Here is a 66,775-nt window from a genome sequence, read left to right as displayed (position 1 = left end):
GAACGTCCTATCAGATCAGCAAGGAGCAACGGCGCTCTGAGTGACCTGAGATGGCTTAGTTGTTATCTGATTTTTACTCTGATTTTATTCATGGAAAACTTGTTTTCTGATCTGTGCACTACAAATAACCAGTCACCTAAAACATTAAATAATGAAATTCAAATGTATTGAGTTAATCACTGGAAAAGTGCTTCATCTGAAAACTCCACAGGGCATCACGTTTCAGAACACAAGTGTCCTTGTACAGTATGCATTTCCTCTTTGGTTCACAGGTTTGCTCATGCAGAGATTTAGAGTAATATTGAATTACTGCCTGAAGCCATGCCTGACTATCTCTTTCATTAATTACCTTCCATGGCTTTGGGACAGATTAACTGATAAATATATGAATCCCTGGTGTAGTAACCTTTACTGTGTACCTAGAATAACTGATAGGCATGTAATCTCAGAATCTGCGAAAAACTTTTTTTCTTTCTTCCTATAGATTACTACTGTGCTCTTGCTAAGTTTCCTGTCCACGCTGCTCTATTGTCTTTGCTAAAAGATGTTGCTAAACCAATAACTAGGACCTCTGCAACAGACTTCTACAACAGTCCAAAGGGAAGATTGGTATGGCTTTTCAAAAAATACATTTGTTTCTTTTTCCCATTTGTTAGTATTAAAGATGGGTGAAACTACACAATGCCCTGTGTAATCTTTTCTGGGCAACAGATGCTTCAGAGTAGTCTAAGAAATGCAAATCAACCAACCATTTTTATGTTGGTTTGGGGTGTTTTTCCTGTTTGGTTTTTTTGGGGTTTGTTGTTGGGTTTGGGCTTTTTTAGCAAAATGTTTCAGAAACTGGTCATTCTGGAAGGGTAATCACACTGCCTTAAAAAAAACCAAAACAAAACCAACCTAGTTTCTGTTGCAGCTGGGGGTTATGTTTCTCTAACCTACCTGCCTTTCAGCAAACTATCTGTTGCAAGTTATTTAACCAGTGTATCTCCTTTTCCTCTGTGCAAAGATTACTCAGATTTTAATTTTTTTTAAAATCAGTGAGAAGCATTTCAGATATTTGTTCCGTGTCTGGAGAGCTGTTATCTCTTTTGCTTTAATTGTTTCTTATGAGTATTCTTACTGCATAATCGAGCTAGTGATCTAGCTAGACAATATTACTGACCAGGAACCTTGCTGGGGTTGCCTGAACCTTCTTAGGTGCTTTGCTTTAGGTCATCATTGCAAGTCAAAAGAATCACTTGACCACAGTCTGAAGAAATCAAATAAAACCAGATATCAGTGTTCTAAAACATACGTACAAAGTGAACTGAACTAATGTGCTTGCATACTTGTTTCTAAGGCTTTTGCATTGATGTATGTCATCAATTATTAATAATATGTGATAAGACCATTTATTTACCAGGAAATGATCTCAGGTGAACAAATCTTTTCATTAATGCCATTATAGCAGGTCAGTTTATATTTATTCCCATTCACTGGATTGGATCTGAACTGGTTATCCATCCTTTTATCAGTTCCCTGATAACCTCAATTTCCATACCCACAGCATCTTTACCATACAGCTGCTCTCACATGTGCAGTATCTTTTTTACAATTACTTTGGGCATGTGTAATGAAAAGGGTGGTTTGGAAAAGCAAGAAAGAATATAAAGGCTGTTCAGGTGATGCTAGCGGAGAAAGAGGGAAGTGCAGAACATTTTTTCCCTCTGGTAAAGCGGTGCTTGAATAAGTCACAGTATTGCATACGAATAGGTGACTATGCAAATATAGACATGGAACAGAAGATTGGGGCTAAAATCAGTTGGGTTTCAAGGATGGGATTTTTGAATACATTTGCTATTGATCTGTTAAAATTGTTTTTTAGTTCCCAGCCATGACAGATTAGATCTAAACCTAAGATTTTCCTCAATGTTTCTCCTCTTTTCCCACATCATCATATAGTCTCTGTGTTACTCCCATATAGTTTAAATAAAGTTTTTATAAGGTTGACTGCAAAAGGGGGGCACTAGTCAGTTAAAAACATTAAACGTCCAGTCGTAATAAATAAATCTGTGGATGGAAAAGTATACTGGAAGAACAGGGAAAGCCAATTACACTTTCAAAGCTTTAAATATGAAAGAGAACTATGGGGAGGGTAGAGCAATCAGAGCCTTTTTGATTTGTTAATCTTCTTTGACACTGATATGGTATTTCCTTCAGTAGAAGATACTTAGAAAATTACCAACAAGGCTATGTATGCCCAAAAAATATGGGAGTAGCATTGCTAGTCTATAGTTCCTTAGGGTGAAGAGAGCATTGGCTTGCGTGCCCAAGCAAGTCAGTTTTATAGCAACCTCTATCCTCTTGAGCCTGAACACTCCTATTACTAAGCATCCATATAATTTATGCCTATAGGACTGCAATTCCTCAGAGTAATTTTTCTTCCATCTGTTCAGCTTGAATGGAGAGCATTTGTTAAACGGTGTTTGGAGGGATGTTGGCAGTAAAATGCATGCCCACCCTGATGTTAGGCTAGTTAACTGGTCTTTCTAGACACAAAGCTGACATTGTTAGATGGCACAGAGCTTGAACAAGTACAAATATAAGAGAGCACATTTTCTTCTTTTCTTATAAACTGGAGTATTCTTTCCCATTGTTCTTCTAAAAAGAGTTAAGATAACTAACTAAATACCCACTTAGAATAATTAGAAGTAGTTGAAGTCCACCTGTCAATTGTATAAAGTTAGATTAAGTCCAGTCTTTGCAGTCCGATACTTTTTCAGATTCAAGAAGCCAGAGCCATGTAAACATTGAAAGTAATTATGTCTCCTCCTCCTCCTCTTCCTTTTTTTTCCCCCCCTTTTCTTTCTAATGTTAGTTGTTACAGAAAAGAGTCAACTTGAGTTTCAGAGAGTCTGCCAAAAAGCCTCTGGCATTCCCTGGGGGATTGAATTTTACATTCTTCAGCAAACAATGTCTGTCTCCAGAAATGCAAAAAGAAAACACTATTTTTCTTTTTAATCTAATATCAATGTCTAAGCCTAGCAGAGCTCTGATTTTTTTTTATTTTCAAGCCTGAGGAACATCTTATGTTGATGGTAGTATGTGCCTTTTTAAGCTTCATTTGTTATCTTTAAGCAGCTGCTAAAGTGTAAACAAGTTCTTTTTTCTTTTCTGTGTTAAAAAAAAACTTATCCAAAAGCTCAATTGCTATTGTGCTTATTGGGCTATGCTAACAGCAGTGAAAGAACACCATTGAATGCAGCAAATGTTTGGTTTATTTCAAAGCCTTTCTAAACTATAAATCATCTCCGTTCCTTTTCAGCCTTCTCTTTTTCCTTACTAGTAGAAAATTAAATCAAATCAGTTAGCCAGGAGGTAGTAACATAAGAAGTTACCTGTGTGGGTTTTTTCAAGTATAATAAAGAAGGAATTTCGTATTTCTGATGGTGACTTTACATATAAAACTCATGTATGATGTAGAATTTTGAAAGTAATGCTGTGTGAGCATTTTAAAGGAGGTCTGATTTCTCAAAAAGCAGGAAGAACAAAAAATTGTTCCTTTCAAGGTAAGTCAAGCTGAAATCTGACCTTTTTGGATTATTTACATACAGAACATATACACATTTCCCTCTCCCTTCATTACCTCAGCTCTATATTGCCCTGCCAGACCACAAAGGCTTTCCAAAGACAAAAAAAAGGGGGGAAAAGAGTGATTAAAAACATTTTGCTTACAAACAGGAGTAGAAATGGGGGGTGTCTTTAGAGAGCAAGTGCAACAGGTGACTTTCAGAACTTAAACTGTTTACCATCTCCATTGCTGTATACCCCATCTCCAGCAAAATCACTGCCACCAGATCCAATTAGACTGCTAAGATCACTCCTTGCAGTTTACAGGGTGTATAAATCTTGTAATCCTCTTCAGACTCTCATAGGAAAGCGTCACAACTGAGAAAACAACTCATGTTGCCAAATTATTCCTTACAGCTTTCCAGAATTTTCTTCTATTTACTTTGTTTCATTTTACTTCTTTTACTTGAGTTCTACTTAATATACAATTGCAAAGTCATGATATTTGCTTAAAACCCATGACGCACAGCCAAGGAAATGCACAAAACTATATTTTAAGTCTGAACTATAACTAGTGCATCTCCTTTAGTTAGCAGCACGTAAAGAGTGGCTCAGGAGTCTACTGGCAACTTAAGGCCAACAAGTGGCTTGCTCAGCCTGCCGTTATTTCAAACTGCCAAAGGACCGCATAGCACGGTGCGAGCAACTTGTGCCCCATCTGGTCAGCAGAGATTTTTGGAACAGAGGATGCTTCTGGGCATCTCCTCTCTTCCATGAGGTTTGTTCAGAAAATTATTCTGGTTTGATCTGTACAGGTTTTTATTCCACACTCTCCACTGTCCTGTCTGAATATTTTCTGTAGGGCATTAGGTGTTGGTGTTTTCCACCGCAGCTTTGTCCTGTCCATGCATATGTGGGTATCTATCCTGGAATGAATGGGTGTTCATACACTTGTTTTGTATTTATGTTTGAGAATAAAAGGGTTAAAGAAGTGTGCCTCGTGCTGGAGCTAAAGGCAGTTTGCTTATGAAGCAAACTCCCTGAAGAAGCTTTGTTTCCTACAGGTTGCTGGAAGGCGGTAGGGAAAAACATTACACCAGCTGCAAACCTCTTGGGGTCTTCCCGCTCTTGAGAGGGGAGTGTGTATATGTATATACGTGTTTGGGGGATAGGGAGGAATAAAACCTACTGGCAGGGTTTACTGCAGGGGTGAGAGGAAAGAAACCACTGTAGGGCTCAAACGAGCCTGCTGAATAGAGGTGTGATTTGTCACAGGATCTGCCCTCTACTACTGAATTAACTTTTCTTTCTTTTGGTCATCTGAGATGTTTCCTGTGCTTAAACCTTCCTGGGTCCATTCATGTACCCTGTTGGAAGCCTTATGAGTTATATTTTTGCTCAGTAGAACATATTTAGTGTGCATTAGGAGAGCAAAATAGCATGCCCTAGCACTGTGCTAGCTATTTTAAATATCTGAAACATAAGAGGACTTCTATAATTTTAGCATGAATGTGTTGCAGCATCAGGGACGAATTGTGCTGGGTGATTTTTTATTTTTTTCCTCCCTAAAGTGATGCTTGGGTTTTTTCACCTAGCAAGATCTAGCCAATTGGGGATTGCTTGCCATTTGAAGATGTAACAAACAACACGGTTCTGTAATTTTACCTGTTATTGAGATGGATCATAATATCTAAATATTGAGTTAGAGCACACTAAACTAAATATCAAAACTACTAGAACTGTAGATGTTTAAAAGGCACTTAATCACACTAAATTTTGTTGCACTCATCCCATTTGCCATTTTCAAAACAGTTACGGGAATGCCAAGCTGTTCTGCACACAGCTGAGGACTCCAGCTTGGTCCTGTGTGCCCAGGCTGAACCTTTACCACCTGCGTTTGGTTCTCCTCAGATTTTATCACCTCAGGACAGTGCTGCAGAAAACAAGCAGGCCGAGTGATTTAACACATAATTTTCTCCCCTCTGAGCCTCTCTGGATTTCGTTTCACAGTAGAGGGCACTGTGCAGTTGGAGTTCGTCCTCTTGAGAAACTGCGTAAACTCCTGGTTTCTTGTAGGCATAGAGATTCCAGGGCACTCTTCAAACTTACAATTGTAGCTCTGCTCGATGCTTATGCCTAATTAAGGTAGTTATATTTTACTTCAGCTTTTGCTTTGGTTTCTAATGAATTTTTTTTCTACTCTTTGTCTCCACTGCTGCCATGCATTGTTAAATAGCTGTGCTGTTCCATCCCAGATATGGCTATATTTTAGTGGTCAGCCAGTAGATTGCTATACTGAGTATTTAGTTAAATGCTTTGTGGATCTTTCTGTATAAAAAGAGCTCCATTGAGACTAAGAGGATATTATTATTCATAATGTGGTGACTAGTTTCACACATGGCTGAAGCAAAATAAATCATCACTGTTTTTAACAAAACAGTGAGTAGACCTCTTGTTGACCACAGCATATTTGTGGTCAGCAAAGAAAGAGTCTTTTATAGCTATTAATATGCTGCCAAGGTGCTTTAGCTGAGATTTTTGCCTTAAGGGAGGTGGGCTCCCACTACCACATATTTGTGTTTCTCTGCTAAGCCAGTTTCCACAGCCCTACCCTTACAGAGTGATTTGATACAAAAATCCAGCCCTGAAAAGAGAAACTGGTTACTGAAAGAATTAATACAGATGAATATTGCCCTGATGCTAACTCTGATAAGAAAATGAGGAATGCTCTTGATTGTTCAAGCAGTAATGTTTAGTTCTGGGCAGTCGTACACAAAAGAACCGATATGTCAGCATTTCTGTTATTCACACCAGCGCAAAGCCTGAAGGTCTGAAGAAGGCCTGAGCGATACCAAGCATCACACTGCTCCTCTGGTTGCTTACGCTTCCAGTTCTGTGCAGTTAAACTGGAGTTCAAACACTGTTTTGTAATTGGTCTGTTTATTACACAGTCAAGGGAATGGCGTTGTTTGAGGATGTTGTCATCTCCTGATTTAGCACCTGTACAATGGTACCTGACTTTCCTGGAATGACTTGGGGCAACAGTGCAGTTTCTTACACTGAGAGTCCTGCTGAGCAGGCGCTGATGGCAGCCAGCGCTGGCTCTTCAATGCTTCCATCACTTTACAGAAGTTAATATGAACTTTTCAGCCTGTATACAGCCTTCTACCCAGCTGAAAGTCCCACCAGAAATTCTGAATGCTTTTCCAGTCAAAAAGCAGGAAGTTTGAACACATTGATATGCTGTTTAAAGGGTGCAAAAGAAATGCCGTTTGTAATAGGAACGGCAAGAAGAAAAGATCCAAAGTAATACACAAAGAGTCATGGGTGGTATGAGAAGAAGGGAAGGAATATAAAATAGGAAAGCTATTCTTCATAGCATATCATTATGTAAACCAAAAGCAGAACTCTTACTTTAAAGGCTTACATTTGACTTAAACATGTTTCTTGACATACTGTTTACAAAAGGCCCCATTCTGATCTCAACCCAGTGTAAAAAGGAACAGGTCCACTGAACGCAGTGAAAGCTTGGTGAATTTGTGGGAGGGAAAACGTGTGTGAAATAAGAAGCAGGGTCATCCTCACAAACTTTTCTAAACCAGATGAACTTTGAGTTGCATATCTGCAAACATGAAAAATGCAAATAGTTTATTGAAGACATTTCTCAGCTTCTGGAGTATTTATAAAGAAACTCAGATTACATTTGTAAGGCTACAGGATGCACTCTCTGTGTTTACTTTGCTGTCCAGCTCTGTGTTTTCATGTGAAACAAATGGTTTCTGCCATCTCTAAAATGCATTAAAAGCATCCATTGTCTGACATTTTTAAAGATATTAGATTCTTCATGGCTGTTTGTCCAAACTATTCTGCCTGTACTATGAACCAGCCAGATACAATCCAGTTCACAGATAATATGACTGAATCATCATCACCACAAAGATGTATCCACATTAGTGCACATGATCTCTTTTTAGGACAGTTGTAGCTTACAAAAAGTTTTTGAACCAAAAATTTTCTGTCTGGATAAATACATGAGTAGAAATACATTAGGTGCTTTAAAAAACTTTATGCTGCATCTATGTCCTCTACCAGCAGGTATGTTCCTGGTGCCCAGCTGTGGTATGTGAGGTGGTTAAAGGCGCTGACAATTCTCTGGAAAAATAGAAGCAAGGGTTATCAGTTTCAAAAATGAAATTCAGCTGAAGGAATCAGATCTCAACAGATCTGATTTTCTACCATCTGTGGCAAAAATCCATGCTCCACAAATTGGGGTCCTTTTAAGATACTTGTCAAACAATTTTTTTTTTTTTTTTTAATACGTAAAGCCTAGAAACTATTTGCCTAAAGTTTCCTAAAGTTTCCTGGGCTTCTGTCTACACCTGTATCTATTGTAATGCCCACCATCTTATTCATCATCTTGGGGCTTTTTCTTTTCAACATTGGTGATAAATACAGAGTGTTAAAAAGGTCTTGATTTGGTAATGGTTATTAACACAGTTCCTGCTGAAGCAGTTCTGTTGGATACTACGGATTGGAAATTATAAATGGTAAGAACAGGAGAGTAGATAACATTTGGTAATATTTTACCAAAATTTCATCTTTTTCACTGTTTCAATACCAACTTCAGGTAAATGTAATTACCTCTGTGATAAAAAAAATTAGAAAGTTTCATGGGTTACAGTTTTTGTGTATAATCAGACCCAAACACCAATTTGTGGCCTTATCATGCTGCTTTCTCCTTGCTTCTATATTAAAATGGAAATTTTCTGAGCTTTTGTAGAAACTGCTACACTTTTTCCCTGAACAAGAAGGATGGTGTCTCGGGGAGAGCCCTGATGGTGTCTCTGGGGACTTGGATGCCGTTTCTTCTTCAGGATCTCTCTGCTGTAGGACAAGCATTTTACATAGCCCTGTTCCTGGGTTGCTGCCTCTGAGATAAAGGTATTGCTTTTCAGTTTCCCAAATGATTTCTGGGTAAAAAAACATTTGTAATGGCTAAGCGTTATGGTTCTGTAATGGCCTGATGAATATTTAGCAGGATTTCACTTCTCTGGCCTGCTTTTCAATGTTAAAAATCTTAGAAACATGCATTAGTTCTTTCAGGCAGCAAGTAAGTACTGAAGATCTCTGAGTTGTTGTGAGAGTTATGAAACTTGCTCATGGTAAGTGACGCAAGGGGCCTTACGAGGGCCATTTAGCTGAGCTGGGAAACTTCTGAAGTTTGTAAAACTGAGTCCCGTGTGTGACAGTTCAGTTCCTCCTCAGAGAGCAGGGCGCTTTCTACAGCCGTGATGCTGAACATCGCCTTCCTGCTCCTCCCCTGCAGGGGCTGAGCGTGCCATGTTGCTAGTGCCTTCCGCCTTAAGATGTGAAATGCAATGTTGGCCACCAAGGCAATCTCATTTTATCAATAAAAGCAGGGTGAGAGGCCATGTTAGGATATAACAAACCTGACCTTTCTGTTCATAGGTACCAGGCTGCTCAAGCTAGCCACAGAAATTTTAGCTGGTATTTTTGTCTAGGGCAAGCTGTTCTTGAGAAGTAAAGCTTGTTTATGAAACCTCCACTAAAAGCAGGTGTTGCAGACATCCCATTAGTAACCTTTGACTTACCTTCCCCTTTGAAACTTTTCATCCCAAAGGACTGACATTTCAAAGCCCCCTTTTTTTGTGTGTGTGTTCCTCCAAGTTTGCATATTGTAAACATTTTTCTTCTCTGCTCTGATGGAACGGAGCCAAAAATCTGCACAATGGGGGAACTAGATGTTAATGAGCAGAGATTGTGGGAAAATGTGTACCGGGCTGCCCTGCCTGACCTGCATGATAATGCTACATTTAGCACATTCTTTTCCATTGGTGTAGCAGGCCTTGAAATGGTAGCAAACAACACATATTGTGAAGGTTTGTTTTAAAGAAAACTGCTTTCCTAGGAGAGTGGAAATAACAAATTATTTATTGTGTACAGTTGGCAGACGGACAGCTGGCCCTGGAAATATTTATGCACAAACAGCGGTGTGAAATTATATATTATTCTTCATGTTTTCAGTAAAATTGCTTTACGTGAAGGTTTAAATTATGTAAAACACAAGTATTACGTACAGGCTCGTACTGAATCGAGGAAGTTTACAAATCGCTCTGTGACATTTAGGGACTGATGAGGTGGGGGGGGGAAAGGCTATTGGGCCTGTTAGGACAAAAAATATTCTAGCACTTTGGTATCTTCTAAATAGATTGTTTTACTCTGGCTGTGCTCACAACCCCTTTTTAATGTGTTTATGTCAGTGGAGTTTTGTTTGTACAAAATGCTCCTGAAAAATTAATTTTGGCTCCTCTGAGCCAAGTTTCATTTAATCATAAAACAAAATTTATGTCTCGACCATATGAAAATCATTAGGGGCAAAAGGATTCTGAGAACATAAACAACGCCATGTGACTTAGACACCCAATTGCACAGCTTGAACCTATCAAGTGGTGAACATATTAAAATACTAAAGAGAACACTTACAGTCAGCATTTGGTGTGCAATGAGTAGGGAGAAATTTGTTTGCACAAAACTTCTGACTAACAAAGAGGAGTACCAAAGGAATTCATAACAAAAGACTGACTGTAGATAATTTCTGAGCAGAGAAAGGGATTCAATCCATTAAACAAGCTATTTCTTGCAAACTTTTTACCCAGCCATTTTTTTAATTATACTTTTATATGTCCAACTTTGCTCTTTCAGTTAAGGAAAGAGTAATTCATGTAGTAAAAATTGCATACAAATGTGAACTGTTTACAAATGACATTCCAGATCCTCATCGGGAAATGCTTATTTCTTCACAGTCAAAGATTCCTAAAGAGCTTTTCTATGGGGAAAGAGACTTCCACTCATTACCTTAAAAACAACACTCTTATCTCCGCCGTGGAGTGGATATGGGCTCTGAGCCATATTTTGCAAAGGACAAAGCAAATTCTTTAGCCGAACATCTGCTAGATAAGAGCAGCATTCCTTAGAATAGGTTTTCTGATGAAAGAGATGCCAGAGCCTTGATTCCAAAAGTACTTATATGCTAAAACAACTACTGTCTGTGCTAGTTCTGTTACATGCTTTCAGGAACAATTTCAAACCCCAGCTAACACCAAAAATACAGAGGTGGTTAATAACATGCTTTGGGGCTACTCAAATCAACTTCCATTTTGCATAGTAAAAGAAGAGAATACAGAAGTATTAATCCCATTTTCTGGAATCTTTAAAATGATGTGAGATACGTATTCGACCAGCTGATAGGCAGTCTCTGTGCCAGTCACGAAATGGATTCCTTTTCTCCACAGATAATGTCCATGCCTTGAGCAGTCTGTGACTCCAGCCACTATACCTTCAGAGCTGCTCAGAGCAGCTAAAGGGTGATAGCCGTTCTTCACGTCCTGAAGTCCATGCAGTAAGGGAGATGGTTATGTACATTTGCTCGTGCTCTCACGCCACCAGGAAGGCCTTGCAGCAACGCACTGTTGTTCTGTCATGCAAAAACAGAGCATGCCATTGAGAAAGGAATCGTGGCAAAGGGGACCGAGTACAAATTTATCATGTGTTCACAAAAGCCCCTTGCTAACGCCAGGATAACATCTGTTGCAGAGACCTTCCAGGACTGGAAGACTGGCTAAGGCTGAACACTGGGTTCAGGAGAGTGCTTGGATGGCCTTGCTGTTTGTTCTGGGGAAATTTTAATGATCCAGGTGGGTCTCTATTACTAAGCTGGGTACTTTCAGTTCCCATTTTTCACTCTCTGTCTTCCATGTCTGGTGCTACAGTTCCAGGTTTCTGATGACCCCTGCTGCTTGGTACGGTGACTACCGAACGTCTCTATAGTGTCAAATATTTCTGCATAATGATGTCAACCAAACTTTGACGCATGTTTATGGCAAGCACCAACTTGGTGACCTTGTCTAAGGAAGCACCGTGCTCTTTCTTGGTTAAGCTTTGACTCATCTGCATTTCTCATAGAGCTGTACCTTCATCACGTGTCTTCTGTTTGTTTGTCTTCATTGCACTTGAGGGATGTTGTGGTCTGTGTTTTGGGAACTGCCCCAAGTGAAAGAGTCAGGGAGTTGCACTGTAGCTGGAAACAGGAAAGCAGGAACACAGGGTCTGTGGCGAAAGAAGAGGGATCGGGAAAGTTGCTTTTCCTTTTCATCCTCCTTCAGTTCCTGCTAGGTGCTGACTACTGTGTGCTTTTGATTTTAATTTCTCAGCTGAAATTCTGCAATTTGTAGACCATCGCATCACAGCTTATGTCCCCAAAACTGATGAGTGCACCCATCCTACCTCTCTGCTGTTCCTGGATTTACATTCTTGCTGTTTTCTCCAGCTTTGATTTCAAAGCCCTGCAGAAAGCATTTTTATCTTTGTTCTTTCATCATAAATTGTTTCCTTTAGTTTCACTGTCTGAAATGCACATATTTGTACGTGAATGCTACTTAAGAGATTGCTCAAGAGGAAGTTAGCACTGACTGGAAGAAGCCAAATCTAACGTGCATTAGCCAAGCTGGAGACAAATACCATCATTCAGACTAAGTGATGTAGGGGGATCAGGTCATATCATATCTCAGGTCTGGGTCATTCCTGGACTGATTTTGTTGGGCAATAGAATACCAGGTTGGAAGGGACCTCAAGGATCATCCGATAGGAGGTATTCATCCCACAAGCATTTGAGTACTCACAGTACTCAAACCTGGAAGAGTTAAGAAAGTTTTCAGCAATAGTACCCCACCCACATTCATGCTCCTTTAAAGAGATTAAATGGAGAGTCATGTTCTGTTAAATGTATTTCAAGTTGTTCTTGCTAAAACTTTCGGGGGTCCTTTAGTAAGTGTGAGGCTTATTCAGAAAAACATCGCTATCAGGAAAAGCATTTAAGCACAAGATAAAACATGATTCTGGATAGGAATCAACAAGCATCTATTTAGGTGCTTTTCAATATAGGTCTTTACAGAGTTGGTCTCACATCATCTTTTTATTTCTTATCCCGCTGGTAATAGGTGTCATCTTAATTACATTTGCAATAGATACTTCTGAAATATTTGTGTGATCCTTGCCGATTCCTTGCCGCCTCTAGATTTTTAATACAGTTCCCCAAATCTCTCTCTCAGAAATAGTACCAGTGCTCCCATTTTACAAATGATGAGCTGAGTTACAGAGTGATTGAATAACTCTCCAGCTCTCACAAAAGAAAAATTTGGCTTGTAGAGTCCAGTCATGCTTCCTTTCCTCATCACAAGCTCTTCTTGAAAATGGAGGAGATAATTTCTTTTGAGACAGTGATGTTTCACAGAGTGAGTGCAGCTCTGCTCTCATGTTAAGAAATGTAAGCTTTTGAAAACCCACTTGCTGCCAAAAGACTTCTCTCTTTCAGACTTTTAGCTATGGGTGACCCTCTGTTTAAAGTCTTGTCCAGATGTGCTTTATAAATATCTCTTAACTGATAAATGAATTATTTCCTTCAGTTAAGCTCTCCATATTGCTATGCAGAGTTAGCAAACGCACAGTTTTACAGTAGGCGTATTAGTTTGCCAAATCGGTTGTCTTGTGTTTTTATATTTGGTAGTTATGCCCTGTATATTTTTAACTTTCTGGCATGATTTCGACCCAGTTTGGTGAAGTGTTGTCAATCATGGTTACAAGAGATAGGAAACAATACCAGAAAATAAAATCTTGCCATTTTTAATCTAACAAAACAGCTCTGTTGCTGATCTTCTCTGGCTGTCTAACAGATGGGCTAGTGTCCCATGAGAAGGCAGCCGCTTCCTTGCATAATAAACAAAGAAGGAGAAGTTGTCTGCAAGCCATTAGCGTATTGTAAAGTTAGATGCAATGTCTTGATATTGTCAGAATGGGTTCTTCAAGCACATTTCTTTGACATTCTGTCATAAGTCAGATACAAGACAGTGTTAAATCAAAATTAAAACTCTAAAAGGCTGCCAACTGTTTAACTGTTTCCAACAAAAGAACACTAGTAAAAATATCCTCCATTTTCTAAATATTGATAACCAACTAATAGACAATAAAGGACTGAGTAGGGTATTTGATGGAGGCAAGATCATTCAGCCCACGTGCCACATTCCCAACACGTGGTGGGGAGTCCCTTCTCCTTTTTCCCTTTTACAAATCAGGACGTTAGTTCTAACTGTTCTTGCTGGAAGTACAAGCTGGTTATTGTATAGTCGAAGCTTATGAAAATCCCAGCGGATCATTACATTAGAATTGTTTGGGGTTTTTTTGATGGGACACCTCAGGAAATTTATAAGACCCACAGAAATCAATGTGTTTTTTCTTAAGAAGGATACTTTCCCTTAAATTCAAAGGACAACGCATTATATATTACATACAAGTCTATGGCTGGTCACTTTTCACAAGAATTGCCACTGAAGTAGAAATAAGTGACGAGTGTGGTTATTTGCAGAGGAAAGAGCTTCTTTGTGTTGAAATGAATTTTCCAACTTAAAAAAAAAAATAGCATTAAATACAGTGTTCAAATATTAAACTAGAAATTATTCTTTCTTTCTGGTTCTGCCAGGAAGAAAAAATGCAGCTCTCAAACTCTTTTTTAACTAAATATTTATGGCAATTTTGGCACCAAAAAAAAAGGAAAAGAAGGAAAAAAATATAATCAAATTCCAGATGTATAATGCTGTTTAAGCCTGTAGGACATGGAGCTGCTGAGCAATATGCTACTTAGTTGCCCTGACAGGTCTGAAGACCTTCCCACTAAAATTCCATGTTTAAGTTAGAGGCAGAAATAAATCCAGTGATCTGAGAAAAAAAGACGACCCAATCTGCATTGACCGAAGTGGCAATCCCCTTTTTTATCCATCTTAAAACTAAGAAGGGCTTAAAGCTAGAACCAAAGTCCTTCACATGTGCATTGCTAAAGACTTTTAAGGAACAACTGTAAACTGAAGGACTGACAAAATCTATGTGAATGAATATGCAGTATTTTACATATCTCCTGAAGTGTTTTGACTTTTTTGATTGATAATTGTTTGTGTATATAGTACTTTTTCCATCTGGCATCCTCTTTGTAGTTCACTGGAAAAATGTAAAAGTTTCTTAATCGACTAGATGGTAGAAAATTCTACACATTTACTAGAAGTATAAATCCTGAAAATGCAACTTGACTTGTTCACTGCTTGTAACTCAACTTGCGTTTTGTTTTACCCCATACTCTGTCTTCCTATTTCATTCTGAAGATGTAAGCAGCAAGTTGCTAGATCATCATAAGCCAGATAGTGTTTATGATGTTTATGTTAACTAGCAAACTCAAATGACCCAAATGTGCTGTAGGAAACCCCAATTTAATCTGGGGTCATATGATAATTATCAAGAAAGCTTATTTAAAAATATCCTCCAAATAATCTCCCATTTGTGTTGATTGCTCTCTATCTTTGCTTGTCATTCTTAGGAAATGAAATGAAACAAAACCTACTTCTCTATAAAGGCTACGTAAATTGTAAAAGTGATAACGCCACTCTTACAAAAAGCAAACAATATCATTGGGAACAAGTGTCTTATTTCATTGTTCATTCTTTATCATACAAAATCTGCGCATTTACAAAGGACCTTAGGACAGTTCTGTGGGATATAAAACAGCAAAGCGGAGCAGGGGGCTTGAGGCAGGGGTTTGATTCTTTGAAGCAGCTTTCCAGTGTATTTAAAACAGTACAAAGAATAGTAACTTTTTCTTAATCCTCTCCTTGAATAAAACAGTGACATTTCAAAGGCTGCGACAGTTTTGAAAACATAATTAAGCTAAGCCCCTTTAACTTTGCATCATACTAATTCTGTGGAATAGTATGTAACCAATGGTTAAAGCGAATAACTGGATCAAGATTTGTGCCTCTAGTTTAGCAGGACCTCTGGTTCGTACTTTGAACCAAACAAACCCTGAACATTCTTTTCCCTCATTCATTCCTGCTAGGAAGTTTTATGAAAAGCACAGGCAGCACAATGCATCAGCTCCTTTCAGCAGGGCTTTTTGGGTCCTGGAGAAAGTGGAAGAGAACAAAAATATTCAGGCTGCTCTGTTTGTAATGAAGGTCATGGCACTGCATTTTGTATCGGGTATTTTCCTCAATAAGTTTGCATGCCTGCTAGGGTAGAATGGGAAAAATAGAGCTAGAATTCATAGATTTGTTCCAATTAGGCCATGAAACAACAGTTTAGTAAGATGAATACTTTTCAAATAATACAATTGCAACATTTTTCACATAATATAAAGAATAATTGCTAGTATCAGAACATCTTTCGATGCACCCCCTTACAATGCTCAACAAAATAGTTTGAGTCAGCCTTAAGAGTTGACAAATTACATTGCTTCATTTTTTTGTTCTGCATATTGGTTTCAATACTAAACTTTTTCCTTTTGTCCTTTATTGTTTCTAATCTCTTATGTCAGAGGAAAATGATGACCTCCATCATGCAATCAAAAGAAAACCTGGCACTACCGATAATGTGATTAAAACGTGGAATTAAAAGATCTGGCTAAAATGATGGAGGAGCAAAGAAAGGAAGGGAAAATAAATCAGAATCAGCGAAGGAAACAGCTTTGCACAAATCTTTACAGTGCAGCCAAAGTCCATGAGAACTACGTGTATTCAATTTATATCAACAAATACAGTTGGGGCCCTGGCATCAGATACTGTGGTCCGGTACGTATTGAGTTACACAAGAGATCTCCTCTGCTTCTGGACTTCTGCTGCATCTGTCCTGGCACATTGGGTCGCTGCGGTGACACTCCGTGCCATAGCTGCTGATCACAGACCACGGCGCTGTGTGCGGTTTGAGAACCTGATTATCAGAAAACTCTAACGAAACCAAGAGTTTGGGCTCACCGACTCAACACCCTTGCTGTGGCAGACAACTGCATCACTGTCATTCCGTTTATAAATCTAATGTCCTTCATCTTAAACCAGGCAGCTTCTTGCCTTCGCAGCCCTACTGGAAAGCTGTACCAGAAGCGCACTGCGATGACAGTTGCAATTTTTTTCCTAGTTTTTGGTCACACTGTGCCGAAATCTTTGCTGTCTATGCTGCCTAGCACAGATAAAATAATTGAGCGCATTCACTCTTGGCCTACATTTTGCTGAGTTAATAAGCCAAGTTCCCTTAATTTTCTCTCATAAGAGAGGTTACCCATTCCTCTTAACATCTGAATAGTCGTCCTTTGCACATTTTCCAGTCTTTTACCTTCCTTGAATGTCAGTGATGAGAATTTATATGCACAGTCTCAGGTGAATTAGTACTAGGGCATGGTGCACTAGTTTCAGTAATTCCCTTTTCTACTTTTCCTGAAGCCTTGTGAGGTTGCATTGGCCTTTTTAAGTGCTGACTGTGATCAAATAAAATACCATGCTCATTTTCCTCCTTTGTTGCGTAAATCATGATCTCTGAGCTTGTAAGAGAAATTCTGTTTTTCCCTTGCTGATACAGCATTGCAGTTTATGCAGCTGAGTTCTGTTAAAATCATTCCGGTGCAATACTCTTGTCTTCCTCAGCATGGGCAGGGCTCCCCTGCTTCATGTGATCGCTAACTTTCATTAAAGCACTTTGATTGATTATTACCAAAGTCATTAATGACAGTATCAAATACATCCTACCCCAGACTTTTTTTTTTTTTTTTTGGTACCCATCTAATAACCTTCCATTCCTTCAGTTGTTGGTTTGGGTTTTGGGGGTTTTTTTTTAATATGATCAGTTGTCATTTGGTTTGTTATACCTATTGAAATGCTGGTACTTATATTCACCTTTGGAAACATACCTAATGATTTTCTGAAAGCCAGATAATTTCCTTCTTCATGTAGCACTGTGTAGCATCTCATGTGTAGCATACCTTTGACACACCTCAGGTGTGTTTTATTCTGTTTTCCTTTTATCTTGAATGGTGTTTAACCTTACTACTACTTCCTAGGTTCTTGCACGTTATTGAGTAACAGCCCAGGACGGGACCTGCAGTTGCTCAGATCACTCTTTTCCCATTCTGAAATAGAGGGAGTACATTTGTTATTCTCTAGTCGTGTAGTACCAATACAGTGCTATGAGACATTCAGCATGTTTGTATGGAGGTTGCTTGGTGTCTCTTGACCTGAATGCATTTAACTCTGAGATTTTCTTTCATTTGTGTACTAGCATTCATATTAATTACCTTTTTGTGTGCTATTGTTCAACGTCATTAGAAAATGAGCTGCTCTCAACAGCAATAACAAGATCTTTGTGAGTAATTTCCCAAATATCATAATTAAAATCTGTGTTTCATTAGGTTCTCAAGTGCTTTGTTAACTCTAGACAAAGGGGGGATTTTCATAGTCACAGATAGGATTTAGACATCAAATCTCTCTCTTTCCTCTGCCTTTCACCTTTAGAAACTCTTCCCATGAAAGTGTATATGATTTCTGAACTATTGTTTCTCAGGAGGTGGAAAGTAATATAAGGAGCAGATACCTCTGACTTTTTTTAACACCTGCCAGCTCTGTAGCACCTCTGGCCTTTTTCTTCAGGGCTTCAATAATTAGAGCTGTGTGAAGTTTCACACGTAGAATGGAACTGGATGATTCTAGCATCTAATCAGGTCAAAGGCTAAATTCCTCTGGTGTGCAACGTATTACCCTAGGCTGAATTATAGTCCTGTAAACCGGAATGGTTAGATCCTCAGCTTTGGAATATTAACTTGTTAATTTATTTTTTGCAATAGATAGAGAATCACCACATCACACAACTGTCGGTTTTATATCACTGCTGACATCTTTTGCCCACACCTTGCAACCTGAATTGCAGGATGTGTTTCTATGCTGTGTTGCAATACCTCCTTGCTTTTCTAATTGCAGGAGAACGTGTGGATGACACAAAGCATCACACAGCCTTGACCCAACAGGCTGATTCACTGCTGACAAAAAGCAGTGTAGCTGCTCAGCTGTGCGCTCTGTGGATCTGGCCCCAGCAAGTGGTAGCCACCGGTCTAAACTGGAATGTATAAGCTGGCATGCTTGATGTAAGTTCTCTAAACTGGCTACGGCATTGCCTCTGCCATGAGAATTACAAGCTCTGATCACGCAAACTAGGGTTCTTAGAAGAATAAGAAGGTAAGGAAGCTTTGCAGATAAGCAAGCACATGGGTACAAGTTTAAACAACCTCTGTGTAAAATTTCACTTTGTGCCAAGCGTCTGAAGAACTAGCTGCCAGTTTGTTGCATGCTTACTAAAGTTGCTGGTACTATTTTGTTTGTGATGTATTTAAAGTACTGAAACCTTTCCTTAAGATTTATGTGTCCTTCCAAAGGGCACCCAGTGAATAGACTAAATGCTTGGCATGCTTTCATCCTGGCTGCACAGTCTGGCAAAGGCTATGGATAACTGGGTCCGCAGATGGAAAAAGCAGCTCTCCCCCTTTTCCCAGATGAGATTCTTAACAGTACTCTTGAGTTTGGCAGTTGATTGCTTCTATCAAGATACAGTTGCCTTTGGCCAAGCCTCTGGGATCTCTGCAAAGCTTTTCTCAGCCACAAATCATTTCTTCATTCAGCATGTCACTTGACATCTTTGGTGTTATAAATTAGTTCAAGAGGGTGGACACCCATTTCACCTCCTCACCAAGGGCTCAGTTCTCATGTTTTCTGAAGTTATTTATTTTTGCTTTAGGGGACAATGCAGTTTTACTCTCCTACTGCGCTATCAGGAGAACAAGTCCCTTTGAGCCAAACACCTGCTTTCCTTTAAAAAGAATGATGGGGAAATGCCTTTTTAAAAGCCTCTATTTATCTACTTTCTTAATTTACAAAAAGTCCCTGATTACTCAGATCCCCAGAGATTTGGTAAAAAGGTATAGCAGACCAAAGTCAAAAAGAAAAGGAAAAATACAGTACTGCCTTTCTCTTGCCACAACAGGGACAAAACCATGGCAATGTGCCCTCAAGGTTGCCAGACCCTTATTCTCTCCTGAAGTCAATCTCCTGAAGCAAGTGGTCTCCACTAAGGAAAAAAATAGGTCACTTGGTGTCTGTGAGCTCCAGCTTTGGGAGTCTTTGCTGGCCATCGCCTGCAAGTTGGAAGCCATATAAGGGACATCGAGTGTTTCTTCACCTCACAGGCTCCACTCTCCTCATCCAGAAACTTCCCCTCAAGTTGCAAATAGAGATGTCTGTGTCAGGATGTCTGTGCCCAGGATATTCATGGTGCATTGCCCTGTCATGATTTTATGCTCTTTCATCATTTTCTCTTCTCTGACAAATCTAGAGGAAGGTGTCACAAAGCTTTATTCTTAGTTCTAACTTTCATAAAGGTTTAAGAGTGTTAAGCATCTAAATCTTATTAAATTCTTAATTCTCTTATTATTTTTTAGAATTGCATCTTCAGTTCTTCTTTTTCCACAGGTTTTAAGGTGGCAATTTGGAGACATAACATGACCGTGCTGCATAGTGTTGCCACAATTTCTGGGTACACCAGATCCTTCTGTCCTTCTAGCATGAGCGGTGTCTTGCAGTGCCACAGGGAAGAGCTGGTATTGTTGGTGCATCTGAGCCCTGACACAGCACCAGAACTTTTAAGTAACAGATCACATTCTGTGGGCCAGCAAGTAAGGAACACAAACACTCCAAGCACGCGTGTAACAGACTTGACTGCAATCGAATATGTGTGACCTTCAATTACTCTTATTGTATCAGTGCCTTAAGAGCTCAGTCACATCCTACAGCTGTATTGTACTGTACAAACACATAGAGGAGAAAATAGTTCTTGCTACCAAATGATTTAGCCTTGGGTCATCTCACTTATAGCTTACGATTTTAATGTAAAATGTGCAGAACAATGTAGTCTAACTTGTTTCTAGTCTAATTTCTAAGACCAGCATAGGATGGGGACGTGACTATAACAGTGACTCCCATGCCCTACGGCTGGCCCATAAGCCACAGCACACCCCTCCGCTGCTGCCTTCACACAGCTTTCAGCATCTTCCTAAAACAAGTCCTCTCCAAGGCCAGGTTATTCCATCTCTTTCCGCTTTGCCCTCTGGGCTGCTGCACATCCAGCTGTCAGCTGCAATAAGGAAGGCAGCATCACCTTCGGATTGGATCTTTTCCCTCTGACTCAGTCCAGATTTGGGAAAGTATCTAGGAGTTACATGAATAAGAAAATCTGTTAAGAAATTATCTTAACTAAAGGTGGTTTCATCTTGTGTGTTGTTGGTTTTCGTGGGGGTTTTTTGTTTATTTGGTTTGGGGTTGTATTTCTCCCCATGGTAATATGTAAATTCAAGTCAGAAGTGCCTGGTCCCGGTATATGCAAGATTCAGGCGCAGGTCTCAGGTCAGGGTGATCTGGAGCAAGGACTGAGGCTTGGTTCTTCCTGTCATAGGTAAATGTCCTAATCTGGAAACTACTGATGATTGCGTGGGGAAATTTTCACATTATGATCTGTTGAAGATGCTACACTTCGTAAAAGAATAACTATTTATTGCATGAGCAGAACAGGCAGGTTAACACTATAGAGCTCTTTTGGAGTTTGGTGGTGAGAATAGAACAGGGTTTTCAGAGAGCTGGGTTCAGATGGCTTCTTTTTCGAGAGGGACAAGGAGCCCTGCCTTTCAATGCCGTAAGCACTAAGCTTCCTCACTTCCAGCAGTTGCGTGGGGGCAGAGAATGAAATTTAAAAAAATCAAGAGATCTTAATCTGGCATCCTTTATAGATACAGTGAAGAGCCAGAAAGTAAGTTACAAATAATAGTATTTTGGCATTGGAATGAAAAAGTTGTGGAAAGGATGAATATTCATGACTGACTTGTATATTTGCTAGCTCAGCAGAAATGTGTTTTCAACTGGTCTCAGATATCATGCTAGAGTATAGAGTATGTATGCAGTAAATTTCATGTATAGAGTATAGTTTAGCTATTAACTATGTATTTAGACACTATTTCATGGGCAGTAGAGCATACTTAGAATTATTTTCTATAATGATAACTTTGACATTTTATGTGACTTAAAATGTGAAATAGTTCAAGACAGAATTGCGCACCTAAATGGAAAAGCAACTGCATAAGCAGAATATCGTATTTGTTATAAATTGTATGCAATTTTACAGGCACAACATTTTTTTTACATTTCTAGTAACCAAACATATTTTCTCCCAGTTGCATTCCCATTGTTCTGTTGGGAAAGTGTCTTGTAGTTAGCGTATCCCTTTCATGGAAACAAATAAACTAGGCTTTACAGAGAACTGCAAAAGCAGTTGTGAAACTAGTTTAGCTGAGGAAACACTGTATATAAAAGAACAAGAGTCTGATGCCTTTTATTCTGAAGAAAAACATATTTGACCAGTAACCCCACGGACTGTAGTGTGTCTGTGAGTGGTAAGAAACCTGAAAGTCTGATGAAATGTGAAAAAAAATATAGCTTTTCTTTTCATTTTCCTTTTTAACTCATTGAAAATGTTAATTGCAGCTTGACTAAAAGTTTCTAGTGAGCTTGTGAGAGTAGTCCAGAGGCTGGGTCTCAGAAATATTAGGCAAATCCTTTGTCTGTGCTTCCGTTGGCAGAGGGAGGCCTGTGCACTAGGGAGGGTTCTTGAGTTTTGAATCCGTTTTTGTTCAGGTAACATTTTAATTTGCTCTCCTCTCACTGGATTTGGTAAGGACTTGCCTCAGAATGGCCCACTACAGATTAATTTTCAAAAATTACTACATTCAGAAAAACAGTAATTCTCAAGAGCAAACACATAATCTCATACACAAAACACACCTTGGGTTTTATTCATTTCTCACTGACATAAGGTGTAATTTAGTTGTCTAAAATGGAGTCATTCGTGATTTACGTCAGAAACAGGCCCACAAAGGCTATTTTTAACACACACAACCAAATGACATTTAATTTTTTCACATTCACTCCCCAGTGTTGTTGTATACATCCTCGGTGGCATTATTAAGTGGAGCTTTTCAAACAGATGAAGTATGTTACTTACTGTGGCTAAATTGTAAGGAAAGAAGAGATGGCTGTTTGCCAGTGAATGGTGTGTAGCTTGTAGAAGCATGTAATTACATAAATCACAAACATATGCAGAAGATGTTTTCTCTTTACGTTTAACTGGTGTTGCCTGGAGCTATAGCTGCTTGCAACTCTATTTAATTACCATAATTATTTTAAATGTGTATATCTGGGTAATCTTTGAGCTTTATGAGAATTTTATTCATACCTTATCAGTAAAAATCTAAAGGGTCCCATTCTTTCCCCAAAGGGGCTGCAGTAACCAGGTTTCTCCAGATTTCAGGGATAGGGTGGCTGTAATGTTTATATCTTTATTTTGAATTACAGGTTTTTGAAAAACCTGAACCTCTGAAACTAATCAGATCTTGAAATCTCAGTAGACGCTATAATTTCCTGGTAGGAAATTAAGCATTGTACATTGTTTGTGGAAAGAAAGTACCTGGAGAGGTCCTGATTAGCTTCTTTTACGTCTTAATTTGCTGACTGTGTAAATGTTGTTTGGCCAAACAGATTGACAAGTGTCTAGGAAAGGTATTGAGTGTGTTAAAATGGATACTTCCTATGGGAAATGTCAAAAAACCTGACAGACTAGCTGGGATTTTCCAGTTAATTTTGTCAAACAGTCAAATGTGTTAGAGTGGGACATTTTTTAAATTCTCTTTTGCACCAGTGTAAACTTGATTCAAATAGCTGATGCGAATGGAGTAGCCCCAGAAATACCACAGGATAACACAGGCTCTTGGCGGTTCTCTCACTTGTGTCGGGTTTATGTTGACTTCATGCCATTGATATTGGTCGAGTTACTTCTGGCTCAGACCAATACAAATGAGAAAAGACATGAGTCCTGATATATAGGATGACTGGCCAATGTAGACACACCCCAGTTTTCCCTAACTAATGTAAATTGGTGAGTATAGAATTCCTCCAGTTGAATACATTGGAAGTGGTAAGACCCTCGGGAATAAGAAATCTGATAGCTAAATAAGTTCAAAAGACCAAGCAGTAGGACCCATAAGCAACTGTCACATATAACTGATGAAGAATACTTATGAGTACAGATATAGAATCCTTATGCACTGAAAGACTAGGAAAGGCAGGTTTTGTGAGAAAAGGGTAGTATAATTTATTAGTTCAACTCTGCATTTCTAAAAACACACTTTTTTTGAAAAATGGGCCCTTCCTATGTTACAATAAACCAGTTGGTTAAATACCTGAATGCAAAGATAGTGAAGTTGCAAAGGTTTTATGTTCCAGTAAAAAAAGAAATAGTAATTATTAGCAATTTTAGAAGTCCAGTAAAGGTAAATATAAGGTAAATATAAATGTGTCCAATGGAGAATCAGATTGAGCAAACACAGTACTTCTAGTTATTCAGTGCCAGGGAAACAGGATGATCATTTGCAGCTTGTCTTTTTTGTCAACCACTCTAGTTAACCTTGCGAGTGATGCCTCCTTAAAGAGCTTTTGTACGTCATGAGATCATTTTTGTTTGGCTATAATGTGACATGCCAGCTGTAAATCATATGTGCAGTTTTGTGACACAGCTCAGTCTTTTCTTCCACCACCCAAGAGACAACATACACAAAGCGTTATTGTCAGAGATCAGTTACTACAATCTCTTGTGAGAAAAAAATAAATAATGCAAGCCTCCGGAATGCCAGGGAGCAATGCACTTTCCACATCAGAGACTGGTTTGTTTAATAACCACAAATTATTTCAGGTAATTTGGCGCCAATTTAATTGCACCCACAAGAATGTCCTCAACAACAACAACAAAAAGAAGTAACAAAAGAACCACCCCTACTACCAACCCCGTCAGGATGAGCTGAAGGCAGAGTTTCCATTCATTAAATTATGATTAGCCTTGCTAATACCTTGTCTATCAAATCCCCATAGCGTGCTGCAGACACGCCAAAGGGAAACATGTATGTGATGTTTTGAAAAGGAAGCTGATGGAAAGTGATACTTTTCCCACGCATTAGAATGACAATAAAATCCTTCAGATGAAGGTGCACACTAAAACAGTCATTAAAAATGCAGATTATGAACAGCTGAAATTAAAATCCAGCCAAGGCATTGTCAGTTAAATGCAGAGCATGAGGACAAACACAATATTCATTAACTTTGAGGAGCAATTAATCTGGATTTGTAGTTAGATTTTGTTCTGTTCTTTTTCATTTCATGTATTTCTAAATCAGTGTGATTGAAAGGCTCCAATGGTTACGTTAACCTACCATCTCTGTAGTATTGGCATCTATACAGAGGGTGATATATGCCCTGTCAGTAGATTACAAAGCTCTTTGCTGAATAGCAGAAGAATGTGGGAATGGGAAATCCCCCTAGTTTTGCCTCTGGGAAGAATATATCTTGGTAATTTCAAATACTGAAACCGAACACAGACGTTTGGAAGATTCATTTTAAAAGCTGATACTGGAGAGCTGATGTGAAATTCCATTCAGTTCAAGTGTTTTGGGTTCTCTCCAGCACAATGGAGAGACTTCCTTCTGGCTGCCCTGAAATACATTTACCTGCAGCTGACCAAAGGTAGTGCCACAGAAAGAATAGAGTTCTGTATAAAAAAGCCTTTGCATTTCTCCTCGTGAAATCCATGCCTGCTACTACGGCTTTTTTCACAATGAGATTTTCCCCTTCCATGGAGCAGAGAAGACTCTACAGGCCAAATTTTGATAGAAAGTCCCTGACTGAATATAAGAAAGAATATCAAGCAAATTGAGTCACTATCATTTTTCCTTAAAATCTGGGAATCATTTTGTTTGTACCTGATCAAGGATTCCTTAAGATAAAATGAAAATATCAAATTCTAAGTCAGGAAGAGACCAAGGTCTGTGTAATAGGTTCGTTCTCAGACTACTTACTGTCCATGTCTCCAGTTTTCTTTCGAATGGCTGTGGTTTGGCTCTGATTGTTACATGCTCCAAAAAAAAGTATATCTCAATATATATTTCCTTTATCTTTGAGTGTGCTGCAGGCAATTTGATCTGATTTTTTTAAAAATCCTATTCTTTATCATTGTATCTTTGCAGTCAGGTCTATCAGTGAGTAGTAACATAAATACTCCTACAATTAAACAAAAATTCTCAAATCTCTAAGTGATAAGAATTTTGTACTATGGACTACTTGGAACAGTTTCAGCCTGAATTTCATTTGTTTTTCAAAGGATTTCTTTGTATGGTGATTGAAACTGTTGCATGATTGGTGGGAGGGAGAGAGGAGAAAAAAATAGGTTCTGCATGTTAATAATATTTAGATGACATCTGTGAGATGAAACATTACAGCATGAATTACCTAACTTCATTCGACTTTGAAGTCCACCAGATTGTTATAAAGTTTGCAAAACATCTGATCATCTGTTAGAAATACATGGTAAATTCCCCATCTTAAAGTTATACCCATACAAAGAAGGGCTGTAGTACTTGTGACTTGAAGTAAAAGGGGCTGGATGTGATTACAAATTGAACTGTAATGTAATCTGGGCTTTTCCAGTCAAGTTTTCCAGTGAAAGTTGAGGTTGGCTAACGATTTCTTTCCTGTGCACTGCCCTAAGGATCCGTTCTGTTTCTCCAGGGCACCTTGGCAAGAGACTTGCAGATATTTAAAACCCCTAATTAATGCCAGGTATTTCTCTTCGCTTTTATTTTTAAAACATGAAAATAATTGCTAAGCCAAAGAAAAAACAAATATTTTCCATTTGCCATTCATTACAGATGTCAGACAGCCATAAATATAGAAATGGTCAGCTGCAGGTGTAACCTAGTTCTGTTGTGTAATGCACACTCTGTTCCTATAACATTGCTAAAAATGGTCTGTCTGGCTAATAAATAGCACTACCATTACATAGTAAAAGGTGAAAATTAATGTGAATGTTGCTGGTGAGTTAGCTATATTAACAAGCCAATCATGTAGTATTAGCAGTTATAATGGGGAACAACATAAACTTTTAAGAGCTTCTGCAAAAGCTTTCAGTCTTTTCAATGTTGGGAATTTAAGATCAGTGCTGTCCAGTAACTTTATTTCTTTAAATTTAGGAGGAAAAAAAATTGGGAATTTTTTAAATAAAGTCATTGACATCCACACCTAAACAAAAAATAAAAAAATTGGGTCCAACCTGCATATATCACTATTATCTCAGATGCTCTGCTAGAAAAGCTCTGTTGCCTCCATCAAAGGTTCTGGCCCATGAATGATAACCTTTGATAGCTAACTGATAGAGAACTGATAACCCCTTACTGATAGCAAAGCCTTTCCCACACCCAGGGCAAGAAGAGAGTGCAATCTAAAATGGCAGTGAGTAAAGGGAGGCAATAAACAAACAAAAGACTAATTGATTTCTTCTACCTAGACACAGAGCTATGTCTGACCAACAGCCCATTTGTCCCCATGTCCTCTCGCTGATGTCGCATGGCACTTTGGGGAAAATTTAAGACCAGACCACATAACCTATGTTTCCTCCCTGGAGTTTCCTTCCAGATTGTGTCGGCAGTTGAGGGAGTTTCTGAAATAGATTTATCTTGACCATTACAGGTAATAACCAGTAGTGGATCTATCGTCTCCAAATTGTCTAATCCTTCTCTGAATCCACTTTGGTCTCTACAGCATCCAGAGGCAGTGAATACCACAATTCAGATGTGTGCTGTGCAAAACGCAGCGTGCTGAGAGTCACAGCCTTTGCCGGGAAGGTTCTTTAGGTCCTGTTTGTGTGTCCTCAAAGAACTACCGTTGTGTGTAGTCCTCGAACAGCTTCCTCTCTATCCTGCACATCTGGGGAAAAACCGCATGCAGTCTGGCCCAAGTTGATAAGTAGGATGATGGGAATCTGCCTGATGAGTAACATATTTTGTGGGTTGTTTATATTTGAGTTAAATGTACTAATTCCCCCTCTCTGTCTTCCTCCCATTCTTTTAATTTTATTCTTGGCTGCAGAAAAATCGCTAAAGAAAAATGTACCCTGAAAGACAGACTGTTATGCTTGGCAATGCTTTATTATGTTGCTGTTCCTCAACACCATATTTGATCTGAACTTATTTTGAGGAGATAAGTAGATTAAAAGAAAATTGATTGGAAATATTTCTATTTCATGTATTGGTTGGTAACACACATCAGAAGGTAAAAATTAAAAGACAAATGTCTATCAACTAGAAAAGCGAGTCTGCTCTCAAATCTAGTGCTGCGGGTTCCTGTGGAAAACTTTGCAATGATGTGACATGCCTAACGTGCCTAAACAGGAGCACATGGAAGAACTGATAGTGATTGTATTCTGTCCTATACTTCAGAAATTATATCAATGAAAATTTTCTATTTCCCAAAGTCAACTGCCTATGAATTTGTGCCTGTAACTGCATTTTTAACTGCAGTCTATCAAGTACGGCAATTAGATAGATGTTGTGGCGAAGAGGGGAAGGATGAGGGAATGGAATCATTACATATTTGTAAACTAACATTAAAGTCTGATCTCAGTCAAGTTAACGTCAAAGCTGGGAGTTCAGTGGGAGCTGAATAAACCCTGACAATGTTTTGTCATCATTTGCACTTGTGACCAACAAGTGAACAGGCAAGTTCAAAAATTTCTTGTCTACAGTCTCTCTGCAGCTTTGAAACCCCTTGGTTTGGCTGGGTGCACTGCTGCCCGAGACCTTTCGACTGTTTGCAAGCGTGGGGCCAGAAGACACGGATGCAGGTCAGGAACGGGGACCCAGCAGGTTAGTCCGTCTTCTTCCTCTGTGCACGTGCTCACCTGGGGTTTGGTTCTTACAGGCTTTAAACAAGCGGAGGAGGCGGCAGCAGCATTTTTCATGCACAGTACCTGCTAAGAAAGGCAATGTAATGCAGAGCAGAATTTGCTGTCCGTGAGTTTAACAGTTGGTTTGGGAAATGGCTGTGATTTTACAAGCCAGCTCTACTAAACAAGACAAAACTACCCTTGGTGGTCTCTGCTTTGAGTAGCATTTTAAAGCTATTGAATTTCCATGGTTAATTTTAGCATGCTCCCCCGTGAAACCCGGGTGAAATGCTACAAGGAGGTGTCACCCTGGAAAGAAAGGACAGGCACCACAAGGAGACAGGCTTGGAAGTGCCCCAGAGAGGCGAGATCCCGTAGGAACTGCAGCTTCTTGCGTTACCTTCTCCGATGCCTGAGTTGAACTAGCAGTCTTTCAAGGAAGCAGATTGCAGGGAAATGGCCAGTCACTTTTGCTGTGCTAATGCTGCCCTAAGTTAAAACATTTGATGATTACCTGTCTCTGCTCAAAACACAAGTATCTGTGAAATGTTATCGAAGAGAATGACGCAGAGCCAAAATGGCTCGGCATTGCAAAAGAGGGAGAAAGCGAGCATATCAAAGATGTGTTAGTGATTCTCTGCCTCCTCTTGTATTCTGGAGTTTGTAGCAGTCACAGAAACAATTTACTGTTCTATTTAGGAAGGAAAATAGCTATAAATCATCACTAAGTTAGTTCATAATTCCTACAAAGTGTACTTAGGAGTTATCACTGTCCTAAACAAACTTCCACTCTAGATAATTGTATTCCACAAATGGTGCTTCCAAATTCAGTCCTCAGTTATAATTGAAATAGCAGGAAACACCCCAGAAAAAAAAACACCATTGTTGTATCCATATGATTTATAAGGTGTTTTTACAATCCTTTAAGAAATAGCTGCTGACTGGCTCAAAAATAAAAGGTGAAAATAAACACCAGAATTGTTGTTATGTTAGACAGATGGCTTTTGCAAAAACCTGTGTTAGACAGTATCTATCTGAACAGTGAGGTAACCTAGTATTTTTCATCAATGTGTCCTCTCCACATTCTTCATCCTTCCGCTAACTTTTGACTGTCTTTCCAGAAAAAAAGCAGGAGTTTAACCTTGTCTGCCATAGAGAAAAAGGGAAGAAGTAGAGAGCGAAATACTATTTGCTAAAACACATTAGTGAAAACAGGAAAGTGGGAAAGAGATAGAGCCATTTAAAAAGCCAGAGGAACAAAAGGAGTGAGAGAAAGGGCAAATGAAAGGAGAGAGCATGGTGAAAGACCTGATGGGCTGGTAAAATGAAGTGGCAATAAAGAGAAGATTATGAAGAAGGGTAAAAAAGGTAGAAACAAAGAGAGATGGAAAAATAATCACGGACAGTAGTGAAAGAGAAAATAAAAGGATATAAAACCAAATAAAAACAGTAGATGGAAGGAGATCTAAAGACAGGAAACAGGAAAATGTGGGAAAGGAACAAGAGATAGTGGTATTTAATTAACACATGTTGCTACCTTACATCAGAAGGAAGGAAACACAGGGCAGTCATTGCCAGTTAGGGCTACAGGATGGAAATAGAGGGGCAATGTCTTTTTTTTCCCATTTTTAAACATCGTTCAAGGGGTTTTAGCCAAGGATGAGTATAATGAGGGCCAAGAGCAAATGTCTAAAACACGTAGCGCGTGTCTGAAAACGAAACGCGGACACTAGTGGCAGCCCCTACTGAGGAGGTCCCCATCAAGTGCAGCGGGCGCAGTATGAGCACCGACACCCCTAAATCATTCTGCCGTTCTAACCTTCGCTTCCAGCACTCGTAGTGTTTAGCCTTATTATGGTCTGTTTTACAGAACAAATTGCCAGCTGGGGATGTCAAGCCTTATGCTGCTTTGTATGGCTGCAGAGGGTTATAAACAATGCTAGTGCTCGATATTTTGGCTTTGTTGGGGAGACCCATCTCTGGAGTGACGAGGTGTGCGTCAGTCCGAACCAGACAGCAGGCTGTCAGATGCAGGCAGCCACTGTAAAAGAGACTCTTTTCCCTCTATTTGTAAGCTCGTATTTTCATGTAAGAAGTCTAGCATTGGCGTGGTCGCTGCTTCAAAGTATTTTCTGTAGGCAGTTTTAATGAATAACATTTTAAAATGTGAATTGCAAGCTCTCCAGTGAATGAGATCTGATGAGCAAATTGCATGCTGAAGTGAAGGGTGCTACAATTAGATTCTTGCCCGAGAGTGATGAGGACAGACGGTGGGGTCCACCAGTGGCTGGTTTTCTTGGCTTAGGTAGAGCAGAGAGGCCTCCGCAGAGCCCTCCAAAGGGCAAAATCATAGACCTGATTTGCTGACCATTAGCATGACTTCCAAGCGACAGTGGCCTGGAGAAGGGTAGTTTTTATAGGTCTAAATTAAATTGTAGTTCTAAATTAATACAACTTTTTTCATCAGTCAAGTTTGAAAACCTTTACCAATTCTTTTTCTTTTTTTTTTCTTTTTTTCATCCTTCAAGAAGGCTCAGAAGACTTGAGCTCATGGGATGCTGGTTCCGGGCTATGGCAGCCAGAAGGACCATCAACACCAGGACCACGAAGCTCAACCCTGGTAACGGTAGGTGAAGTCTTCTGATCGGTAGAGGGGAAATCCATAGGAGACTGAAACCTTTTCTTCCTTGGGCCAAGAGGAAGTCTCCATCCACAGCATCTGGAATATTTCTAATGTGCAACCCAAACATAATAAAGGTGTGAAGGCTAAAAATGGGAAACTCCTACCACAGCTTCAACAGCCAAAGCAAACAGAAAAGAGCTCAGTAGTTATGGCTTCAAATAGCTTGTTCCTCAGTCCTTTTCATATTTCACTGGCATCCTCACAGACACTGGCCCATGTACATAGCAAACCCCAAATGAGTTTTAAAACTAACCTAGAAAAGAAAAACAAAAGCCTTATGGATCAGAGGCAGCTGACTGGCCCTAGATTCTGTACTACGTTAACATGTTTTGCTTGTTGCTTTTTTCTAAGTTTGTTTGCTTTGGGAGGGGAACTTGGTTTTTGTTTCATCCTTTCCTATTCTTTTGTCTACCTTTTCCAAACTACTAAGCAAAAAGTTTGATCATCACTTTTCTTTTAGTCTGTAGACCACTGAGAGAAGCTATAAAAATTAAACTAATTTTTTGGTTTCTCATTTTAATGCTAAAAGAGAAAACAGCCAGAACTAATGTGGGGAATGATGTGATTTTTCCAGAAGCATCATAATTGTCAGGGAGAGTATTAGACTGCTGTTTGATTAAATATCTCAAATTTACTGTGATTCATTATTTTCTGAGACAATCTTGACAACAAATGGATTCTGTTTTTACTATTCTCTCAACATTTCTATCAATAACCTCTTTAGTACGTTTACATCTAGAAAAAAAGAAATGAGAAGTTGAAGATGAGGCTATTACCTTGATCTAGAACAATAGAAAGATGCTTGTAGATTTCTCTGTTCGCTTGAATAAAAAGCTGAAGTGAGCTCCACTTGGCAACCATGTACAAACCACATGAAATCTATCCGTGTACTGGCTGTCGCTGAGAATTGAATGCATTCAGAAGAAAAAAGTCATTTCTTACAGAAAGGCTGACAGCACAACATCAATCCACTGTCTTCTGTCCCTACCTGTTCATATCTGCAGACACATGCACGGGCGTATCTTGCTGCTCACACGTATTATTAGAGTCTCCAGCTACAATGCTGCCAGTTTGTCTAAAAATGATTTCTCAAATATAATTCAGGTAGTGGGTACCTCATTTTTTGCATTCCCCATTTAACTCCAAGTTCAAAGATTACTGAGCACACAAGTCTCTGAAAAGAAGTCATAGAATCATAGGATCATAGAATGGTTTGGGTGGGAAGGGACCTCAAAGACCATCTAGCTCCAACCCCCCTGCCATGGGCAGGGACACCCTCCACTAGACCAGGATGCCCAAAGCCCCATCCAACCTGGCCTTGAACACTTCCAGGGAGGGGGCATCCACAGCTTCTCTGGGCAACCTGTTCCAGTGCCTCACCACCCTCGTAGGAAGAATTTCTTTCTAACATCTACCCTAAATCTGCCCTCCTTCAGCTTAAACCCATTACCCCTTCTGCTATCACTACATGCCCTTGTAAACAGTCCCTCTCCAGCTTTCTTTTAAGTCAGCACATTTACCTCCTTAAATTTATTTCACTAATGAAAACGGCACCCAGACTGCATTTGGGTGCAGGTTTGGAAGTAGGAAGTTTTCTTTAACTTGATTTTACTTGGCTAAACTAAAAGTAATCATGCAGATTCCCCTAACTTTGAACTCCATATGGAGCTGTAAAAAACATGCTTTGCCTTAAAAGATCCTTGCTCTCAGTCACAAACTTTTTTTTTGGTGCTTATTGGCATCTCAAACCAGCAAGTACTGAGCTCTGCAGGGCTGATCCAGGAAAGCATTCGTGTAAATGTTTGATTTCAGATCCTGTTGAGGGCCAGTTCCTGAAAACATAAAGCTAATCATACATTCAACTACTTTATTGGATCGAGACCAGGGCACAAGGTCTCAGAGATGGACGTGGCCGCGCTGTGCTGACAAACATCCGCACCTGGCGATGAGGCCAGCTTCGCTTACAGGCTCCCTGCTCTGCTCAGCTATTTTAGGACAGGTTAGGGACCAGTACTGGGGGGGAGGTATTATGTGAAAAAAGGTCAGAAGTTTGCCTGCTTGCTCAAACCAGCAAAATCTGTTTTTAATCCATGAAAACACACCAAAACACCCTTCTTGGAGAAAAAGGTATGTCGTATTTTTCCTGACCGCTCTTTTACCCGGTGGCAAGTTTCTCATTCAAAATTATATCCACAGCTTTGTTTATGGGACTTTACAGAAGGATTTGCATGGGTTAGCGAGGGGAGGAAACACTCCCATACGCAGAAACACAGAACCCATTAAAGCACATGAGGCTCTTGGTGGTTCCCCTCCCCAGCTGCCACTAAGTTTATTTGCAGGCTGCAGCCTGGAAAAGGGGCTGTGGCCCATCTGCACCCCGTATGTGGGAATTCATTTCCAACATAGCCGCAGGAGCGTGGGTCCAGCAGACCCTCGGCTAACCTCCTCTCAGATCCCCCTCCACGCTGACCTAATTGGAGCCAGAGCAGACGCCAACAGCGCCGGAGTGTCACGGGGAGGGGGGGTCGGGGGCTCGGCTGCGCTGCTGATTCTCTGAGGTCCCTGCTGTTCCCTGCCTCCCCGGGATAACCGTGGGGTTAAACAGCATAGCAAACCTTGTGTGGGCCCCGCCGCGTGGGGCGAGCTGCGCCCTTACAGCAAACCGAACCTCAGCGCTGGATGGTGGGGCAGGAGCGGGAGATCAAAGAGGGCAACGCTGTGTTGCCGCACCACATCTTTTGGGTCTGAGCCTTTTCCCTTTTCAGCTGCAGAGCTGCCGCTCGCTGCGCGATAGCATGAGCGTCGGGGGGGGGGGAATGTCGTGAGTAAGATCTCCGGAGGAAAAATCAAAGGGCAATATTGAAACAGAGGCAGGGAAAGGAGATGGTATTGCTTAAATTAGACCTCGTTACTGTATTGTCTTTTGCACAGGAGGAAAAAGTTAGTTTCTTTTTATATTTTGGGCCTGCCTGGAAGATGTTGGGAAGGGCTGCCCTAGCGTGGTGAGGGCAAAGGCATCTTCTATTTTAAACCTTTGTTAAAGGGAAAAGGACAAGTGTAGGAGGGTGGGAAAAAGGAGAGTTGAACGTTAGCAAACTTACGTGCAAGCAAAAGCATTTGTGAAGGGGTTCGTCCTGAGAAGACAGATGCTAAGGCTTTGAGGGTTCTTTGCTGTTACATGGACGTGAAAATAAGCATTAAAAAAGGCAGTAATTCTGTGGCTTAAGTGAATAATTAAACAAATGAAGGACAACACTTTAAAACAAATGGTTGTATAGGAAGTGCATGCAGGGCAAATGTCAGCAGGCAACCTAACTCTACCTTCAAAAGTTTTTAGACATTTTAGCAGTTTTATAAATACTCATTTTCATGTGTATCTATCTGTGGCTCGGCTGAGTATCTGGCCCCCAACTCCATCTCTGCCCAAAAGGCAAAGTCACATTTAAAGTAAGCAGTGACCTCTGGATCAAAAATAACTAAGTCACATGCTCAAGAAGAAAGAGTTATGGTCACACTTTATGGCTTTAAGCCTCAGGTTTGTTTTGTTAACATTAACTTTCTTAAGGTCTCTTTTTTTTTTTTTTAAATGAGATCTCTCTGTTCTTTTTCACATCAATTAATTTTTTTCTCAAGAAAAAGTTCATTTTTGTCCAATAATTTTTTTTAATAAAATTTATAGTATGTAGTAGCATGTTAAATTTGGGAAAAGTGTTTTGCTTTCCTTAAATAAACACAGAGGTGCTGAGGTCCAATGCATGGCTGTGGGAACTGCTGGCGTGGCCCCAGGTTCCACGTGTTACCCATAGCATTTATCCGGGAGGAATAAGCCCCTCTCCCACTGCTGTCTCAGTGTTTCAGTACTCTGAAGAGTGCTCCACAGACACCCATTTAAAATTCCCACATCTCAACATTTGCATGTGGTAACTGCTGGGGACATTGGCTGCTGGTTTAGGTGGCTAGAGAAAGGCTGGTGACTTTGCGGAGAGGAGCGGGGCTTTCTGACGTGCCGGTGGTGCTTGTTGGGAACGCACCTCGTTCCTCCTCTCCTGCCTGCAGCTTGGTGGCTTCCTTACCACCCGCGGCGCCTCGGTCCAGCCTTGCCGCTTTTCCTCACCACCTTAAAGGAAAAATACTGAGTATTTATTAAGGACTTGACATCTTTACATGACTTTTTTTTCTCAAGAACAGATGAAAAGGGAATGGTTTACCTCAGAGTCCAGGAGTTTTCCTGTAAATAACCATCGGGAATACCTGTCCCCTTTGCTGTAACCAACCAAGGTCTAGTCGTCCTCTACTCTTCAGAAGGAAAGCCCTTATTCGCTCTGGTATTAGCCACTACCTTTTCCATGGCTATTAGTACTGAATCAAACTTTGTTTCTGAGGTTAAGAGAGAGGAAGGATGGTTTTAGTATTGGTTCTAATTATGTATTTTGCCTCAAGCCACTGACACAAACATGTATTTGCTCAAGGTTCACCAGAGAAGTGGTTGAGAGCACCTAAAGCTTTTAATTAGGATTTGATTCACATTCATATTCAAGAATTCCGATGATTGTCTTATCAGAACAAGTCTTAAAATATTAAATTGAAAATATTGTGGGGGAAAAAGCTTTCTTGTGGTATTTACAAAACATTTTGGGCAGGGCAAAAATTCCAGGGAGACTGACTACTTCTTGTAATTTTATTTCTATGTTAGATTTAGGAACTAAAAACAAAAGAAAAAAAAAAAACCTTAAACCTTTTGGCTTTTAATTCAAAATGGTCCAAACTAAGTAATTTGGCTTTCGATTCACTACAGAAGAAAGTGTTACCGAGGTCTAGCATTAACCTCAACCAGCTAACTTGTGTGACAGCTACAAATTTGTGTTCCTAGGATTCCACCTCAAGTAAATACTTGTTAATCATATGCATTTTTGTAGTGATGATGGAGTCAAAATGACTGCTTTGCCTCAGCTATATGTATCTTGGAGCTGGATTTTTCTATGAAGTCTGTGGAAGCTTGTTACTATGTTAAATGCCCAGCTTTCAGTAAATCCACACCTGAAGTGTAAGTAAATGAATCCTGAATTTTGCATTTGAAGGTATGTGGGCTTTTCATGGATTTAAGCCAACTAGATTCTAGATTTAAAGAGACATTGTGATAACCTTAACCACACTGTGGCTAGACTAAACCTCAAAGATCTTGTTCCTAGGGGCACTGCTCTTTGAAGTGGCACCACTGACAGCTTTAGCTACTGTAGGTATTTATGAGGTACAAAATGATAAAGTAAATAGGCATAAAATGTGATTTTAACCAGCATATAAGCATCACCAAACTGGATTATATTCTTGCGTTCCAAGCATTTTTTTTCTCAATTTGAGTTTTGTTTTCTCTCAGCTCTTTTCTTTTTTTTTCCTTTTCTCTTTTTCTTTTTCTCTATGAACCTGCCCTGAAGAAACACAGAAGCAGTGTTTGCCAACTACAACAGAAAAGCTCTAAAAGATCAGATGTATATATTTACTATGAATTGAACTTGCAGCTCTTACCTAACACTGTGTGTTTAGCCTGTTTACTCACCAGAGTAGTTGGAGGAATATCTGTGCATTTTCCACATTACTTCCAGTGTGCTGCTTTGTTTGTTGGTGATTTATTAATGATGCTTGTGATTTATTTCTGTCACTTTATTAGATTATGTGCAAATCGGTGACAAAGCACTATGTGGATCATGCCTTGTTAGTCGTAAAAGCATTCAAGAAGCCATGAAAATCAGTTAAGCTTGAACTTATTGAACGAAAGAGCATAGCGCTGTCTATTGATCAGTAGCCTTTAGATATGTAATACATAGTAGTACTTTGGACAATGTCAGACAGTGTTTTCCTTTGAATCTGATAAATTACACTCTTTTGTATTAGTGGTCCGCGATTTGACGTAAAACAGTCTTGTATTGATATTTCTTTCAGCTCAAGTACTGTGGTGAACTTACACGGCCAAGGCAGATAAATGTTGTTAGAAAACCTGGTATTTTCTCTTCCAACAGAGTTTTAGCCATTGAGTTCACACTGATCTAACTCTCATATATAGCAGAAGATCGAGGGCCTGCAAATAGTTTGCAGAATATATTTATGGCCTATGTGCATGATATACACAATCTTTCTCTCATACATGAATAACATATACAGATTTGGACTGTGGCTATCTAATTTCTTTATTAACACAGAAGTTATTCTGAATTTCTTGTTAAACAGGCAAGCAGTATGTAAGATTAAGTCCTCGTTTGTTGTTAGCTTGAAGGTACTTTGTTTCTATTTACAATATCAGGACTTGATTTCTTCCTGCTTTGCAGCGTGTACGACCACTTACACAAAACCAGAGCAGGGTTGTAGGTAAAAAGTTTTAACTGGATAAAGTTGAAGGCAGAGCTTCTGATGCAGCGGGCCCCCAGTCTTACATCTGTGTCCTTCTCTGAAGGATGTCTCCATTAATACTAATAGCCAAATGCTTCAGAGGAACAGGTGTTTGCTGGGACATTCCTCCGGGTCGGAGAGTCCCTCTCTCCTCCCCTCTGCCCCTCTCCCTTGTATGAAAAATTAAATACTCAGAAGAATGAGCCCCATAGCCTCCATTATTAGCAGGATTAGGGGCAATAAACTTCCAGCAGCTTCTTTTTCTGGATGTTAGTTTTCTAGTGCTCCTTTCAGTGTTTGCTCAGGTTATCTATGTTTGAATTAATTCCTCTTAAATGAGCCCGATTCAGGCAATAGTAGCCATAACTTCTGGGGACTGGCTTGGCTGTACAAAAGAACAGTAATATTAGTTTGAATATCAGCAATGCCCTGGCATGTCAAATAAGTAAAAAGTTCCATTTAGCTGAAGATTTTTTGGCTGTGCTTGCAGTTACAGGCAAAATCCAGTCACACTTATATCTAACACCGAGAGAAGGAGCAGTGTGTGGTAAAATCTTAGACCCAGTGTTTTCTGCCTTTCAAGCACACAACTATTCAGTCCCCTGCTCCTCCTAAGGACAGCACTATTATGAAGGCTGAGAGCCGAATTAAAAAAATATAAGTAGAAATGCCACAGTAAGCAGACAGTTTTCTCAGGGTGGAAAGGCTTGGGGACAAGGGAAATGAAGCATTTACAAGCCTTTACTTGAAGCTACTATTTTTCAAGCTCTCTGGAACATCTGTTTTGCGACTGACTCTGGAGACTCCAGTTGTACCAGTTCTTTACTTCCAGCAAAAAATCTCAGCGGGTTAACCAGCAGTGACAATCTCAGCGCACAAGTGAAAACTGTTTGCTAAGGTGGATGAACTGTGCCTTGTCTGTTGGTTTAGCTACTGATTTCAGTACAGAAGGCCTGCAATTAATATTTTGACCCTTTCAGTCACTTCTGTATGAATTATATAATTAATTCTCATCTTAAGCTGATTCGAAAGCTCTCTCGGCAACACTCTAACACAGTGACCACCTAAATAGTAAATGAAAACATAGCTAAAAAGAGTCAAAGCTTAGTAACATCTGCAGTACATTAAGAAAGGTTTTGGAGCTCTAACACATGACCCAAGTGCCCAGCATCCTTGCAGAATGTCATTTACTGCAGTCTGGTTTTGCTCTGGTCTTTCTCAGAGTTGGTTTAAAGGGCAAGTAGTCTCTGATGACCACATTTATTGACCCAACAGAATGGATATAGGAGGGAGAAGTGATTACCATCTCAAATCACTATTTTCTATGTAAATTTTTACATAAAATGAGTTTAGGTCAATGTCTAGCTCATTTAATAAATGTTTCTTATTTTATGAAGGCAACTATAATTAAGTTATAGAATTACAGAAGTCTGGCTGAAAAGAAAATTTCTAGCTACAACATATTTTGAGGTTAAAGCAAATTATTGCTTGTGACTGGATAGCAATCCTGATAAAAAGCTTTCTCTGCCTGTTGTCATTATCAAAAAGCAAGCCAAATCAGAGTCCCTGTACTTTGAATTTAATTCCATCATTTGAATCTAGACAATTTCATTTTCCAGTGGACAATACTGAAATATTGTCAACACTCAGATAAGTCAAATAATGACACCCTTCACAATAATGTTTTGATGAAAAATGAGAGATTCATAGTATAACTTGCTGTAGAAACCAGATAAACAGGTCTGAAAGACAGTTTAATCAGAAAAGTCTTCCATTAGTTTGCTTGCAGTCTTCAAGGTACTGCCCAATTTTCCTTCTGCCTGTATCTGTAGTCATGTATCCTTACCTACCCGTAAGGATCTCATCTCAGTGACAATTCCAGAGAAACCATACATATGCAGTCCCTCTCATTTCTATGTGGCATATTGTTCTATCTATTCACATCCCATTTAAAGACTCAGTTCATCCGTGCTGCCCAGAGACAGTGAGGGGCAATAACAAGGGGTGGACATTATTCTGTCCCTATTGAGTAAAATCCTACTCTGTGGCCTGTCCTGCAGGAAATAATACCCAAAGAAAGCAAAAGAAAAAGAAAAGAAAGAAAAAGACAAAAGATCTCTTCTCTTTTTCCCCATTAAATTGCATCTTTTCATATTCTCACATGGCTTCCACACCCCGCATTTAAAGGTATTTAGCTAGTGGTGTGCCTGTCATTACCTGCTCTGTGTGACTTAGGTGTTTTAGTAAAATTGAAACTCAAAAGGCTTCATAAATGTGGGACAGGGCTGCACATTGCTGGTACTTGACTAATAATAGATAATAGCAATAATGACAAGAGAGATGACTGATTTGAACACAGCTCTATGCCCTATATAGCATGGGCAGTAAAAGCTGTAAAAAATGTAGCAGTTTGTGTAGTTAGGAGATAAGTAACAGTCCAGTAAATTTACTTTACCTTTTCTCTCACTGAAAAAGGATACATACAAGCATTAAAAAGATGATTTATTAGTCAGTGCTCTGCAGCATAACCTGATGTGGCAGAACAGTAGTATTTTCTATTAATGCGCTAACTTAATTATAGAAATAGCAAACAACTGTGTTTGGTGTGTACTGAATGACTATTATTAAAGTAAAATGCAACAAAAATTGGAATAGTACTTCCTGAGAACCAGAAAGATGTACTTCATATTTTGTAGTACATATCTTTTCTTAGTTCTTGATTTGGGGAGTGATTAAAGCCTGGTGATTAGCACCCGACAGTCCTACCTGGGGGTTAGCCAAAGCAAGGCTCTTCTAAACTCCTCCGTCCTCCTGTCCCTGTTGCTCCTTGTGCCTCGTGCATACTGCTTTTTGTTCAGAGGTCTTTCCTGGGGACCAGCTTCAGAGAAGGCGTGAAGATGAATTCTGGGAAGGGTTTTGGTAGGCTGTCAGTGCATGGGCATTTTTCTTAATAATAATAATAATAATAATAATAATAACAACAACAACAACAATAATAACGGCTTTGTTATTGTTGTTTGATTGCAATAATATTGTAAATTGAAAGTAGAATCTTGATCCTAACCTCCACCTCCCCAGGACTAGACTAAAGAGAAGACTTTTATCATTGTTGCAGTGAAAATCTCTCAGCACCAACTCAATTTGGTTAAGAAAAGAGGGTAAAAGCATGAATAGGGTTGATTTCCTTAAGCAGTTTAGCACACTGCTGATCACAGAAGTTAAAAAAAAAGCTAACCAATATTCAAGTAGGTAACAAACCCGCCTTTGTGAAATGGGATTTTCTTTGTATAGCACTAAGAAATAATTCCATCCATAAAACATTTACAAGAGACATGAGACTGTAAAGGATCTCCTGAATCTTTGAATCCAGGCCTCGCTATTATGTGACTACATTAGTAAAAAAATATGTTAGTAATGTAATTTGTATATATTCTGCATGAACTCATGAAGTTTTATCTTAAAACTAGCATTACTCTAGTTGTGCTGTTCTAGGATCCTGCTGTACTGAAGGTTAGATACAATATCATTAAATGTTTGTCACACTGAAAACTTTTAATGTATTTTATGTGTTTTTGAATATAGAAAAAACCCCAAACACAACGTAACCATGACACAAGGTAACTATTATGTCCATTAGAAAAAGACATTTGTGTTGTTGACATTGGAAAGGAGGATGCAATCTTCAGACATCCATGCCAGTATTTTCGGTAAGAACATTTTTATTGAAAAGTAAAACTAGGATTGAGCTTTGTTTGGTTGATTTTTTTTTTTTTATTTTTGTCCAAATAGAAACTTCCAAAAAGGAATCCAAGTGAGCGCTATAAATTATTTTATAAAACAACTGTAGGTTATATATTACAAAACAACTAAACGAAACTAACCAGAAAGCCCTGGGATTAAGCAGATGAGAAGCCCATTCCAGATGGAAAACAGCTCAAGAGCCAGAGCTGCCCAGAGTCCAGAATGCTCTGTCAAAATTAGGTTATATTAGTGTACTCTTGAAAAGGAGGTTTGGAAAAGAGGCAGAGTTAAGACAGCAGTTATACTGTGTTTGACAGGCTAAATGGAATACATTTCCTAGCTCCAAATGGCTGCACAGTGCTCCTGTAATGGGTGTTTTGCTCAAAGCATAATGAGAAGAGGGAAAATTATTTCATTTGTCCAGACAATAATCAATCACTTCCAGGAAAAGAAGTCTTTCATGATTTTCCAACAGCCATAGGAGTTGTTAAACACATTAGTTAGTTGTACAAATTGCCTTATGAAAGAAAAAAATGAAAAGTTATTGTTATTAGAGAAACAAGATGCACAAAATTAATCTGTAAATTTATAATCATTCTTAGTCATTCTGCTGTCTTTGTGCCTCGATACATGCCTTTATTCTTTATTGTCTCTAAACTGCCAATAGCTGTAAAAGCATGAAAGCAATAGAAAGGATGGAGAAGTCTCACAAGAAAAGGGATTTTTCATCTGGCAACATGTCCAGCCCAAAAGCCATAAAGGTCTTTCCTGAAACTTTAGGATTGCAAAAGTTTACTGAGTTTTGCCAGATTACTTGCTTCTGATGGAAATTCCCAAATGGTACTGGTGGTTTCTGGACAGTGATATAAACTATTACACAAGGTGATGGTAGGCAAATGATTACAAAGGACTTGCACAGCTATGATATCCAAGAATTTCTGAGTGCCTAAATCTGTATTGTCTTCTCTAGTCATGAGAATATTATCACTCCCAAATTTAAACAGCAGGAAAGCTGAATCATAGGAAAGTCAGTCTTGTTCCCATTGAAGCCAACACTATAATGCCTTTGGTGCATGGGATGCAAGACTGAACCTGGGATAGTCAGGATTTGATTTTGCATGCCTATGAGCACTTAAAAAAAAAGGGCAGAGAAATTATCCTTTATTTCAGGGCAGATGGGCTGCACACTCTGAAAGCCACTTTACTCAGGGAGCATAAGAATGGATTCAGTACTTCTATCTTTCCTAGACTTTCCAGGGGCTTGGACAGGGGGAAAAAAATAATGATCCCAAACTAATCTCCCCAAGTCCAAAAGAAAAAAAAAAAAAGATGTCCGTGAACCACGTAAAAGAGAGGAAGTTAGTGGGTGTGCTAATTAGCAGCTTCCAGGAGTCATTTCACATCCAGGAATTTCCTACAGGCAACATTGTGTCTAAATGCAAAGCTCCGATATTTTGCAAAGGCTCCTGGAAAGGCCCCCTGCGCAGATTAATACCAGGTAAAGTTGTTACCGAAGCAGCGATGGATGGGGAGACTCAGCTGTGGTCCTGAACAAGCCTACGCGGCGCTGCCCTGCTTTGCAGGTGGCAGGGAAGTCGTGTGTCTGGCGTAGGGCGCTCCTTTCAATGCCACCTCAATCAGTCTGCTCTCTCGGAAAAGACTGGCTTCATTAAAATAGTAAGTCAGTTCGGAAGCAGATAGCTCTAATGCGTAGGTTTAGGTATTACGTGACTGCGTGTCAGTTTTACGGACATAATCCTGCAGTTTTAACTGGGCTTCTTAATTTCACCTAAAAAAAAGCCAACTGAATTCCTCCAACCCCATTTAATACCCATCTCTGTGTGCAGCTTCACTTTATGTTTCTTATAACAAAAAGGCTTTTAAAGTTGATAAATGGCTGCAAAGATTTTGCTTTTACTTTGTTGCTTTTCTGTTTATTTAACCAAGAGCAGTTCTTTTAGTCCTGACCTCAGCCTTGTCAAATAGACTGTGTTTGTCAAACTGCTCATGCTCCCATTAACTCCTAGCTGTTTCAATTGTCATGTTTGATGAATGGCTCAAATACTGCTAGCATCATTAAAAGCAGGGATACTGAGGGAAGTATTATGTTATGCTGAGTCCAAATACACACCATAAATAGGAAAATTCCAAGCAAAGAAAATCTTTTATTGCATAAAGGAAATTGCAAGTGGTTTAAAACTAATCTCTTTTAATGCCATCTTTCATATGTGCAGGAGACAAGAAAAAGCCCCTCAGGTTTCATGGTCGGTATTATCTCTTTATGGTTGAAGAGCATTAGTAGCTTTATAACCTTATTTATACAGAGTTCCTGCGAGTGTTTGGGTCTGCTTGGGGGAACGGGCCTGCTTAGCGCGAAGAGAAGCGACAGAACCGTTCCCACAGCGCTCTGTAGGTCCAAAGGGTCTGTCCCTTCCCAAAACAGAGCCCGCTGTGGCTGTAAGCCAGGGCTTCCGCTAAACGAAGCCGTGCAGCACAATTGCTCCGCGTTATTCCCCCGGCTCCGAGACTGAGGGAGGCACAGCAGCTCCGGGGTGCACGGTGCTGGGCGTCCTGGCCCCCATCCAGCCGTGCCCCGAGCTCTGCCCGCCTGAGCGGTAACCACAGCTGAGCTTTCTCTAATGACCTGCCCGTAAATCCGTGCGAGTTCAGGCTTGCCAGGGTCTGGCAGAACTCGGTTCTCCGGTTACGGTTAAGCTAGCGTTTCAGTTTATGTTGTCTGGTGCTCTTGTCTGCCCTTTGTCGTACTTACAGCACAGTGCTAGCAAGAAGCAGAGTTCAGGATTAGTGCTGGGAAGTTGGGTAATGGCTTCGGCAGAAAGAATAAATATTTTTGTTATTGTTGATGTTGTGCTGTTGTTTTGGAGCCTGGGCTTTTTTTAACTGTTCGAGTCTACCTAAAGAACTTCTGTTTGGATAATTTTTTAGGTTTTTGAGGCAGATAAAATAATTCAGATGCATATTTATACAGGTACATTTAAATATGCAAAGTTGTACACTTGTAGACTGGTAGCATTGCTATGCTTATTAGGCTCAAGACAGAGTTACCAGAGGGGGTTTTTATGATTTTCTTTAAAAAAAATTGTCATTGTATGTGCATATACTTATAGGTTGGTTCTAATATTCCTGAGTGTGACTCATGTGGAATTTTCATCATGAACAAGTACGCTGCTGCAGTATATTTTTCCTGGATGGTGATACAAGCCATTACAATGAGGACAGCAGGCAAACCATTAAAGCAATTCTGAAATGGCATCAGAAGTAGGTCTTCAAAGTCTGTATTTTCCCAAGCTCAGCAGCACATCATGGTTTTTTCCTTACTAGAAGACAGAGAGGATTTATTGATCTCAGTCTTTTATGAACCACAGAAAGAGCAAGGGAGCTTCGAATTGTGTCAGAAACTCTATCAGCCAGAGTTTGCCTTCGCTGAGCGTAAGTCTGCCTGAGTGGAAGCAATGGCAGAACTTCTCTCTCCGCTATGGCAGCTAACTCAAACTTTTGTCAGAAAGACAATGCAGGGTATCAGTTACTGAACTTGAGGCGTCGTTACCTTAAATAAACAATTTGCATCACAGCCAAATCATAAATTTACTGATCTAGTGAGAAGCATTAATAGTCGATGGGTTCACTTAAGTCCTTTTCCCCTTCCTCAGATGCCACAAGCAGCAGAGCGCAGCGGTGGGCTGTGGGCTCCCAGCCAGTTACCCCTGCCAGGGCCGGGGGGGGGCAGCTGTCCCCACCGAAACCGTGCTCCTGACGGCTGACTGCACCGCCTGGATTCAAACCACCCCTCTCAGCCCACACACCCGTGGTATGACTGTATATAATTGTGAATGTGTGTTTCTATCCTGAGGTGCATCAGGTAAGCGATGTTTGTTGCCTAGGACCCTACGTATATATTTGGTTTCCTAAATAGTTGTGGGGTGTTTTTTTTAACTCAATGGAGTTCACAGTTCTTTCGTTATTCACTGAATAATAATACTGTTAATGAGCAAAATGCTTTCATTAGAACAAGTGCTTTTTTCAGCCTCAACTGTATTCTTGTTTCTGTCTGTACCAGAATTAAATATTAATCAAAACAAAGTAGGAAAGCTACAGTCACTCCCTGATGAGGCTTCCTGCATTTTTAATCACGATTTGTTGGTGTCGCTGGATTTCTGTTACTCTCAGGAGTACTGAAACCTACAGAATATGAATTCATTTGATTCATAACATTCAAACCGAGTCTATAGGAACAGGCCCTGGACTTAATATTGCTTTCTATGGGACAGGATTGTAACCATCAGGGTAGCTGCATCTCAGAATTAAATATAAGTATGTACTCTACACACGTAGGTACCGAGCCCCCAGCCCACACATGCTCTCCCACTAAAATCCTGAGACCAGCGTTTATGAGAAAATAGACTCGGAGGTCTGCAGGCTCAGTTGATCTTTAATGAAACGTGATCTTGACCTGGAAAAGTGGGATTGGGGATGTCAGTATCTACACACTTGTTAAATCAGTGAAATGAAGAATTTGGCTCATAGTTCACTGAAAAGGCATCCACAAGGTTAAAGCAAAACATAAGAAAAAGCTTGTTTGGTATGCCCCCTTGTTCAGCATATAAACGATACTGTCAGGAGTTTTGAAGCGAGCGCTGCAGTCTTTTCCTGGAAAGCATCATTGGCAGAAAAATAATTTTCAGCAGAACTCAAGAACTGAGGGGAAAAAAATGGTATAAATCAGTTAACAAGTTGACCCACAGGCAGCCAAACTAAAGAGGGCTCATTTCCTATGGATTTCTGACTCTTCAGCCTCATGGTCTGCTTTCCAGCTCTCCACCACCACCAGCCCTCCCTGTCCTTCGTGCCTCCAGCGCCTGGCAGGGAGGACGGTACACGTGGCCAGGGCAGCGCTGCTGCGGACGCCGTCGTGGGCTGTCCCCATTTTGCACAGGACTCGTAAGGACTTGACGGTCATTGAGACCTCTGCCCTCCTGTAAAATGGAGTTAAAAACTGGGGGGAAAGAGCAAACGGATGACAGGCAAACATTCGTACAACACAATTGTGTTGTAATCTCATTTCCCTAAGGAACTGTATATTTTTGTGAGTAGTCGGTATTTTTAGAGATTGGATGTTTCACTTTTAAAAGCAAGTAAAAAGATACATAGAAATGATCACAGAGAGAGGTGGTACCACGCTTTCTCTGAGTAAACAACCAACCAAAAGGCCATTCCAGATTGCCATATTCTACAAAATAAGTATCCTAAGCCTACTGCCTATACCCCTTGGATGAGGCTGCAGCCCAAACATTGAGGACCCAAAGTGCAGGAGCCCTGTAGCAAACAAGCCTGCGTCCCTTGTACAGTAGTCTCCAGGATCGCCACGTTTATGCCATCTAGACACGTTAAGCATTTGAAAGAGAATTTGAAATCGAAGGAATGAATCCTACTTGACAAAAGTCAACACCAGTTTCTCCCTGGGAATGACCCCGCTGGTGTCAGTAGAATTGCAACATTAATTTATTCCAGCATTTCTGAGCTGGGGGATTCTCTTTAATAATATTTGTCAGATTTCCTCTATAATGACCTATTAAAATTCTAGGACTAACTCAATGCAGCTATGATACTCTCGGTATCCTGCAGCATAGTTGGCAAAGCACGCTCTTCATTTTCTTTACTCTGTTTTTCTTGCTTGCTTGTCACTTCAGTTTGCCCATGAGTGTTTGCCTTGCACTGTTCCCACCCAGAAAGAATGCTAGGGCCAGGTGGTAAATAAGGGACAAAGATAGTATCAACATAGGTAACAATGAGGTTTTGTGTGTGGCTTTTAAGAAAGAATTTTTTGAAGAAATTTTGTGGTGTTTGAAATTTTTTTGCTTTTAATAAACAACATAAAAATTATATGTTTGCATTTTAAAATCAATTAAGCTAGAAGTAGGGTTTTTTTCCTTGGTTTTGAAATTCATAAAGGTGTGACTGAAAAGAATGATTTCCCCTGACATTAAAATATTAAATCATCATCAAAACTTGGTTCTGGGCTCACAGGCAATAATGTGTGTATCTCCTGTTCTCTATTTTGCTTTTGTCTTACACTCATAATGTAAGAGCCCTACTTTTTTCAAAGAATGTGCATCTCTAGTACTGTGTAGTTTGGACAAATTTAGCTAATAAGTTATATGTGCAACTAGTCCTTGCTGATTAGAGCGTTCTTGGTATTCCTCCTTTCATTTTTCCCTTTCCAACATATACATCATACAAAGCTTGAAAGCTTTGGAAAGGACTAGATGTAACTTAATCACTTATTAATAATTTAGAAATAGTAACTTGGACCTAAATTTTGTTCTTCCCTTTTTATTTCTCTCTGTCATTTCTGGACTAAGAAAAGTATTTCTAGCAGTAGGAAAAATATTGGCATTGTCCCACAGTGCCCAAAAACCATAAGAAAGAGTAGCCAGTGCAAATGGTAAATGAACCTTTTAGTCCTATTGCGTGAACTCTGACTCTCACCAAAGTCGGTGAGGCTGGAATTCTCTCATGTTAAGTCTCTGTGCTATAAAAGATGATCTCGTCTGATTGCAAAGAAAATTCGCATTTTCTCATCCAGCACTGCTTTCCGCTTGTCTTTTTCCTCATTGTCCCTCCAGTCATGTGAATTCTCAGCCCACCCAGCTTCACTGAGCACTTCTGTCTGGAAACATCTTGGGAGCAGCTTTCTTCTGAGCTACCTCTTGCTTGCTGCTTTTGCTTGAGCATCCTAGAAATTCAGGGAACTTCTTGACTTCAAAGGTATGAGAGCTACAACACTCAGATAAACTGTACTTTTAGAGATGAGTAATCAGCTGCTAAGACTATTTCAGTTAACTTCCATGCAATTCAGTGTTGCTGCTGTTTTGTTCAAAATACTCTGTTATGGATCAGCTCCTATCAACTATTTTGAGACGTCCTCCAGACTAGACCTTTGCCCAGCTTTAAAGATCGTTCTCATGGGTTTCATTAGGTCATCAGATCACTGCTTATTGTGACTTTAAGTCACTGAGACTTAAGTGATGCAGAGAACCTAGCTAACTCACAAAAGCTGAGGGTATCCAAATTGTTATGGTCTGGCCCAAAACCGTCCTCGGAAGGAGTTAAATATTACAAAGAGCTGGGAATCCCCATGGCTGAGTTCTGCACCAAAGATATTAGATTCCAAATCATCACAAATGCTTGTTTTTCCCAAAACACAAACACCCTTCTGACCTCACTAATTTTCTGATATACACTAAGAATCTTTTCATGATAATCAGAGTCAAATATCAGTTCCAGAAAGCCATCACTATGCATTATAGGCACTTATGCACATTAGAAAACAAAACAAAACAAGCAATCTACCACTTTCCAGGATTAATGCTATGAAACATTTTATGGGTGGTCCATAAGTGGACAGAATGTTGCACTAATGTGTGACTGCATGGCAATTAAGCTTAATTAGGGAAGGTTTTGAAAAAGACAGATGAAAGTAAATTATGGGAATGAAAGCAACTGTGCTTTTGGGGACCACACTCTGCTACACTAGTTCAGTGAAGTGTTGCTAAAAACGTCCCCCGTCTGTCACATTCTGACGCATATCCAACAGTTTGTCAAACCAAGTGTTTTTCCCTAGAAAGAGGAAATTTTTAGGGGCACATTCTTCACCCGGTCTCTGCTGAACTCACTGCACTCTTCAGGAGGCAGCTACGCTTCCATAGTGAGAGCAGCAGATGACCTTTAGTACGTGGCCATCCGGTTTAGTTAGCGTTGCCTCTTTTCTACATGGAGTAACAGAGGTAATGATGAACGCGGGTTTTCATTTTCATGTGTGCTCTGGGGAAATTTTTTCACAATTTCATATTTTTAATGCTTTCTCAGATTTACAACTGAGCATCCCATATGGAACATCTGATTCTGGTTCCAGTGATTTTTCCCTGGTGAGAAGACCCCGGTAAGCAGACCTGGAGCAGTTCCCAGGCTTCCACGCTGCACGGTTCAAGGGCATCTGATCAAACAGGCTCTTTTAGAGCAGAAGACTTTGGGATTTCTGGGCTTGGAGACAGACTGTTTCAGAGCTAGGTGCCTATTCCCTCTCCTAGAGAATTTTAAAGGAAACAAAATTTAACACATTGAAATACTTAGTGAAGCAGAATTGTTTTTTTCTGCTCTGGACTAGATGGCTGTTACTACAGGCACCATTACAGAATGCTATGTTATATTGTCTTTTATGAAATTATGGAAAATAATTAAGTAGAAAAGCAGGGGGGGGAAAGTCTAAGCAGTCAGCAGGCAGATCTCTCTCTCTCTTTTTTTTTTTTTTTTTTTTTTAAGCTTGGATAGTGTCTGGTATTGCTTTCCACCAGGACACTGGGATGCTTTTTTTCCCTAATGAACTTTTTACATCCGAGATGAAATACAGATTCTGTGGACAATTTATTAAGAAAAACACCAGTTTCATGTGAGCAGTTTTCAGACCAACAGGGAATTTATATGTGGAAATCATATATGGCTATAGGGAAACACCTTGTAAAAAGAATGACTACATGGTCAGCAGCTGTAATTTATGTGCATTCTTTTTTAATAAAAAGTCATGTATTCAGACCAATCTTTTCTTCTTTTATTGCAGCTCAGCAAGGTAGCCTCAACTGTAGTTGTTTAACCTTCTGACTTTCTTTGTTTTGTTTTTGAAAAAAGCAAGCTAAAACCAGCACTTTGTGTTTTCAGTCACGAAGCTTATTCATATGTGAAAGGTGCAGTGAGGACACCTTTCTCCACTGAAGGAAGCTGAAGTAAGTGTTGATAAAAATATCACGCATAAAAAAAAAATGTGTTAAAAATGAAACCAGAAAGGATTCTCTAACCAAACTTCTAGATGGGATCTCATATTTAGCAAAAATTGCTATTTCTGAAGCAAGATCCCCTTGCTATTTCTAAATAGAGATCCCCTGAGCTGGGGAAACTCACTGAGATCCCATACTTGCCTCCACGTCTGTAACTGGGAAGCGAAAGCTCAGCTGAAGAGTCGCTGGTACGCGAGGTAATGAGAAACTCCAGGGTATGCCTGGATCTGAGGTAATGAGAAACTCCAGGGTATGCCTGGATCTGAGGTAACATAACACTTGTGAGGGGAGCTGGCACAGTCTCCTTGGCAGAGTCGTTACAAGCCTTCCATCGACTCATTCTTTCATGGAGATGATTAGATGTTGGGGGGAAGCCTGATGTAGTTATGCAGCAGTAGGTGAACAAGCCATTTCCCCACTAAAAGCCTAAAACCAGTGTTTATTACTTCCTGTTAGGTCACAGAAACATCACTCATCTGTCATTTTGACGATAGCCACTCTCTTTTCATCTTCTTCGTCTTCCTGAAACGCTCTGCCCTACACCTCTTTTACACATGCTGTAAATGCTCCCCTCTAGCAGGTTTCCCAAGACCTGCAGTATTACTGCTGGCACCTCCTGCAGCAGCCAGACCTCTGGGACTCCCTGGGACCGACTGAAGGGAATTCTCTGAGTTAAATAAATTAGTCAGGGCAAAGGCTGGCATTCAGATTTTGCTCTGTTAATGACAGGGAAAATTCACCTGGATTGGTAGTGGCTACTTAACAGGAACCTACAAGGCGTCAGGATTTGCCGTTCTGTGATTTCATATTTTCTAAACTGTATTTTATGCCAGAATGCTGCAATGTTACTTGTTGGAAGAGCCAGAGAAAAGCAAAATTTTACAGCTCTGAGACCTGCGACAGCAGCTGGAGCTATTCTCTCTACTCTCTCCAAATACCATAAGCCTTTGGAAGGCTTTAAAGCCAGAGAAATCGAGGCATACAAAAGAGACCTGCTGAAAAAAATGCACTAACGGAGCAAACAAGTCCATTATTCCCAGTTTTCTAGGAGACACACTTCGGGACTATATGTACTATATATTTCTGCAAGAGAAGTTTAGTATTTACAGGTGAAGGAACTCAGGCTTGCTTGTTTTCTGGGATTCCTTTCTAACCTGCCCTAGTTTCTTTTTTCTCCACCCCCTTCTCTCGTTTGCAGCTTCCCGGCGTAGGTGCCCATAGCAACCCCCCTGTTTGGGATCCAGGAGTAATCCTTCCTTCACCACAGGAATAAGGCGAACCTCGGCGACAGCCGCCGAAACGCCAAGATCACACGTTACCAGCACCCTGCCCTGCCAGCAGCGGGAGGAAACTCCAGTTTATGTTAATAAGGTGTGGAGGGTGGCCAAAATATTTTGTGAGTTTTCCGGCTCGAAAGGGTAATGAAGCTACCTCTGTCTCAGTACGCTGGCACGAGAGCAAGCTAAACAACTGGGAAATGTGTTTCAAAGGAGAAATACAGAGCACAAACTCCCCAGGTTTCACACTTCCACTGTGGGCTGAGCTTTGCCTCGTTCCACCTTTTTTCCAGGCTGGCTGCTCCCCTTCGCACAAAAAGAGGGATGGATGGGGGAGGGCGAGCGGGCTGTTTCTACAGCTTAGCTTCAGGCTGCTCTTACCAGCCTGAAAGTTACACTCCAAAGCATTTCTTAGTTTATACCAAAATAATGAATTGTTTAGTATGTAAAGTAAACCCAGAAAGTTATTCCCATAAATTTGGTTTAAAATCTACCTATTTATTAGCTCTGAGCTAAAGAAACCTCCACGCTGCTGCGAGCACGGTCAGATTCTTTGGGCTCGCTTCAAAAAGCTCACTCTTTTTGTCATTCCTCTCTGACCTCCTCCCTGCTAGTCCCGGGATGAAAAGCAAGCCAAAGATCTGCTGAGAAATGGGCCGAGCCACTGCTGACCTTTGCAAATCCAATTTCTTCAAAGCGAGAGCTAATCGACGTGTTCCCACGCTGTGTATTGCTGAAACGTACGATGCAATTCAAGGAATGAATTCACCATGGTGCAATCTCATTTTGAATCCAGTTTTCTTGCTATGTGTCAGAGGGTGAAGGAGGCAGATTGTGGTACGAGTTATAAACAGCAGTCACACACAAGTTTCACAAACCACCTATGTCTTTGAAAGATTTTGTACTTTGGAGGGGTTCTTTCCCTTAAAATTTAAAATTAATTAGTCCACCCTCCCCCCTTCCCTTCCCCTCAAAAACAGAAAGAGATTTTTTTAGTGATTTAAAACAAAAATAAGCCAATTAGAGTTTGTACTGAATAATCTCCAAATAGGAAAAAAAACCCTAAATAGCTGTTGGGGGTATTATCTGACATGTAACCAAGGTGCCTGTCTGGGGAGATTTGCGTGCACAGGAGCTATAGGTGAATGGGATGGTGATACAGGGAGAGCTTTAAAATTCAGACTCTCTCTCACTTTGCGTATCAGATCTGGTAAGAGCGTTGTTCCTGTTGTTCTCACAGCAGTTAGACCAGGTCACCCCTGTGCAAAGTTTTGCAATCTCTGCTAGGTACCACAGGTGTGCCTGCAGGATCCGTGCAGGAAAAGCCTATTGGCATTCCTAAACCTAAATCTTACAATCTCGTTTCAACGGGTGCGTGGGGACTGGCCCCCTCCCTCTGTTTTCCAGACGGAGCTGCTGTTTGTCTCCCGCGCGGCTGGCCGAGCCCTGCCCGACCCCAGTGGCCGGTGGCCTGGTACCCCCAGCGCGAGCGAGCGGCGATGCACTGCAGCCTGCTTACGTGCCCCGAGCGCTGCCCGTTTGCGTAAGGCTGCCACTTTTTGTCTGGGGCAAAAGGGACGGAAGAGGACTCTCGTTCCTCCTTTCACTGCTGTAGGGCATATGTCATGGGTAGCACATCTCAGGCCCTTTCGTCACCGCCGAAGAGAGGAGTTATGTCATTCCCAGCGTGGGGTTCGGCTCGGTGTGCCTCTCTCGGGCGGCCACCTCTCCAGCCGGGAAGCCGTGGCACGGCAGGCAGCAGCCAAGCTGCTCCACATTTGGTGCCTTACCACAGACCTCCCGGCGTACGGTGTATCCCGCCGGTTTGTTCGTATAGTAGAACCAGAGATATTGCGACCTATTTATTTATTTCATTATCGACTTCATTGCGCAAGTGTAATTCCATTAGAGCTGATGTAATGGAGAATCAGGCCCCTGGGCTAATGGGCTAACTGTGCCCTGGCTGTGTAAGCTGAAGACTTTCAGAGGAAGCCTCAATGCTCTCATTTTCTAGTTGTCCTTAGCAAAGAAAATGAAAATATATCATTGTTCTCAAGATTGCTGAATGAAGCAAGTCCTTTTTTAAATTTTATTTCCATAACCGTGAATAGTAAATTTAATCCATTCATGACTGGTTTATAAAAGAGTTTGCTAACTAACCAGATCTGGTGAACTTTCTTTCTCAGCAAGTATTGCAATAAGAGAATTGTTTGTGTTTTTATTACTTTCTCAATATTTTTGTTATTCTCTTTCCCAAGACATGATTAGATTTTCCAGTCTTCTAGACATCAAACATTTTGGAGAAGAGATTGTATAAACTGGATAGGTAACAGCTGTTACCGGACGGATTTACTGGTGGAAAGGGGAGAGGGCTAATTTGTTTTATGTGCTTCCTCCCACTGCTGGCACCTTTCACTGTGGCACACTGTTCCTGTCCTGTGACAGTGAATATCTTTGCACAGAGGGAGCCCTTGTCCACAGGATTACACCTACCTTTGGGTTTCACTGTTGTTTATAAGTCACTTTTCCAAATGCCTTCATCATAGCTCTTTTACCTGGTCTTCCAATACTTTATTAGAGAGAAAAGAATGGGAGAGCAGCTCTAACTTTGTTCGTTAACAGCACTGATTGACAGATTTTCATTTCTGACCTTTTCAAGTCAGAAGGTTTGTTTGCTCCACTTCTGGATATCTTGGGATACTTTAAGTTGGCTTTATTTCTGTAAAATAAAAGATTGTACAGTGAATTCCTCAAGAAAGGTTACACAGAACTGAAGCAGAGTTTCAGCTTGAATAAACTGCAGTATTTCTGCTGTGCCCTCCCATTTAACATGGGAATGAATATTTGCATGAATCCTCTTTATTTCCTCATCTGGTGTAAAATTCCTTGTGCTCCTCTTTTAGATTACTCACTGTTTAGGAAAGATCTTGGAGGAGAAATGGTAATTTGTGGTATTGCAAAGTACTAGCTGGTAAAACAGATTGTGTACATATATAACAACATGATTCTTGCCTATTACTATGCCAACAATATCTGATCGCATTCAGATAACAGTAAAGCAACCTACAGCTTTGACCAGATTCAAAGAAAGTCACACTACTATTTCTTCTCATTCTTATTTTAGGTTAGATCTACTTGCTTTCACATTTGCGTGTTGTGGTTTTAAGTGTCTACCCTCATGTTCTTAAAGCTTCAGCAAAAGACAGCACTTTCAATATAAATTGTCTGCAAAAAATGTCCTATGTCCTATGAATATTTAAAGACATCCAATCTGATCTAAAAATTTAAGAGGGACTGGCATCTTTTAGTCTAGTCTCCTTCTTCCTGAGGTAGCCTAGATGAATACTTTTGATCCTTCCCAGCTCTGAGCAACATCAGAATCCATCTCTCTTGCAAGAGAGGAGACCGGCTTCACCCAGTCTGTGAGGATCCTCAGACTTTTGCACAAATGCTCGGATTCTCACAGCGTTTGAGGCTTTTCTGCAAGCTGGGGGCACTGGGCACCTCATCTGGGAGAACGCCACTGGAGCAGATAGTCCGTGCCAATGGCCGCTGGGCTGCTGTCTGAAGAATAAATTCCGGCTGGAGAAGGACAGAACAGAAGCCATGTCCAGAAAACCATCTCTAATGTGAATTTCTTTTTTTCATTATGCTCTAGGCCTTAATTAATTTCAAACTGTTTTCTTCCGTTTCCTTCATTCACTCCCTGACTAGTGCTCCATATATTTAAAGCAAATGACCCCGAAAAGAGAGGAAGTCCTTTTAAAAGAGCTACTGAGCTTTTGTGCAAAGCCCAGAATATTTTTTTCTACACAACCAGTGGAGAAAGGAGAACAGCTCTGCCAGTTTCAAGACAAAATTGTCCATCTTTAGTGAGCAGTTCAGACTGCGATAAAGATCAAACTACAAAGCCAAAGGCAAAACTGCGGAGGAGGCTCAAGGCTAGGTGGGCAGTTTGGTGCAGGAGCAGGGAAGTCAGCCTTACCCATCACTCCGCTTGTAGTGGGAATTTGCCATTCAGCTGGCACTGTAAACACAGCAAAGAGGTTTTGTCACAAAGAAGTCTGAAAAGATGTCAGTTTGCAAAACTGAAGAAGCTGGCAGGATTTAAATTCCAGAAACAAAACTGCTATGATAATTGTTTTCCCTTTTCTTCATTTTGTCTGATTATAGTCCAGAGCCAAAAATATTTCAGTAGCTTGCGAAGCTGGAAGCTAACCAGGTTATCGAAATAGGCTCCAGCTCACTGAGGGACAGCAAGAAATACGCTTTTCTTCTTTAGGATGTTATTAGTAGTTTTGTATTGCTTGGCAGCTTATTAAAACTTGATTTGAGAGCAGGTGGCTAATTGAGGAAGATCCTTGATTTTCCTTTGAAGAAAACACGTTTGCTGTGTACACTTCATACAAATAGGGAGAGAAAGAGGTGTCTGACTAATAATGAAAGGTATGGTGAAACCTAGATTGCAGTCCCTGGTTTACACATAGCCCTTTCCATATGCCAAGTTAGGAGCTCTGCTGGTGACCGTCACCCTAACAGCCTACTTACACTGAAAAATTACTCCTGTTATCTCTGGTTCCCCAGGTCATGTACTAACACACACAGAATTAAGCACACTTAGTATTTGCACGTTGGCAAAGATTGACAACCTTTTGATGATACGTTAAACAGGACAGTCTCTTGCATCCAGAAGAAGAGATCTTGGTAAGCCTAAGAATCAGCAGGAGCTTGTACAAGTGGACATACCCAATGATTGCCAAGCTACGAAAGCAACAGGTAATTCAGGTGCAGTATCTCAGTTTACCGTAATTTTTAAAGTCAGGTTTGTGATCTTGGGCTCTGGCTTGTACAGGTAGTGTATGTCGAGTTAAAGCTACGTGAAGCATTTTTTTTGCTTCTCTCCACAAGCTGTTTGCGCAGGCCTTGCAGGCCTGAGTTAGCAGCACACTATTGATAGACACTGCAGTCGTTATTTTTACTACTTCCTTATCATGTATTTTGAGCTCTGTAGTGACAGTAATGATAATTAAATAAAAAATAAAAAATTGGTAGCTTGACTAAGTGTTTGCCACAAAGGAACGCTTATTCACGGTGACTTTAAAATGTCATAGCACATAGCAATGCTCTGAGGTGGTACAGAAACTGTGAAATTTAATGTATGTAGCCAACAGGAGCTTAAAGATCTGTGGTTCAAGAACTCCACTACAAACACGTGACAATATCTTTCTTCTAACATAGTTGCATCTTCATAACATCTGTTAAACTGCAGTTTACAGAGGAAGTGTAAAGTACAGGGCAAATTAAAGTACAGTAACCCCGAAAGGGCAAATTGATCTACCCACAGCTGTATTACTTACAGGAAAAAGAATTGAGATTACTGATGGCTCGCTGCACAGAAACAGCATTTACTATGATGGAAAAGTGTATACCATGGATTAACTCTGTCAGTTTTGCGCTGGCCTGTTTCTCATTTTACATGGCCAACACTTTGATCCATGTTACAATGTAGGTACTTACAATCCTGGGAAACTGGCTGCCCCAATCTAAAGATGAAATAATTTAATCATAGGTACTTGGACAGGCATTTTTCAAACCAATTTAATTATGTTTCATTGTTTACAGCCTGTGCCTTTCTGTGAGTATTACATCCAGAGATAATTTAAGAGCACAACCTGCTTGTAGGATTAGATGTGTGGGATGTTTGAAAGAAAATGGCAAATTAGTTAGCAGTTATAGTTTAGAACTCCAAAGCATTCAAGCTTTAATATCTTTGTGTTTTCTTTTTTCTGTTAAGGAATTCATTCCTTTTAAGAATCTCTGTCTCTGATTTTGCCATTCCTGTGCCTGTAAATACATATAGTCTCATGTAATTTGGGAAGGAATGATAGCATCACAGCGATTTTGGACAGATTTTGAGTTCTCCTATATTCCTATAACATCTCAGAATTTCCAGGGGCCTCAGAAGGGTTGTTCTAGATTTATGGTTGCATAACACCAGCAGAATTTTATCCCTTTACATTTGCATTCAGAGCTAATGCTTTAGTCATCCAGGTCCCTAAACTGGTTATCCAGTCCAGTTCTTCAGTGCTGTTTTAACTGTTACACTCACAACTTTTATGAATTTCACATAACATTAGATGATGGTAAACAGGTATAAAGATAAACTGAGCTTTTAAAGATGGAAACTGCTGATATTTTTTACTAATTTCTAGATCTATTATGTCACTAGTACTCTTTGGGAAAGTTCTGATTTACAAAATATGATTTCACGGTGTGTTTTATCTTATTGGCTTCTTGCCATATTGCCAGAATGCAGTGTATTCAGAGGCAACCCAAATGCATGCTTCAGCAGCCTGTGCATGCAGAGGAAGAGTGCAAAGCTGGTTTTCATTTTCTAGAAACAGATCCTAGTTACAGTATACCTCCAGCTGAATGGCTTTTTATTATTGGGTTTGTGTTTTTGATTTTGATTGGGGTTCTTTGGTTTTATGTTTTTGAAGGCATGTGTATGTTTTATGTGTTTTGAGGCTCACAGAAAAAGTCCAAGTTTCAGAAGTTTTCTTAGGGTGAATTCAATGCTTTTGAAAGCTTTACTGGAAACCATCATTCTCTGCCTGCTCACAAATACAGCACCTAAACCTCTTTCGATTCAGGAAAGATTTCTTACAAAATACTACACATTTTTCCACACTTGCTTCGAAGGTACTACTCCAGAAAAGAAAAATGGCCTGTTTGGTCCTATGCTGAGTTTCTGAGACTACTAAAAATTCTATTTAAGAAAGGCCAACTTAAGAAATAATATCTTCTCACTAACCTCTGTGATGAGCTTTTGGTTTTCAAACATCTATGTAGTTCAGCTGAACTGTCAATTCCCCACCCTTAGTAATTTAAAACCCATATTTTCCATAGAACTTTTCATCAGTATGCAAAATGGTATTAGCAGAAGTGGGGAGAACAAAAAAAAAAAAAAGTGATCCTGATCAGAAATCAGAACTACCTCAGTAAAAGTCTGGTTTAAATATGCACTGAACAGGGGTTAAGTTGCCAGTTTGATTTGTGGGCAGTTCACATGAGATCACTTAGAATGATCTGGGTCTTCAGGAAAAGCTGTGAAGATCAGCAATGCCTGTTCTGATCTTGAGCACTAATAGATTTTTCTCCTTGCCACCTTTTCATCTTTTTTTCATAGAATCATAGAATCATAGAATGGTTTGGGTTGGAAGGGACTTCAAAGACCATCTAGTTCCAACCCCCCTGCTGCGGGCAGGGACACCCTCCACTAGACCATGTTGCCCAAAGCCCCATCCAACCTGGCCTTGAACACTTCCAGGGATGGGGCCTCCACAGCCTCTGTGGGCAACCTGTTCCAGTGCCTCACCACTCTCACAGTAAAGAATTTCTTCCTAATATCCAATCTAAATCTGCCCTCCTTCAGCTTAAGGCGATTATCCCTTCTGCTATCACTCCATGCCCTTGTAAACAGTCCCTCACCATCTTTCCCGTAGGCCCCTTCAGGTACTGGTAAGCCACAATTAGATCTCCCCGGAGCCGCCTTTTCTCCAGGCTGAACAACCCCAACTCTCTCAGCCTGTCCTCACAGGAGAGGTGCTCCAGCTCTCTGATCAGCTTCGTGGCCCTCCTCTGGACTCGCTCCAACAGCTCCATGTCTCTCCTGTACTGGGGCCCCCAGAGCTATATCTATAAAATTATAGATTAGTGATAGATATATACAGATACAATAATTATCCTTTTTTATAGTCCTTTATACTTCATATTTTTGCTCTCTTTTCCTCCCTTGGCTTATTTGATTTGTATTTTTCCTCTGTTGAAGGAATGCAAAGACCATTATACTCACTTCTCAGATGATTTTACAAACCAACGATATTTGAGTGGCTAGAAATTTTTTTTAAAATTGTTTTTCTTGAACCTCGAGTGGTGTCCACTCTTCTTGTTTATTTGTATTTAGGCTTCTGTGATAATATTCTGGTAAGATAGGAGCTAAGATTTTCATTTCCAAGAACTAGACTAATTTGTGAAACTGGAGGTGGAACACTCAGTATGACTTCTCAGATGACAAGATAACACTCAGTGAAATAACAAAGAGCATTTCACAGCTTTGCAGAAAGGATTATTTTTTGAGAGCATTCAACCCGGACAGAACCAGGAAGTTTAGAAACTGTGTAGAAAGTCGTGCCCTCCCGAGATCTGGTCACTGTATAGGCCAAGAGTTAGACGAGGTTTAGACAAGGTTCACACCCTGATGCTTTGCCATCCATGAGTGAAGAAGCTGACAGGAATTTGAGCAGCTAATATGTAGCTGATACATAGTTCACTTGTTCTTAACCTTGTTAAGTACTGCATTTTAAAAATCTTCTTCTGTTTCAGCCTGAATGGTACTTCTCTGGCCACACTTTTTATGGGGCTTTAGAGCTGTGCCCAACAACGAGTTTTGTTCTTGTTTCTGTAGCGTTTTCTACAATTTCTGCCAAGGTATTGACATATGTGAAGAACTGTGCATTTGTTAAACTCTAGGGTTATTTCAGGCTTGTAGGCTTTAGTCAATAATCATCAATTACCTAGCCAAAGTTTGAGAAGTGATATTCACTGGCAGATGCACAGTATTTTACAAGTGCATCTGAAGCTGAAAAGATGGTACACAGAAATACTATACTTTTGGGAAGTTTTGTAGTGTCAGTTTTGGAGTTCCTTCACATGCTTGCATAGGAGATGGATTACTGTATGGAACAAGTTCAGTTCTCAGTCTTACCCAGGTAAACCCAGAGTGATTCTCCTGAGCCCAGCTGACTCCACAGTCTGCCCCTCTGTTAATTTGACTACAGCGATGGCGTTATTACGCATACTAGACTGTAGCTTGTCATTGCAATTGGACCACATCGGCAAAGTGGTATCTGGAACCACATGAAGCTTAGCAGGAAGAGACTGAATTTGACAACTTGATTTGTGTCCATTCCTCTCGCTTTCATTTAGAAAACTATTTGAAAAGAAAAAGCGTATCGTGTCAGTTCCTCTCACTTTTGACAGTGATGGTTAACCTCCTGAACAGCTTTCCTTTATTGATAATTTCTCGGTTAGAATGTAATTCATGTTTAGTACTTAGGACACGTGTATTTCATGAACTGCCTTGCTGATTGAGGAAGCTTCAGGTATTTTTCCTTTCAAAACAGATACATACCCTTACCTCCCCCACAGTTGGACAAAGCCAGTGATGAATAATCACTCTTATCATCTTTCTGAAATATCAAAGTTGTCTCCCCTCATGGCAGAGAACACCAAGCTATTCAATGAGAAAGCAGGCTGTGTGAATAGCCTTGCTGAATTCCTAATTGTTTGCTCTGGCAGTTCCCAGTGAAGCAGCTGGTTGTCTTTGGAAAGCTATGCATGTTGTTTTGGGTTTGAACATCATGTGTCTTTAATTTTCAGCACTAGCCACAGGGATAAGTATCACAAATATCTGCTTGAAGGCCTTTTGCCCTTGGGAACCCAATATATACTTGGCAGCCCCTCTGACAGTGGGATTGAGGAGAGAATCAAAGTTGACTCATTGCCTTATATCCCCTCAGGGAGAAGAAAGAATAAAAAGGGCAATTGCTGCTTCCTTCAGTTGCCTGAAGCAAATCTTTCCTGTTTTATAGAGAATAAACTAATGCCATTTTCTAAAACAATCTTCCCTCTATATGAACAAATTATTCCATCCAGTACTATACAGCTAATTCTGAGGTCTGACTTCCTTGTGTCCCGGTGCGGTCCTGGGTGGAGTTCAGAAATCCATAACCCCACGCATAACTAGAAATGGACATTCACATCTTCCATTCAACACTCACCTCCGATGGAATCTACTGTCATGTTCTTCAGCTCAATGTACAGTAAACTCTAATGAAAATGAGCTTGTAGAGTGCTGTGTACGCTCTAAGGTGGAGAGAGCGTGGAGTGTGCTTTATTTATTGTGCCCAAGCTATTAACATATTCTGATCTCCTATTGCATGATTAGGATCAACACAAATGAGAGTCACCCTATGACTTTCAGCAAAGGTATGCTCATTACTCTGCCTGTGGGTGTAACTTCACAAATATTCCTCACTTTATATGCCACACTGAAGTGAAACGGTCATTAGTGTGTTGGTAACATCCTAATACATAGGGGAAGCCTGAGCCCCAATGTACGCATTAGCTAAAGATTAAGTAGGATGCCAGATGAGCTTTGATTCATTTTAGAAATGTTGCTAGGCAGAGCTCCAAGCTCACACTAAGTGATGCCAAGATATTTGCTCATGTCTCCTTCGCCCCTTATCTCAAGTGGTGCAACTGCCAGAAATAATTTTCTTTAATAGAAAAACTTCACGCATTTTGCGCATTGCTTCTTCCTATGTAACTATAGTTAGTTTATGATTTCCATTTGAAAACAGAATTAAACTCTTGTATTTTAGATCTGGAAAGCATTTTCCTTTTAGAGAGCATTTCCATTTTTCTAGGAAAACCATTCCTTTTACTTTATAATCAGCTCAACTCAGGACAAGAATCTTATCTAAGAAGGCGGCAACGATCAACTGAGAAAGTCCAGCATTTTCTTTTTCTTTCTAAGATTTCAAGTTTTTCTGTTAGGCATGAAATTCAGTGCTTTGCTAGGGAGTATGCTTTTGAGTTGACGAGGTATTTCTTATACTACTCAAATACAAAAGAGAATTTTAGCTGGGGAAAAAGCTCTCAAAGATGAATGAATGTATTAGCTATGAACTTTGTCTTGCAAAACACTGCACAGGCTTTCAGTGATACAGAGCCCATTGGAATTAGCTGTTGTCCTGCAGCTGAAAGTAATAGGGCTCAAAATGGCTTTAATTATTCCTGATTTGAAAGGTGAGTTGGTATGACTTTTTAGGTGTTTCATTTTAAATATGCTTGTATATTATATAATTATATTAATGTATGTATTTAGTCCCTTTGTCCAACACAGAGAATATGGCCTTGATCTGTAAGATACCCTCTGTACAGTTGCCTGGACCTAATTGTACAATTAGCACTTTGTGACAGTCTTTGCTTTGTGACAAGTTACTTAAGTTTATAAGTGCTTTAGGTTTAGATAGTGTATGATTTCATTAGCGTCTTTTATATCTACTTCCAGTAATTTATTGGCATGCAAGGACCAAAGTTCCTAAATCAGTGTTGTGAATTTTATACAGAAGAACCAAATAGAGGTGCGGCACAAGGTAAAGTCCATTTGTTCCTCCTTCCTTCCTCCTCCTTTTAGCTCTGCTTCACCCTGAGGTATGGAAATTGTCTTGCGCAGTATTACACAGACATAGGAAGGCACTCTGTACTTGAGTAAGAGCCGAAGCAAAAAACAAAACAAGTGTGATGCTAAGAGCAAAGCACAGCAGAAAAGACTTTAGGAGGATCTATAAAAAGTTTAAATTGGTAAAACATGTATGTGGGTGGGTTAGAAAGAGAATAAAGTATAATTAAGTTACTGAAGCCTCAGCAGGACTCTGAACATTGTTCAGTGTGCACTGCAGTTTGCTTTAAAGAAATGTCAAGAATACCCACATCCTTAGAAAGGGGACTTTTTTTGTAGTTTAGCATTAATTTTAACAAATGCATAAAGGCTGCTTTTTCTTGGACCTTGTGTTATTCTGCTGCACGGTATTGAGTGTATTATAGGAATGCATGAAGGCAAAAATCCCACCTTCTGCAGACTAGTCTCAGAGCTGGGCTGTGCATATTAGGCACAGCTGAAAGCCAGGGGGACCTTGGCCATCCTGCACTAAAAAGGGCCCTGGGGCACATCCTCTTCTCCGAACTGGGCTGGGAGCAGCTCCTTGCCTCTCTGCCTTGGTGGGGAAAGCTCCCTGGGGTGGTCACTGCCTGCATGCTAGTGGGAGAAGGGTGAATGGATGAGAGGGGATAGCTTTGCTCTCTCTCCCTTTGAAGTAAGAGGGAGCAGAGAAGAGTGCCAATCACAGAAAAGGATCCTTGCAGCTATTGGAACGGCATTTCTAATTGCCCTATAATGTGGACAGTTTAGGTCCGATGCCCCCATGCCGTGAGTGACCCAGACACTGCCCTCTTCTCCCCCCGCCAACCCCTGCTTGCCCTTCTCTTTCCCTGGAGCTTCCTGCGGGTGACCCTGAGTGACCACCACAGCGAACGACCTAGGCTGCTCCTTTACAAAAACCTGTGCTGCGCCTGAGGCCCACAGAAGAAAACAGGACTGAGAGCTTCATAAAGCTCTGCAAAGCCACGCATTTTATTGAATGATACTGCTTCTGCAGTCATCGCAGCAAACCAGATCTCCTGAGCTCGGCCATGTGAGTGCCATGGTGCAGATACAAATAGGTGGTAAACCTGGAGCCGGACAGGTATTTTGGTCCCAGCTTAAATAGGCAGCCTTTCTCTCCTTCTCAAGGTTCCCAAAACCCAGTGCCGCTGGGAATCGGTCTTGCCCCTCATCCAGGCCTGTCTCCTCACCAAAACATCCTTACCTGAACGCTCAGCGGGCTCCGTCATGACAGGGGACTCCTTCGTTGGCAGATCAGTGCAGTGTTGTGGCTGGGAAAGTCACATAAGGCAGCTATAATGGTGAAATTATGAAGAGTAATGAGGATTTGAGCTGTTATCTATCTCATAAATACACATTCTAACGTGCAGAAAAAACGCAGTGCTGACTGAAGATATTGCAATCTTTAGGGACAAAAAAGATGTTAGCCAGAACTGTCGTGTCTTTACATATGGTTCACCTAAAAAAAAAAAAAAATCTGACCTTTTTTAAGATGGCTGCCAGCCAACATTTCAGCAATATTTCTTTTGTGTTTCTGCTCACATCAAGTGATTTATGTCCAAGTACTCTCCAGCTGGTTCTCAAATTGCAATAATGATTTTGATTGTTTGTTTATAGTTTTATCTGAACATTTCTGCCTGCCATGTAAAATATCCTGAAACAGTATAAATGTCGCTTGTAGGCAACCGCTGTGCCCATGTAGAGTCCATTTTTCTTCTGTTTTGTCTGCGACTGTTCACGTGTATTATATGTAAGTTTTGGGAGGCAAAGAAGGGGAGAAAGAGGACCATATCCTCACCTTGCTGACCAAGACAGTAATAGCTTTCAAGGAAATTATTCTGACAGACATGTAGGGAAGTCAGAATTGGGTCAGGATACTTGGACCAAGTGGCATTTTTTTCCACGGGAAGAGTTAACATACTTTCCCATGAAAGAGGTGAGGCCAGAGCTGCATGCCATCAGCCCAAAAGATGCGAGGCAATCAGACTAAGAGGGAAGCGTGGTTGGGCCCAGCTGTGGTGAACAAGGTCATCTGTGCAGGACGCTGCACAGGAACCTGCTCCAGGACTTTGGGATTTGCCTACACAATGTCACAGAGGAGATTTAGTTCAGACGTTAGAGCTGAAAAGTCTGTCTGCATACCAGGCAACTTGTTTTGCTCAGCTGAGACCCACATGCATGTTAATGGCTTGTACATCCTTTAGGTGATTGGGCATGGACCACAGAGGAAAGGGAAAATAGATTTTTTTAAAAAAAACATTTAAAAGGTGGAAAAAAAAGAGTCTACAGTAAAAAGCAACAGTATATTTACCCTGGAATCAAAATTCAAGAACATAATGCAGTTTATATCAATATAAATATTCATATCACTGTCAATATGACAAAGTAGGCTCTTTCAGTGAAAGAACATTGGGTTTCGTTTAAATAATAAGTTCCAACAAATACTTCAATGTTTTGAGGGAAGTTGAAAATGTCCACCACCATTATGATAAAACAAAATAGTGATGTATGCGGATTGTCTGTTGCTTTACTTTCCACCTTGTGGAAACAAGAGACAAAATGGTTAAGGGACAACAAAGAAGAAACTTTATTGTGCAAAAAAAAAGCCCACAGTATGCAAAGGCTTTTTTCTGAAGAAAGTACCTTTTCTTTCTGTGTAGGTATTTTTCTTTTCAAAAGATATCAGAGAAGCTAGAACATAAAAAAGATCGTATTCTCTTATTTAGTTGGGACTCCTACAGATTCATAGACATTGAGGCCAACAGTCTGTTATGATCACTGTCTCATCTGACTCATATAAATCAGCTTGTACAATTTCACTCAGTAATTCCTTTACCAAGCTTATAACAACATACTGCTAATTAAAAGATTGTGATCTGATAGTGTTTTCACTTGTGCTAAGAGTCCCAATGACCTTTAAAGAACTAATCACACCCACATTAGGGATGAAAAATACCACATGAATCTTACAGTGTATTGATACCAAAAGCATGATGAAACTACCGCTGTCACGCATTCTGGGTAAGGAATCTGTAAGGATTTGGGGCTGGAGGGGGGTCTCTGAGGTGAAGGCATAGTCCTTTCCTTTGTCCCCTTCTGCAGCTGTCTCCCCACTCTGCAGGTGGTTGGATGTCCCTGGCAGCCGGTGGTTCCCACCCAGCACAGACCTTCCTTCACCCACTTGTGCAGTCAGAACAACAGACCTTGACTGGTGCTTGGCTGGCAGGACCAGGAGCACCACCAGGCGCAAGCGCTGCCTTGAAATGCCCCACCTGTGCTTGGCAGAAGACAAAAAATGCCCCGTGTAGGCCTTCAGCCTGCCTGTAGACAGCCCACAGAGGATCCTCGCTGGCTTTCATGCAGAACGATGCAACGTGGGACACGTGGCTTGTGCCACAGGTGCCATCACAGCAGTGGTGCTCCATCACTTGGGCCTACATGGAGAATTCACAGACAGCCATGGTATAATGGTAGCATCCACCACAAATGCGCATACATTGAGATAGTGAATCTGAATCTTGCTTTGCAAGAAGCTGGTATCAGACAATTCTGTGTCTTGTACTTCTTTATAAAAGCAACAGTGTTCATGCTTCACTGTGCTTCACACCATATTTCATATTTTATAGTTGCAGGCTAGGTGCGCACACAGGTTTGCCAGCACTGGCTACGATTGCACAAACATGCAACAAGAAAAGTTAAGGACATGCTTTGCTCCGGAAGGTCAGCTGAAGTCCTCAGAGGAGAACATGGTAGCTACTGAATTCTCTGACTGATGGTAGTTCGGTGAAACTTCATTTGGCACTCCCAAAAATTTGGCAGGAAGAATAAGTTATTCCTAAAGGACTCTTCAGGAACAGCCGAGATTATTTTAGAAGACTGTTGACTGAGCCCATCTATTGTTGAGTCTGCTGCAGCTTTTCTTTTACTCTCGTTAACTTAGCATCCTCAGTTTTCTTGCAAATGATTTACCACACATTGGAGACGTATCATGGTGGGGGAAAGAATAGGGTTTTTTCTAAACAACTATCACCCTTCAGCTTCCAGAAAGCTATAAATATCTTCTCTTTTGCAAAATTGCTCCATACCAAAAAACCCCAATATACTATTGAAGGTATGCTCACTGGTAAAGCCAGTCCCCCGAAGAGACAGGGCTGTAGTCCAATTTGTTTCACAAATAGAGCCAAGGAACTAGCAGCATCAAGGAGCAACCCAGCTAGCAGCAGTCAAACGCTGTATCCCAAGTACTAGCGTTAATTTTAACAACACAGTC

General features: G+C 40.3%; 2 long non-coding RNA genes across 4 annotated transcripts in view; both read left to right on the top strand.

Annotated features, from left to right (window-relative positions):
* Positions 1 to 927, top strand: part of LOC129204442 (uncharacterized) — an 8,622-nt gene extending 7,695 nt beyond the window's left edge. Inside the window, exon 3 of the long non-coding RNA XR_008576392.1 lies at positions 485 to 927. This is a non-coding gene — a long non-coding RNA (uncharacterized LOC129204442). The remainder of the gene's footprint in view (positions 1 to 484) is intronic.
* Positions 928 to 7,462: 6,535 nt separating this feature from the next.
* On the top strand, positions 7,463 to 49,655 carry LOC129204440 (uncharacterized). 3 transcript variants are annotated; one of them, XR_008576388.1, is made up of 10 exons: positions 7,463 to 8,490; positions 11,164 to 11,264; positions 18,405 to 18,568; positions 28,144 to 28,264; positions 30,813 to 30,910; positions 35,884 to 36,011; positions 40,931 to 43,704; positions 44,761 to 44,969; positions 47,734 to 47,875; positions 48,977 to 49,655. It is a non-coding gene; the product is annotated as an uncharacterized LOC129204440 (long non-coding RNA). The 3 variants fall into 3 exon arrangements; XR_008576389.1 differs by lacking the exons at positions 35,884 to 36,011; positions 40,931 to 43,704 and having other exon boundaries at positions 30,816 to 30,910; XR_008576390.1 differs by lacking the exons at positions 35,884 to 36,011; positions 40,931 to 43,704.
* Positions 49,656 to 66,775: the final 17,120 nt, after the last annotated feature.

The sequence above is a fragment of the Grus americana genome, chromosome 3, assembly GCF_028858705.1.
Source record: "Grus americana isolate bGruAme1 chromosome 3, bGruAme1.mat, whole genome shotgun sequence".
Taxonomy (NCBI): domain Eukaryota; kingdom Metazoa; phylum Chordata; class Aves; order Gruiformes; family Gruidae; genus Grus; species Grus americana.
Note: the sequence above shows the minus strand (reverse complement) of the source record. Positions and strands in the feature narration are given on the sequence as shown.